This window comes from Anabrus simplex, chromosome 4, assembly GCF_040414725.1.
Source record: "Anabrus simplex isolate iqAnaSimp1 chromosome 4, ASM4041472v1, whole genome shotgun sequence".
Lineage (NCBI taxonomy): Eukaryota > Metazoa > Arthropoda > Insecta > Orthoptera > Tettigoniidae > Anabrus > Anabrus simplex.
Window position 1 is genome coordinate 170,026,688 of NC_090268.1, and position 72,089 is coordinate 170,098,776.

A 72,089-nucleotide genomic window follows, 5' to 3' on the forward strand; every position below is an offset into this window, starting at 1 on the left:
TCTAGAGGACACTACTGAAGAATTACAATAGTGCAACCTAGTGCGAAATCAAAGAACTATTTTGTTGGAGAAATTTTTATTTCAAGAGTTTGTTCTTTGTTAAATTTCTTTCTGTCATGGTTTAAGTTGGCTGTATACCCCTCTTTTTCCCCTTATTTTGGATCTAGCCAATCCCGAATTTCTTTAATTAATTTTCCACCAATAATGTGTTTCTTCTTCCTCTATGTAGGGGTTTCTTTTCCCTAGCCAATAAAAACTTTGAGGGAGGATGTTTTATTTCCCCTAACGCCTAGAATCTTCCGCGAGAGGATATAAACTGCTGATTTTGGGGTCTCCGGGCCACTTCTGTTCCATCTTTCAGTGTATTAAGTACATAGCAGGAGGCGGGAAGCGCCTCTTTCTTCTTCTGCCGTTCAACACCAGGTAATGGCCTATTAATAACTTCTTTTCTTGCTAGGTCGGCAGTTTAACACTCGCGGCGGGTTCGAAGCATTTCCATCATGTAACCTTTTCCTAAAATGTAATTACTCTTTTCATCTTTTTCTTGTAAAGCTACATATTGGGATAGAGAGTGCTAACCCTCTCGAGCTCCCACTCACATTTGTTTTGAGGTGAACTTATTTTCTCAAACTATTCTTCGTTTATGTAATGTAAAGTGTTCTTCTCTAAGTCACCTCTGTAGTATGGGATTAGCCCTTGCGTTAGTGGCCCCAGAGCCAGATTAGGTTTTAAAAACAAAGTGTATTAGGAGTGCAAGTTCGCCTCCTCTCAAATTGTTATTTTAGAGGTCATGTAATCAACCTTCTTTTCATGTAATAGACCTCCGTAGTTTGGGTATTTTACCCCTGTAAATACGTCCTTAGAGGACAGCTTGAAGGTAGAGTTTGGTGTGGCCTTGTGATAGGCTTACAATTTTGAGAGCGGATCGCTCTTTGAAATTTGTTTCGGTATGCCTCGTGCAGGCTTTATGTGTAATGTTTGGAGCCAGTGCTCCTGGGCATGAATGGGGTTTTCTGCCCCTTGGCTAAAATTTTCTTTGGGAGTAAGGCGGGGCTGATTGCCCAAGAGTTATGAAGTAAGGGCACTGAGCCCGAACCCAGTAATCTTGTACCTACATTTTTGCTACTCTGTACCTGTTATGATTGTTATCTCTTGTTTTTGAAAAGAAAATATAACCTAGTTAAATTTTAAATTAATTGTACATTGCACGTTAATTTCGTAGCTTGAAACCCATTCACACCCGCACCTTCTTTCACCTCTACCTACCACGGATATCTCCGTAACAAGTGGTAGCAGAGCGTGGTTGAATGGGTCTCAATTTAGCCCCTTTTGACGGCTAAACATTGCTTTGATTCGAACTCTAACAATTTTCTCAGTTGCTGGAATTTTTTGAGTTTTTCAAAATTGTTCTGTCATCATGCCCGGCCCTCGCGATGTTCTCCTCCTTAACTACTTGCGCAAAGAGGAGTTGATATATGAGTTAACTATCAGAAACGTTCAATCTGGAGGCACGGTTGCAATAGATACTAACAAGCTTAGAGAGTCCCTTGATTTGCCCATTTCCATCCCCAATTTGGGAGAGAAAGAAATTGATGACTCTCTTTCCACGATTGTCGAGAATATTACTGGGCTAGCATCGGTAGTCAGCTTTTTTGATGAAAACGATCCATCTCCTAATCAAATTAAGCGTGTGCAAGGCAGGCTGTATCACTTTGCAAATAGAGTTAATGATCTGTTGTCTCTAAAGGTGAATGACGTTCAGAGGAAGCAAGCTAATACGCTCCTTGAAACTATTTCTGAATTGTCTAATAAGGTCACTCAATTGCTAACCGGCGAAGCTCCTCCCAAAACTGATCAACCCGCCACGGTGAATGTAGGTAACGAGGAAGAGCCTCCTCAGGGAGAAGTCAATAGGATAACCGTTGCTGCTCAAACTATCTCTGCCCCATCGAACAACGAATCTGAACGCCGTGCGTCATTGAGTAACATCCGCTCTGAATTAACTTCTTTGCCATTGAAACCTTTAACGACTATGTCACCTGGGTTCAGCAGCTTGCCTCATCCATTGGCAATGTTGCTTAGAGGTATCTCTAAGTTTTCCGTCAACACCACCAGTGACGTAATTTCATTTTTAAGATTTCTAGTGGAATTTCAGGATCATGCCCTTGTGTTTTCTCTTTCCCCATGTCAAATTTTGCAAATTATCTATCCTTATGCTATTGGTGTTCTATCTGACAAAATAGTTAGAGCCATCGCTGAGCAATCTTCTATTGAGGATTTCCATGCCCATTTGCTAGCTAACTTCATCCCGGCTAGGGCCAGGTCCTCCCTTATTCAGAAATACTATTATCGGGTACAGCGCTTGGATGAAAACCTGGCAGACTTCATCCAAGATATTAAGTTTTATACTAGGGTGTTTGTTCTTCACTTCCCTGAGGATCAAATTGTACAAGCTATTGTGGAAGGTATTTCACCATCCTATAGGTCATATTTGTGTTTCGCGGCGTGCCCGCAAACGTTCTCGGAACTTGAAGCATTAGCCGTCTCTGCGGAAGGAGTCAGGTATGCCGATTCCTTGCGTGTGGCGAAAGAACCCCCGCCTTCCTTTAGTAACACTCGGCCTCCACCTCGCCGACCAGTCAATCCCCGTAAATGTTATGCTTGCGGGTCGCCTGACCATCTGCGGAATAAGTGTCCTCTGATTAGGTCAAGTGGGACAAGGAATGGAGCAGGGTCATCACAAGGCTGTTTTAAGTGTGGGGCCTTCTCACATATCGCCAAGAATTGCCCAAACTCAAATAGCACCCCCTCCTGCTCAACTTCTGGTGCAAATTCCAGCTATGCCAATAATAAAAAGTGCCTAGTGGCGTCGGCTGAGCCGACTAATCCATCTTCCCGAGACTCAGCCCCTAGTAAACAGGTTGTAAATGCAGAGAACGACCAGCCTTCAAATTCATCTTTTGAATGCCCTAAAGAGTGTCTTAGGATTGCGGCGGATACCCCCGCACCTGTTCCTTTTCTTAAGATTGAGTTAAATAACGAGCCTATAACAGCTCTCTTAGATTCAGGCAGTGTTTGTTCCATTATTTCGGCTGATTGGTATTCTAAATTGAAATCTGTTTGTAAACTCCCTGACTATGTCTCTTCTCCTGTTCAATACGTTTCGGCTAATTCATCTCCATTAGAAATTCTAGGTTCCTTACTGGTCAAAATTCGTGTTTTTAAGTTTACATGGAAAGTTAAATTGTTTGTGGCCAAGCAATTGTCTTGCCCCATTATATTGGGAGCTGACTTTATTTCTCACACTGGTCTTGTGCTCGATCTCCGGTCTAGGTCGTGCACATTCAAATTTGCGTCCAATGGTAGAATTCCCTTGTTAAAGTGTAATTCTGTATCATGTTCATCTATTTCGCCTACCCAGGATGAGATGTTGTTAGACCTTAGACATCTACCTGAGGAGCAGGCTGATAGTATTCGCAAACTGTGTCAGTCGTTTCCCGAGGTGTTCTCTGATACTCTTGGTGTTACTGACCTTATTGAATACAAAATTGAGGTTACGGATTCGATTCCTGTCCGTTTTCCACCGTATAGGCTATCTCCACCTAAAATGAAGGCTCTGAAAGAAATCATCGATCAGATGTTGAAGGATGGTATTATTAGGCCCTCTAAGTCAGCGTATTCTTCGCCTATTTTTCTAGTCCCGAAACCCCAAGGAGGCTTCAGGCCTGTCATTGATTACAGGGCTCTTAATCGGAAGGTGGTGTTGCAATCTGTGCCCCTTCCCGACCTTCATTCTTGCTTTTCATGGTTTCGAAAGGCCAAGTTCTTCACTATCTTGGACTTGAATCAGGCCTATAATCAAATTCCCCTTGCCGAGGAGTCTAAACATCTTACAGCGTTTGCCACGGACTGGAATTTATACGAATACAACCGCGTGCCTTTCGGGCTCCCCACGGGGGCAGCTGTGCTCACTAGACTACTAGATAGGGTCTTTTCCGACATCAAATTTGAGTACTTATATCACTACTTGGATGATGTCGTCGTATTTTCCGAGACTTTTGAAGAACATCTAGATCATCTGCGAGAAGTTCTCGATCGCCTTCGTAAGGCTGGGTTAACTGTTAAGTTGTCCAAGGTTGCCTTTGCTAAGCCCTCAATGTCATTCCTGGGGCATATTGTGTCACCCGATGGGGTAGCTGTCGATCATTCTAGAACACAGGCCATCCGTGATTTTAAACCTCCTAAGGACATCAAAGGTATCGCTAGATTCATTGGTATGGTGAATTTCTTCAGGAAGTTTATTCCTAACTTCGCTAATAGAGCGGCGCCCTTAAACCTTCTTCGTAGGAAAGGCATCAAATTCGAGTGGGGACCTTCTCAACAAGCCGCTTTCGAAGATCTTAAATTAGCTCTCTGTAATGCCCCTGTACTTGCTATGCCTGATTTCTCGAAGAAATTCATCGTCCAAACGGACGCGTCGTCGTCAGCTGTAGCTGCAGTCCTTCTTCAAGAGACTGAACTAGGGAGGCGTCCCATCGCCTATGCATCTAGGACTCTATCGGCTCAAGAAGCCAAGTATTCCATCTATGAGCTCGAAGGGTTGGCAGTCTTATTCGCCTTAGAAAAGTTCCGTCTCTATCTGGAACATGTCAAATTCGACCTGGAGACAGATAATCAAGCCTTAAGCTGGGTCTTAGGTAGGCCGCGTCGTACTGGTCGTATAGCCCGTTGGGCCATCCGTATTTCTGCCTTCCAATTTGATGTACGACATATCAGAGGTACCGAAAATGTTGTTGCTGATGGACTCAGCCGTATGTTTCATAACGACGTCGAAACCCACGAACCGGTCGACAGTTCATCACCTTCCGAGTCCATACTATCCGAGGTTAATGCCATCCTAACAGATGCTCCCATGCTTTTTAGGGATATTGAGAAATACCAACGTGAAGATCCGACGCTGGCTCCTATAATGGAAACCCTTTCTTCTGGGGAACATGCTGTCCCTTATGTTCTGAGGAATGGTGTTCTATGTTGCCCTTCGAGGCATGATAAGTTGATGAAAGTTGTTGTTCCAGCGGTTCTTGTACCTATGATTTTCAAATACTATCATGAGACCCCATTGGGGGGGCATCTTGGAATCTTTAAAACTCGTGAAAAGATTCGTGAAATGTTCATATGGAAAGGTATGGACGGTGAAATTCGGGAACTTGTAAAAGCTTGTAAATCTTGTTTGATCAGTAAACCCACCATGTCCACTAAAGTAGGCCTTTTGTCTTCTCATCAAGCGTCGCGCCCCATGGAACGCCTGTATATCGATTATGTGGGACCCTTCCCCCAGTCAAAGGGTAATGCCAACAAGTTCATCTTTGTGTGTGTAGATGGTTTTACAAGATTTTCCTGGTTATTTCCGACTAAGCTGGCTACCGCTCAGTCCACCATTACTTGCCTAAATTCTATTTTTGCTTCTTTTGGTCCGTGCCAATACATTGTATCTGATAATGCTAAAGCTTTTACATCAAATCTGTTTCGTAAATTCTGTTTTGACTTGTCCATCTCTCATGTAACTACATCTGCTTATTACCCTCAACCATCTCTGGCTGAACGGGTTAACCGTAATCTCAGGTCCGCACTTATTGCCTATCATCATGAAGATCATTCTAGGTGGGACACGTCCCTGCATTGGTTAGCTTTTGCTTTGAATTCGGCGGTTCATGAATCTCACAAATTTACTCCAGCTTCTTTGATGTTTAAGTTCGTTCCCAACACGCCGCTCTCTAACCTCTGGTCTCTGAATGACATTCTGCCCGAGACAATAGATCCGGACAACATTAAAGATCTTTGGAAGAAGGCTAAAGCTAATCTTAAAGTATCTCATGAAAAGGTTAGGGAAAGGTATGATCGTGGACGGAGACCCACCACCTTGAAGGTAGGTGACCAGGTTATGGTCAAAAATTTTGTTCCCGCGGGCAAGCTTGCCCCCAGATTTCATGGGCCTTGTATCATTCTCGATTTTCTTACGCCGGTTACCTTATTGCTAAGCAATCCAGCCACCGAGAGGATATTTAGGGTTCACCTGTCCCAGGTGAAACCGGTGTAATTTCTGTGTTAACTTGCTTCATATTATTTTGAAAGGATATGAAGGTTATATATTTTTTTTTTTTGAGTTTCACTTTTAAGGCATTCTGCCCCTTCTATAGGATTTTGTTTCTTATGTAAGCATGTTTGTGAAACCTGCCCCGACCCATTAAACTGCCATCCTGTCTTTGCCACGGCCATTACCACGCTCCCGTCTCCTGCTCCACCTTACACTGTGGCTTCATAATAGTAAATGCCATGGATATCTACACGCCGCTGGCCCCTCAACCTCTCCACAAGCCTGTACCCTCAAAGAAGATGGTAGTCCAACACAATTCTGCCGCCTAGCTTTAATGTTTCAGCGCCCCCGCAGCCGCGCAGCGCCGTGCAGATCTGGGGAGGGGGATGGGCCCCCTCCTCTCCAGCGAAGACGACATGTGCACGGCGAACCGGAGCTCTCCTCCCGGCCAAGGCTGATGTGCGGCGCACGACCTACTACATGCCCGCAGCCTGTATCTGTTCACCGCGGGCGCGGCGTACTTCAACACCTCTGCTCCCCTCATAGTGCGGGCGAGCGGTATCTCAGGGTACTTGAGGGGTCCGAGCGGCCTCCGTTGGATGCAAGCTGCAACGGCCGGTCCGGCCATTCGACTCAATCCACATCAACTACATGGACAGTCACCATAAGCAATAACTACACTTGGGAATTCAACTACAATATTTGGTGGACATTGCAAAATTTTTCTTCACCTTTAAGTATTAAAAGTTTATCTTCAGAAATTCAAATTTTACAAACATAAAGACTTTCATTCTCCTGCAACAACAACATTTTGAAACTGAATTAAGAAATCTTGTAAATGCTTCTGCTATCTATCTTCGTATCAACATCACTACTTGGACTTTGTTTCAAACTGATTTCATGTGTCACCCCTGGAGGAACTTTTGGGGGGGGAGGTCTGTACCGGGCGGTACACCTCTACACCGTTTATTTAAAAGTTGCGCCAGTTGAAACTCCTCTTCTGGAGGAAGGTTGAACTTTATCTATTCTATTAATTCTCTACTTTCTCAGAAGATGTCACCACGTGGAAAATTTTGAGTTTTTGAACTGTGTCCCTTTTGATGTGTTTTTGTTTCGCTTGAAGTAAGAAGTGTGAACTTTCTCTTCTAGAGGACACTACTGAAGAATTACAATAGTGCAACCTAGTGCGAAATCAAAGAACTATTTTGTTGGAGAAATTTTTATTTCAAGAGTTTGTTCTTTGTTAAATTTCTTTCTGTCATGGTTTAAGTTGGCTGTATACCCCTCTTTTTCCCCTTATTTTGGATCTAGCCAATCCCGAATTTCTTTAATTAATTTTCCACCAATAATGTGTTTCTTCTTCCTCTATGTAGGGGTTTCTTTTCCCTAGCCAATAAAAACTTTGAGGGAGGATGTTTTATTTCCCCTAACGCCTAGAATCTTCCGCGAGAGGATATAAACTGCTGATTTTGGGGTCTCCGGGCCACTTCTGTTCCATCTTTCAGTGTATTAAGTACATAGCAGGAGGCGGGAAGCGCCTCTTTCTTCTTCTGCCGTTCAACACCAGGTAATGGCCTATTAATAACTTCTTTTCTTGCTAGGTCGGCAGTTTAACACTCGCGGCGGGTTCGAAGCATTTCCATCATGTAACCTTTTCCTAAAATGTAATTACTCTTTTCATCTTTTTCTTGTAAAGCTACATATTGGGATAGAGAGTGCTAACCCTCTCGAGCTCCCACTCACATTTGTTTTGAGGTGAACTTATTTTCTCAAACTATTCTTCGTTTATGTAATGTAAAGTGTTCTTCTCTAAGTCACCTCTGTAGTATGGGATTAGCCCTTGCGTTAGTGGCCCCAGAGCCAGATTAGGTTTTAAAAACAAAGTGTATTAGGAGTGCAAGTTCGCCTCCTCTCAAATTGTTATTTTAGAGGTCATGTAATCAACCTTCTTTTCATGTAATAGACCTCCGTAGTTTGGGTATTTTACCCCTGTAAATACGTCCTTAGAGGACAGCTTGAAGGTAGAGTTTGGTGTGGCCTTGTGATAGGCTTACAATTTTGAGAGCGGATCGCTCTTTGAAATTTGTTTCGGTATGCCTCGTGCAGGCTTTATGTGTAATGTTTGGAGCCAGTGCTCCTGGGCATGAATGGGGTTTTCTGCCCCTTGGCTAAAATTTTCTTTGGGAGTAAGGCGGGGCTGATTGCCCAAGAGTTATGAAGTAAGGGCACTGAGCCCGAACCCAGTAATCTTGTACCTACATTTTTGCTACTCTGTACCTGTTATGATTGTTATCTCTTGTTTTTGAAAAGAAAATATAACCTAGTTAAATTTTAAATTAATTGTACATTGCACGTTAATTTCGTAGCTTGAAACCCATTCACACCCGCACCTTCTTTCACCTCTACCTACCACGGATATCTCCGTAACAATAATAATAATAGTAATTGAGGAAACTGGTTTTGTGATCTAGTTCCATCATATGGTCCAGACTCACGCTGACACAGTGTTCTATGTAACGATTTTTGTAATTTTGTCAAAACTTATCGGTGGGTTAGTCCCCTCTCGAAAACTTTTCCTCTAAACGGGGACCCGAGCTATTTTGCCTTTGTAATCAATGCCTGGGATTTTTGCTCGGACTATATCTTCTTGGTTAACAAGGTGTATATTGTGTATATTCACCAATTTTATTGACAAAAGAAAAGAGTTGTTCTTTCAAAGGTTTAGAAACTCTAATTAAAAAATATATCATCTGAGATGATTATCTGTATAACTCTGGAAAAACTGTTAAAGCACGGACCTTGCATGGCAGTTCCTTTTTAATCTCTTATATATATATATATTGGTCAGTTTAATTTTGTAGGGATTAGCTTAATTATCCCTTTGTTACTATTCCTAAAATGTCCAGGGTATATTTGAGGATCTATTTTCTCCAAAATTGTTAGTGTGTACTGTATTCTCGTTAAAGCTGCTGTTCCAATACAATTTTTTGGAAGGTGGTGTTCTTTTTTGATGTTTGGTACCTACCACGGTAAACCTCTCCTACTATCCCCCCCCCCCCCCCCTCCCAGTACTGCTTCCGCTCACTCTGCTCCTCTCTTGTTTGATGTGATCGACTCCTCGGTGCAGTGTTGCCTATGCACAGACATCGTTTGGTAGTTTTTTCTTACAACCAGGATGGAAAGATTAGTTTTGGAGAAAGCTCTCAAGATACCTTAACTATATTGCACAATACGCCACACCTCCCTTGGTCAACTCTTGTTCTTTTCCGACCCCGACGCTATTAGGTTTGCGAGGGCTAAGGAGTCTTTCATTTTTACGCCCTTCGTGGCCCTTGTCTTTCTTTGTCTGGTACTTAACTTTCGAAGTGTCGGATCCCTTCTTTTCCTTTCTTTTCTCTCTCTCTCTCTCTCTGTGCTACCTGCGAGTGGTGCCATTGTGTGTGATATACCATGGGTTTACATTACCTGTGATTAGTACCACCATGCCAGAAACACCATGGGTCTACCTTACCTCCCCCTCTAGGGACACCATGACCTTGAAGTCGGTGTGGGGGCTTGTGTGCTTGTTGATCCCGAGGGCTGTGCCAGCTCAGGGTTACCCATGCTGGATAGGCCTCGGTGTAGGGCCAGACTAACAAGGTGTCCCCCGAGTTGCTTGAGAGGTGTCTGTGCTCTTTATTCTTCATCACTATTTCTACCCTTCTATTCTCACCATCTTTAATTTCATTCCTCTTCCTGTCTGGCCACCCTCTCTGCCTCGGGTAGATTAGGTTAGACATTACAGAAAAATAAAAAAATAAAATAAAAAATAAAAAATAAATTAAAATATTAAATTAAAAAAATAATTAGGTTAGTACGGAGGTTTTATCCTCCGCCAATCACAAGTTTCGGGTCGTGGCGAGGTGATGCATGGCTACTGGGAGAGTAGTTATAAGCGACCCCCTCCAGATACCGGGCGCCCTCTGGAGTATATAGCCTTGCCTCCGGTAAATCTCCTTGGCTCTGCCGGAGGTCGACCTCATATTTCCGTGAGTACTCGTGGGACAAAAGACGGAACCTCTTTCTCTTCCTTCTTTTACAAAGGGTGGCACCCTTCAAAAAACAGCGTCAAATATTGGTAAAAAACGTAAGCGGTATACTCCAGTTCCTGTAGACTACATGAGTGACGAACGTCTTCCTCGATTCCTGATTGCTTCCAGGGTCGATGGTAAAAGATTCCTTGACGAATGTCCTTTTATGATAAGTAATTCAATTGAAGAAATTGTTGCTGGTGAAGTCGACGAGATGCGCAAGCTCCGAGATGGATCCGTACTTATCAGGACATCTACGGCTGAACAGTCCAGACGGCTACTTAAAGCCAAGTTATTCGGTAAGGTAGAGGTGAAAATCGAGAAGCACCAAACCCTTAACTCCTGCAAGGGAGTTATATACCACAGGGATTTGGTTAAGTCTTCCGATGATACAATGATCCGGTACCTAGCACGTCGGGGTGTAACCGACGTGAAGAGGTTGAAGAGGCGTGTGGGTGATAAGCTAATCGATACGGGTGCTTTCATCCTTACCTTCGACGCTGAGACCATACCTGAACGAATAAAGGTAGCAATGTATCGCCTGACTGTTCGTCCGTACATTCCGGCACCAATGAGGTGTTATAACTGTCAAAAGTTTGGCCACACCTCATTGCGATGTACAGGTTCGACGACCTGCAAAATGTGTGGGAAGTGCGAGCATGCTGGGGTTGAATGCACACCACCACCTGTGTGCGTCAACTGCCCGGGTACGCATGCTCCAATCTCCAAGGAGTGCCCCACATTCAAGCGGGAGAAGAAGATCCAGGAGATAAAAACGCTGGATAAGCTATCTTATCCAGACGCCCGGAGGAAGTTCAAATTCATGGCTGCTGCGGAGTTCTCCATCTCATTCGCGGAAAAGGTCGCAAACGTACGGATCACTCCACAGAGTTTTGTACAGAACACCGGTACTGAAAATGCATTGAAAAGTCAAAGCCAGCAACAAAATTCAGTAACTAAAGAAACTGGAGATTCAGCATATGAAGCACCGAAAAGAGCGTTACTGTCGACGTTGCCTGGGAAGGGCTTTTCCCAGGAACGTTCGGCTGGGAAGTCCTCCCCCAACAGGGCGGGGGAAAGACTCCAATGCCCAGATCATAAAGGAGGAGATTGTGAAGCCACAGAGCTCCCTCAAAAAATTGGAGAAGAAGCCTTCTCCAACTCAGTCGGGGTCCACAGGATCACCGAAGAAATCCGGCAAGCCATCTGCCGGCTCTCCTCCCAAAAAGAGAGAAACGGTGGGCAAGACCGAGAGGCCCCGACGCCCTCTTGTTCGATCACTTTCTGGAGAACCTAGTTCACCCAGGAAGAAGGCCCACTGTTCCAGACCAATGAGATCACCGTCCGCGGAGGGTCCAGTCACTGCGCCTCCTTCTTCTGAGGAGACAATGGAGACTGAACCACACATTGTCGTGGATGGTGACGACAATACCGACAACAACGGCGGAAAATGGCAGGTAGTTGACAAAAAGAAGGGCAAGCAATTGTCCTAATTTCGCAACACTACCAATCCACACAATGGCACTATTGCAGTGGAACTGCAGTAGTTACCACTGTCGCCTAGCTGAGTTACGTCAACTGATATCCGTCTATGCGGCCTCCATAGTCTGTCTACAGGAATCTCGTTTGAGACCTGGACACGACACGACTATGAGAGGATATCGTCTTTATTCCAAAGACAGAGTAGCTGTGGATGGCGCGGCAACTGGGGGCGTTTGTACCCTAGTTCGCTCCGACATCTTCAGCGAAGAAGTACCGCTCCGTACTCAGCTAGATGCAGTTGCAGTTCGCACTCCGTTGCCAGTAATGACAACGGTTTGCAACGTGTACTTTCCACCGGATTATAACCTTGATATGCATGCACTACAAGATTTGATCGCTCAGTTGCCTCCTCCTTTCCTCATGCTGGGGGATGTGAACGCCCATAACACACTATGGGGTTCTCCGTCTTCCTGTTCTAGGGGGAGGAAGCTCGAGCGAATGATCAACCTATTTGATCTTTGGGTGCTCAATACAGGGGAACCGACACATTTCAGTAGCGCGCATGGCACATTCTCACACCTGAATGTCACTTTGTGTAGCCGTGCGCTAGTTCCCCTGCTACGGTGGCAAGTTCACGACGACCTCTGTGATAGTGACCACTTCCCGATAATTCTGTCTCTCTTGAATCAAAGACAGTCCGAAGTACCCAAGCGCTGGTTACTTCGGCGGGCAAATTGGCCAGAATTTACAAAACGCGCAGTGATGGCTGATGATATGCTCGAGTCTGTTGACGACCACGTCTCTTCCATTACTACTGGAATTTTGGCTGCTTCAGAGGAAACAATTCCTTCCTCGTCCGGTATTCGTCGCCGGAAACAGGTCCCATGGTGGACGGACGAAATTGCAGCAGCCATACGTGATCGCCGACGGGCTTTTAAGCATTATCGTCGGAATCCTACGATGGCCAATCATATCGCATTTAAGCGTCTGCGCGCGAAGGCCCGTTTTTTTGTTCGAGAAAGTAAGAAAGCTACGTGGGAAAAGTATGTGTCATCCATCGCGGCACATACTCCGTCATCACGTGTGTGGACAAAACTCCGCCGTATTGTCGGAGTACAGAATGTGCCCTCAGTACCCGGAATCTCCATTAATGGAGATATAGTTACGATTCCTTCAGTCATTGCAGACCACATCGCGTCACATTTCGCAGACACGTCCATCTCTAAAAGATACGACCCTGCATTTCTTCCAATTAAGCGCGAAGCAGAGGCCCACCACATCTCTTTTGCCTCTAGTGCTTCGCATCCCTACAACGTGCCCTTCACGGAGTGGGAGTTGCGAAGTGCACTTGCGCTATGCAGAGATACGGCTCCTGGACCGGACAAAATCCATAATCAAATGCTTAAGCTTTTGAGTGACAGATGTCTCAAGGATATCCTCACCCTATTCAACAGAATATGGAGTGAGGGAGTGTTTCCATCTCAATGGCGTGAGGGAATTGTAATACCAATTCCCAAGCCAGGTAAAGATCCAAAACTTCTGGATAGTTATAGGCCAATATGCCTTACAAATGGCCTCTGTAAGCTATTTGAAAGGATGGTTAACCGGCGTCTTGTGTGGGCCATGGAAAGGGAGGGCCTCTTGTCTAACTACCAGTGTGGTTTTCGCTCTCATCGGTCTGCCACTGATCATCTGGTCAGACTGGAGAGCGCCATTAAGGAGGCCTTTTTCCGGAAGGAACACCTAGTCGCCGTGTTTTTTGACCTGGAAAAAGCTTACGATACTACCTGGCGATATGGGATTCTCTCCACTCTACACCAGTGGGGATTTCGGGGAAATTTGCCAACGTTTATTGAGAACTTCATGTCCCTCCGTCTCTTTCGAGTCCGAGTAGGGAATGCATTTTCTCAATACTACGTTCAGGAAAATGGAGTACCTCAGGGATCGGTACTGAGTGTCACGCTGTTCGCAATCGCCATCAACGGCATAGTTGCCGCTGCTGGGCCCGCAGTCGTTCCTTCGCTGTATGTAGACGACTTAGCTCTACATTACAGCTCCGGAAGGGTGGCGTTTGCAGAGAGACAGCTACAGCAAGCTATAAACCGAGTCGACAGATGGGCCCTGCAACATGGTTTTCGATTTTCAGCAGCGAAAACCTCAGTTGTACACTTCTGTCGACGTCAGCCTGTGCATTCCGAACCAGAGCTCCGCTTGCGAAACAGTGTCTTACCAGTGGTTGACACCTGAAAATTCCTGGGTCTCCATTTTGATAAGAGACTTACGTGGCAGCCCCACATCCGTCAGTTAAAGGTTGCCTGCATGAAGAGACTTAACATGCTTAAGTTTCTCAGCGGCACTTCGTGGGGGGCTGACCGTGCGGTACTGCTACGATTTTACACGGCGACGGTCCTCTCCCGAATTGACTATGGAAGTGCGGGTTATGGTTCAGCATCAAAATCCACGCTGAGCCTTTTAGACAGTATTCACCATAGTGGAGTAAGGCTGGCAACGGGTGCTTTCCGTACTAGTCCCATTCCCAGCCTGCTCGCTGAAGCGGGAGTTCCACCTTTACGGATAAGGAGCCAGCAGTTACTCCTAACGTACGCTGCCAAAATTCGTGAAATGCCGCTACATCCAAGCTATCAATGCATCTATCGCACCCAATACCACCAGCGGTGCCAAGACTGGCCGAATGCCACACGGCCGGTTGGGTTTCGGATTGATAGCTTGTGTCATGATTTGAATATTGATATCGGTGGTTGTCTTGAACGAACTCATAGCGAGGTACCTCCGTGGTTGGTTCCGCGACCGGATATACGTCTAGATCTGCTCCGTGGACCCAAGGTGAACACGGATTCCTCCGTTCATCGGAGGTATTTCCAGGACTTTGTTCACCAATATCCGGCCGCGAGACTTATCTTCACGGATGGTTCTAAAATCGGAGATAATGTTGGTTGCTCTTTTGTCATTGATGATATGAATACGAAGATCTCGCTCCCTAAAGTATGTAGCGTGTATACTGCAGAGCTTTACGCCATCTTAGAGGCTCTGCAGTTTGCACTGCGTGACGAAAGAAGCCACTTTCTGTTGTGTACCGATTCGTTAAGCTCTCTGCAGTCTATTGAAACCTGTTTCTCGCAACACCCACTGGTGCAGCAGATACATGACCTTCTAGCCAGGTTAAGCGATGCTAGCACCAGAATTACTTTCGCGTGGCTTCCAAGCCACGTTGGGACTGCGGGAAACGTACTTGCGGATGAAGCAGCAAAGGAAGCTGCACTTTTACCTCCAAGACCCGTCAATGTACCTGCTAAGGATATTTGTTCTCAGCTACGTCGAACCATCTTGGCGTTCTGGGAATCGGAGTGGCTAGATATCCGAACTCCCAACAAGCTGAGAGCAATTAAGAAGACAACTACCGTGTGGCGGTCCTATTTCCGACCTTCACGGAGAGAGGCCATAGTACTGTGCAGGCTGAGGATAGGTCATTTACTTTCCACGCACTCTTATCTCCTAAAGAGGGAAGACCCCCCAGTGTGTTCTTGTGGTGCCGAATTCACCGTGGCCCACATCCTCACAGAGTGCGCCGATCTCTCTGGCCTAAGACGGAGCCTCGGCCTGCAGGAAACACTCGAACGCATACTAGCCGATGACGCGACTACTGCTGATCTCGTCATCCGCTTTATGTGCGACAGTGGACTTATCAAGGGTATGTAAATTACAAGTGTACTGTTACTCAGGGAACGTACGTTCCCTTTTGATACGTTAGTAATCCTTTCGGCCTAGTTTTATAATTATTTTTTGTTTTATTTTGTACTGCGTTTCCAAATTCCTTTGTTGAATAAATAATTTTGTTTTATATTTTAAATATCTTTTCCACTTATTTGTTCAGAGAGGATGATTACCTCGTTGTACTTCCTCTTAAAACAAAAATCACCACCACCACCACCTCTACCTTACCTATGATTAGTACCAGTGTAGGAGGAACACCATGGTCTGTTGTACTAATGATTAGTGCCATTGTAAGGGGCCGATGACATGGATTTTGGACCCCTTTACATAATAAGCATCATCCCAGTAATTAAGAGCCCCAGGGGCTCTGAACTTTGGAGCATGGGTTGGCGACCACTTACTTGTGCCAGGCTCCTCACTTTCATGTATCCTATCTGACCTCTCTTGGTCAACTCTTACCTTACTCTTTTCTGAACCCCGACGGTGTTGAAGCATTCGAGGCCAAGGGAGTCTTTCATTTTCACGTCCTTGGTGACCCTTGTCTTCCTTTGGCCGATACCTTCATTTCTCGAAGGTTCGAACCCTTTCCATTTTTTCTCTCTGATTAGAGTTATATAGAGAATGGTTGCCCAGTTGTACTTCCTCTTAAAACAATAATTACCACCATCACCCCCATCAGTAATTAAGACATTGTGAATTGGATCCACTGATTGTTTTTGTCTCACGATCATTTTCTCATCACCATTCGTTTTAGATTCTAGTCAGTGGATACCTGTCGAAGTTTTAATGGTCATTTCGTTACGCCTTGAGCCATTAGGGACCGATATCTGTTAGGCCCCTTAACAACAAGCATCATCATCATCAACAGTTCAGCGAACCTTGTTGCTCATGGGGCTCCGAAGCAAACAATGCCGCCGCACGTGTACTAACGAAGCTGGGTCAGCAGAACAAGCTTCAGTTTGCATGGAAGTATCGGAATTGGATCTCCGCTGTTTGGCGAAGGTTTACTATCTCCACAAGTTCCGTTTTCTGTTTCTTCAAACGGATGGTCGTTGGCGTGTAAGGGGTGAAACAGTGGAAAATTAGCGCCCTGGAACCATTAGTGGAAGAAAGGAATCTGGTAGCAGCAACATTAAGTTCCGAGTAATCTTTTCGTGGTATTCTCTGTGACCTTTCTTCTAATGGATCTGGTTGTGATTCTCTCCATGCACATCCCGTGCTAGTTGTCGTTCATGGGGTGGATGGGATCTTCCAGCAAGACTTTGTCCCAAACCAGATATATTTTCCTGGGCTCCCTAATTCCCAAGACTTGAACACAACTGAGCATCTGTGGGACCACACCGATGTCCGTTTTCGCTCTGTGGACCCTTCACCGCACACTCACCAGCAATGGTGGGATTCACTGCAGTCATATGGTTGTACCCAGGTTGTACCAACTACCATTGCCTTATTGAGTCACTCCAGGTCCGTTTAGCTCCTGTTTATGCTGCATATGGCAGTGTAATTCTAGATATTAACAGACATTCATAATCATGTGACTAACTACTTTTAATTTACATGTTTACACGGTACTGCGCCAAGCGAGTGAATCGATCTTACATTATTCTCGTAAACGATCCTCACTTTCAACCCTTCGACCACCACAAGAGAAAGTAATCTTGCTTCGTACTTCAGTCCTGAAATCGAATCTTTTGACTGTTTAGAGCTTTAACTTGTCCTTACAGTACATTGTGCGTAGACCTGCCGAATATATGCCGTAGCCTGAAATTACCTAGCATTATGTCCATCGTACTCCCAGACGACGAGCAGTCAGCGGCTTGCTACCTGGTTTGTGACGAATAGTACATTATTTTATCATTGCATTTTATGATTCGACTTGACGTTTGAGTGCTGCAGACTGGTGTAGAAATTGCAAATTAACGATTGGCCAATCGCAGACAGCTATTCCCGTATGCAGATACCGTTGCTTACGCTATTATACAAGGCTGGGAAATACAAGGCGTCGCTGGTCGTGAAACTGGTTCCCGCTCGGGCTCGTGAAATGCATCGTTATGCCGCTGGGTGCGCTCTTCTTATTCATAAAATAGCGCGGGCGAAGCACTCGTTCAAAACATTCACGAGAGTGTCAAGACGTATTCTTGTACTTTATGAGCTTTCTTGTGTTAGTGCAGATGATTATAATTTAGTGACTGAAATTAATGATGTATGTACGTAATGCGAACATCGGATGAACTAAAAAAAAATGGTGTACTGTAGTGTTCCTTATTGTAAATCAAAGACCTCAAAATGATGTGGTATTTCATTTCACAGATTTCCGAAAGACGATGAAATTAAAACTGAATGATGACTGACAATTTCTCGTCAAAGAAATAGACTGGGAACACTGTGGGAAACTAGTGTAAATTCCACTGTTTGCAGTAGGCATTTTAGGGACTCAGATTATAGCGTAAGCACAACACTAAAAATCCTGCGTCCGAACGTCATTCCATCCGTATTTCAAGATTTTTCCGGCCACAGACAATCACGTACAGAAGACCACATAAGGAGAAGGCTACAGAAGTGGGAAATGAAGCTAAACCCTGAAAGAAAATTGAACTTCATGTCTAACCAGCCACATCTACAGCCAGTGAAGAGAATGACCCTCCATCTGTAATTATCAGTGAACCATTACATAAAACCACAGGCACACGGTGTTCTATTAAACTTAAACTATACTCCACTGAAATAGGTTTGAAACTGAAAAGAATAGTCAGAAAAATTAGGAACACAAAGAGCACTTGTAATGAAGCGGAAAAGGATTATTACCACTTTAAAAGAAAGGATGCGTCAACTCAAAAGTGAAATTCCAGGACTAGTTGAACAAGGTGATTTGAAGGCAAATTTCTTGCTTGAGAAGATTTAAGCTTTTTGTAAACAAAAGTATAAATTCAGAGAGAGACCAAGCTCGATAGCTGCAGTTGCTTAAGTGCGGCCAGTATCCAGTAATCGGGAGATAGTGGGTTCGAACCCCACTGTCGGCAGCCCTGAAGATGGTTTTCCGTGGTGTCCCATTTTCACACCAGGAAAATGCTGGGGCTGTACCTCAATTAAGGCCACGGCCGCTTCCTTCTCATTCCTAGGCCTTTCCCATCCCTTCGTCGCCATAAGACATATTTGGGTCGGTGCGACGTAAAGCAAATAGCAAAAAAAAAAGAGAGAATACTATAAAGGTCTGCATATTGCTGTCCTACAGGTCATCCACACGCTACAGTTTCCTAAGACCCCTTAACATTGTGCACTCACCACACCAAAACAAATTTAAAACTCACATTGGCCATTCCAGATGAGAGACAGGAATTACTTCCTTGGTACGAGCAAGTCTGATTGCTGAAAAGAAATCCTCACAGCACGATAATGAAAAGGTCGTTCTATAATCATAAATGAGATGGAAATACAATCAAAGCTGGTCTATGACAGGAATTTGGCTATGTTTCTGGAATGACTGATGTAGAGAGTGATGCTGTCGGTATTGAAGATAAGCATGCTAATAAATTGCTCTGCATTCTGTTCAAAGGTCTTTCCACACACTACAGGATTCCTGTGTCATATTATTTTACACACAGCCTGACAGATCAACTAGCCAAATTAACACGCGAGGCCTTACAGGTTGTTGAAGACTGTGGATTCCAAATTATCCGAATTGTGACAGACAATTGTCAAGTGCATTTTGCCATGTTTAATCTTGTGTGGAAAGGAGGTAGACCTTGTACAACAAATTTAGCACCCATTAGATCCCAGCAGGCCTATATTTTTGAGTTTTTACCCTAGCCATATATTTAAAATTGTAAGATCACAACACTTGAGCAGGAATTTTTAAATGAACGGTAACGTGGTAACTCCAGAACATGTGAAAAAGCTGTATCACCGGCAAAAAGATTGGTAGTAAAACCTGTGCGGAAATTAACTAGGAAAGATGAATGTTGCTAGGGCTAAAGTAATATTCTCGACAGGCACTACTGTTGACCTAAGAAGTTTGGAGAAAGTAAGTTCAGAAGAAATCCATGACAGGAGCAGCGTGAATGAAACCATAAATGTTCTTGAAATGTTTCAAACATGGCATGATATGCATGATTATTTGCACTACAACAAAAATGGATCATAAGAAACAGTCAGAACAAGTGGTTTCACGGTAAGAATCATAATTAGCTTGCATTAACGAATTTTCACAAGCACTTGTCACAAGATACATGCTGAAAATAAGATGATGTCTATCAAAGGCGATCCCAGCGGGAGAACTGAAAACTAAATTCGGTGACCCTACCTCTCATTATTCATTTCCCACCCTTGTATAATAGCGCAAGCGACGGCAGATACTAAGTTCCTTTACCCAGTGTTGCCTGGCTGTTGTCAGCTGTTGTTTTCATTCACTACGTGCTACCAGCTGCGTTTCTTGTTCAATGTTCTTCTGGCGGTTTTTATTATTATTTAATAATATAGTGCGCGTAGTAGATTTCAGTGTAGCACAATGTGTATTATTGTTCAATTTAAGTACGTAACGTGTAGCTTTAGATTAGTATCTATGTAATTCTCTTTAAGTTATCTTAAAAGCCCTTAATGTGTAATTACTTTATCATGTCAATAACTCCCCCTGTGGGTGGGGGAGGTAGAATAACACACACGGTATCCCCTGCCTGTCTTAAGAGGCGACTAAAAGGGACCCCAGGGGCTCTGAACTTTGGAGCGTGGGTTGGCGACCACGGGGCCCTTAGCTGAGTCCTGGTATTGCTTCCACTTACTTGTGCCAGGCTCCTCACTTTCATCTATCCTATCCGACCTCACTTGGTCAACTCTTATTCTTTTCCGACGCCGATAATATTAGAGCATTCGAGGGCTAGGGAGTCTTTCATTTTCACGCCCTTCGTGGCCGATAACTTCATTTTTCGAATTGTCGGATCCCTTCCATTTTTTCCCTCTGATTAGTGTAATAAAGAGGATGGTTGCCTAGTTGTACTTCCTCTTAAAACAATAATCATCACCACCACCATGTCAATACCCGATGCTAAGAGTGCAATTCCGCAGAAAAAATAGATTTTCTGTCGCCGGACTCCTATCAGGGTCCGAACTCGTGAAAGTTTCTGCAATGTGAGGGAATATTTTGAGGGAAAAATATAACAAATAGAAGGGATGTGGGTGTCTTTTGAGACGGCATGCGTCAACATTTCTCCATAGATGTTTCTTCCATTTGTGGACGAGTTGCTGTACTTCGCTGGTCTAGAGGAGGGGCTAGATCCCCATCCCATGATATTTTTCATGTTAGTGTAGCTCAAAGCACCAAATCATTTTTTCTTGAGAATTCATTATTAATTATTTTTTGTTTTTGTTTTTAGGATCTGGTCTACAAGGTGGAAAATGGTAAGTTTATATCAAAATGACTCATCTCGGAAAGTTGTTCTGAAAAAGCCTCGTTTGTGTGGGTCGTCCGACTGTAGGCCCATTTCTTGGAGGTCTTTCTTGTCAACGTGCTAGGGAATCGCGGTTTTTATTTTGAGTGAAAACTGTTTTTTAACGCGTTTTTTCTATTGAGAGTCGTCCATCCATCGTAGGTGACCGTAAAATAGGGTGACCAAATCATTTTCAGAGAAAACCGGGACACAACCAGCCGGGCTCCAATGGACCCCCGCTTCCAAATGTACCCACGTTTTGCAACTTTTAATATTAATGTTTTGTTAATAAATTTTAATCCGATGATAGCCTATTACTATTATTAAAAAGGATAAAAACAAATTTACTCTGATTTATTTTTAACAATGTCAATTTAATTAATGGTATTTAATATATATACTGTATATGTTTCATTTTTCATTCCAGAAACACTCTCTAATATCATTTCATTTCATTTCATTTCATGTATCAGTCAATAATCATTAAAATTAACATAAGCTTTAAATATTACCGACCGCTTGCAGATGGGGTTTCTTGTCCTTGGAGAAAATGGTATTTTTGTTACTTTCATTGATCTGTCTCTGTCTTACCCTTGGCTGTGACAATATACGAAATATACGAAAGTGACTGAGGTATGAGCGATGCTAATAATGCCAATTCTTTATGCAGCCAGTCCTGTTATGATTGGTGTGAAAATGTTGCTCGTTGTGTCGGTTGGTGCACGCATTTCAGCGGGCTTGGCAGACTGATACGAAATAGCAACTTCTGGCTCGGTGAGGAAAGCAATGGGAAACTACCTCACTCCTCATTTCCCTAGTACGCCTCTTCAGTGATGCCTAGGCCATAGCTGATGGCGGAGACGTGGAGGATCCAACCAGCCTTAGGGCTGAGGATTGAACACAAACGTTATTTTGGTAATCGTTATGTGAGACTTTGTTCTCTTCAACATTATTTCATTAATTGACTCACTTTCCACAAGGGTAGGAGATGGGGAAAAGCGGCAGAGCCGAAGGGCTTGACAAACAATGGCCACAAGAGAAAATGTCAATTTTGCGTCAATTTTCTAAATCGTTTCCCTTTTTTTATTTTCCTTTAAGCCCACAACAACAAATAATGAATAAATATATGAAATATCTGAAAAACTATAAAAACAATAATTACAATGAGCTCACTGAGCTGGGGAGAAGAAGCTCCTAATTGCACCAAGACACTTCAGACTTTACAATAATAGAGAGTTTTAATAACACTTCACGGTAAGCCAGTCCCACGATCTCTCCGAATCACCCAGACCGGTCAGCAAACAAATACAACAAATGTGGAAGCACATATCACCATAACAGCACAACAAAAAGGAAAAAAACAATAAATAAAAACTTACCATTAACAGTGCAGGTGATAACAAAGCCGTGGAACCTGGTTACTGTATTAGAACATGCGTAACTACCCCAAGAACAAACACAACACCATTTAACTAGTAAAATGAATTTATTTAAAATATTCAGTTAATTTGAAAAGCACTCAACATCCCCAGACTAAAAACAAATCTTAAAGAAAATAATACCAAACGAACGACGGAATCGGCCGATACCCGAAAGATGTTTAAAGTGAAACTTATAACTACATTAGCAAACCGTACACAACTTTACATACCTTGGTCTTGTACATAAATAATTTCGAAATGTCTTCATTAAATGGAGTTTACCATTTCAATAATTTTAAACATCATACTAATTTTTCAATTTCAAAATTAAATAAAGTTAATCCGTTTGAAAACCCACTGCTCGAGGAGTTCTCACAAGGAAGGTCTTTTCATCATACCGGAGGGGCAAATTTAAAAATCAGGTGACTCACAACAACATAGTAAAAGAGGCAAGAATTAACACGAAAAAAAAACGAACAGAATTAACCGAAAGAAATTCATATCAGGAGACACCGCCAAACAATAATCATCATAAACAAGAAGGGGTGACTTCATAATACACGGTTTAACCAATCACAGAACACGAGCACAACAATTCAACTTAATGAGAAACAAAAGAAGGAAATGATATAGTAACACAAGGTTCAACTCCAAGTTGGTAAAATAAATAAATTAATCTACCAAAAGAAACCCGAAAATGATGCAATTACATAAGTCCTTGTGAGAACTTCCTCACTAAATTACGTTGCCTCGGACACTTAAAATGTTACCAAATGAAACAAGGACCGGGCGAGTTGGCCGTGCGCGTAGAGGCGCGCGGCTGTGAGCTTGCATCCGGAAGATAGTAGGTTCGAATCCCACTATCGGCAGCCCTGAAAATGGTTTTCCGTGGTTTCCCATTTTCACACCAGCATTAATTAATTAATTAAAGCCACGGCCGCTTCCTTCATAATCCTAGGCCTTTCCTATCCCATCGTCGCCATAAGACCTACCTGTGTCGGTGCGACGTAAAGCCCCTAGCAAAAAAAAATGAAACAAGGCACAATTCAAATAACACAATAGTAATATAATTCAAATTGCTGAAGCTGAACAGCAAAATTATTAACTTGATCTCAAAACCTAAACTTGTACAGATACCACTTTACACAGTTCCAAGAATTTCAGTAACCATTAAAACTCAAGCGAACGTCAGTTCTTAAAGAAATCGAAAAACAGTTTTGAAACAGTTCGTATGCCGAACGCAATTTTTTTTCACTTTAAATCAGAACGGTCACAGTTGAAGAGGCGAGATGCCCAATGTGAAGATAATCCAGTACAAATAATATCATGCAGAACTTACGATCTTGTCGTTTGGTGGAGGTCTCCAATAATTACGACCACGGGGTTTACGAGTCACATTATTGAATCCATAATAAATAAAACTTGGAGGAGGTATCAGTTGGAAAAATAAATTAAATCCAAACAAAACATTTCGGGCCATTAGCCCGTACGGTTGCAACTAGCCGTTGTCCATATCACCACTGAATTTCACGGCTTTCAGCCAGCACCAAGTGAAGCGATCCTCCTCCATCTTTCACAGACGGCGAGCAACAACTCACTCTCTCCAAGCCACACTTAAATCGCCTGGCTGCGCCAGGGAAGATGCGCACATACCGCGCCTAGAGCCAGAGATCTGCCAGTAAGTTCATGACTGCTCCGAGAGCATGCAGCGGCGAATAGACCCACAAACAGAATCCAATAATTGCCGAGAATATAATCAAGCCCAAATTAGTAGGAGTTCTTTCTAAGTACAAATATAAGTAGTACATCTTTCTGGCAACGGTAAAATAAATTTAGTCCATACCTTGGCGAAAGTTACAGTTCTACGAATTTCAAAGGTAGAGGTACCAAGTCGAAAGGGATAATAAAAGAGGGGTTTTTCACTTTAATTCCATCTCAACGGTGAGAATGAACTCCCATTTTTTAATTTATTTCCACAGGGGAAATTAAACCCTCAAGACTTACGAGCCTTTTACCAGTACTCGACACTTGACACTCCCTGCCCTTATTCCACAGCGAAGCAACTCGGATCAGACGAATGTAGAACAAAACAGGAGCGCTAGACCACGAGAAAATTACTTTAAATACGGTACTTAGTATAAAAATAGGCCAAACACAAAAAGAAAGGGATGCTCAACCCACTCAAGCAATTCCACGACATGTTCACAACAAAACCTAATGGAGCAGAAGTCCCGGTGACACAGTGGACAATCCATACTACTTTCTGACTAAATGTCCTGCTCCATGTCTAAGTGGTTAGCGTGCTGGCGTCCCGGGTTCGATTCCCGGCAGGGTCGGGAATTTTAACCATAATTGGTTAATTTCGCCGGCACGGGGGCTGGGTGTATGTGTCGTCTCCATCACCATTTCATCCTCATCACGACGCGCAGGTCTCCTACGGGTCTCAAATCGAAAGACCTGCATCTGGCGAGCCGAACATGTCCTCGGACACTTCCGGCACTAAAAGCCATATGCCATTTCATTTCATTTTCTGACTAAATGACCTCTGTGGGTGGGGGCGATAGAACAACACCCACGGTATCCCCAACCTGTCGCAAGAGGCGACTAAAATGGCCCCAGGTATTCCCCCTGTGGGTGGGACGGTAGAATAACACCCACCTATCCCCTGCTTGTCGTAAGAGGCGACTAAAAGGATCCCCAGAGGCTCTGAACTCTGGAGCGTGGATTAACGACCAGGGGTCCTCAGCCGAGTCCAGTCATTGCTTCCACCCCCTCTAGGGACACCATGACCTTGAAGTCGGTGTGGGGGCTTGTGTGCTTGTTGATCCCGAGGGCTGTGCCAGCTCAGGGTCACCCATGCTGGATAGGCCTCGGTGTAGGGCTAGACTAACAAGGTGTCCCCCGAGTTGCTTGAGAGGTGTCTGTGCTCTTTATTCTTCATCACCATTTCTACCCTTCTATTCTCACCATCTTTAATTTCATTCCTCTTCCTGTCTGGCCACCCTCTCTGCCTCGGGTAGATTAGGTTAGACATAAAAAAATTAGGTTAGTACGGAGGTTTTATCCTCCCCCAATAACAAGTTTCGGGCCGTGGCGAGGTGATGCATGGCTACTGGGTGAGTAGTTCCTAGCGACCCCCTCCGGATACCGGGCGCCCTCTGGAGTATATAGCCTTGCCTCCGGTAAATCTCCTTGGCTCTGCCGGAGGTCGACCTCATATTTCCGTGAGTACTCGTGGGACCAAGAAACGGAACCTCTCTCTTCTATTTCAATAAATTCAAAGGGTGGCACCCTTCAAAAAACGGCGTCAAAAATAGGCAAGAAACGCAAGCGGTATACTCCAGTTCCAGTAGATTATGTAAGTGACGAACGTCTTCCTCGATTCCTGGTTGCTTCCAGGGTCGATGGTAAGAGTTTTCTTGATGAATGTCCTTTCATGATCAGCAATTCCATCGAAGAAATTGTTGCTGGTGAAGTCGACGAGATGCGCAAGCTCCGCGATGGATCCGTACTTATCAAGACATCTACGGCTGGACAGTCCAGACGGCTACTTAAAGCCAAGTTATTCGGAAAGGTAGAGGTGAAAATCGAGAAGCACCAAACCCTTGACTCCTGCAAGGGATTTGGTTAAGTCTTCAGATGATACGATGATCCGGTACCTAGCACGTCGGGGTGTAACCGACGTGAAGAGGTTGAAGAGGCGTGTGGGTGATAAGTTACTCGATACGGGTGCTTTCATCCTTACCTTCGACGCCGAGACCATACCTGAACGGATAAAAGTGGCAATGTATCGCCTGACTGTTCTTCCATATATTCCGGCACCAATGAGGTGCTACAACTGTCAAAAGTTTGGCCACACCTCATTGCGATGTACAGGTTCGACGACCTGCAAAATGTGTGGGAAGTGCGAGCATGCTGGGGTTGAATGCACACCACCACCTGTGCGCGTCAACTGCCCGGGTGCGCATGCTCCTATCTCCAAGGAGTGCCCCACATTCAAGCAGGAGAAGAAGATCCAGGAGATAAAAACGCTGGATAAGCTATCTTATCCAGACGCCCGGAGGAAGTTCAAATCCATGGCTGCTCCGGAGTTCTCCATCTCCTTTGCTGAAAAGGTCGCAAACGTGCGGATCACTCCACATAGTTTTATACAGAACAGCAGAACTGAAAACGCATCAATAAGTCAAAGCCAGCAACAAAAGAAAATCGCTAAGGAAACTGGAGTTTTAACAGCTGAAGGAACGAAAAGTGCGTTATTGCCGACGTTGCCTGGGAAGGCTGTTTCCCAGGAACGCTCGGCTGGGAAGACCTCCCCCAACAGGGCGGGGGGAAAGACTTCCCCAAATAGGACTGGAAATTCCAGCCCTCCTTCCAATGCCCAGATTACAAAGGAGGAGAAAGGGAAGCCACAGAGCTCCCTTAAGAAATTGGAGAAGAAGCCTTCTCCAACTCAATCGGGGTCCATTGGATCCCCGAAGAAATCCGGCAAGCCATCTGCCGGCTCTCCTCCAAAAAAGAGAGAAACGGTGAGCAAGAGCGAGAGGTCCCGACGCCCTCTTGTTCGTTCACTTTCTGGAGAACCTACTTCTCCCAGGAAGAAGGCCTACTGTTCCCGAAAAGTGAGATCACCGTCCGCGGAGGGTCCAGTCACCGTGCCTCCTTCTTCTGAGGAGACAATGGAGACTGAACCACTCATTGTCGTTGATGGTGATTGTGACAATAAAGATACCGACAAAGACGGCGGAACCTGGCAGGTAATAGACCGAACGAAGAGCAAGAAATTGTTCTGAATTCGAGGCTTTACCTATCCACACAATGGCACTATTGCATTGGAAATGCAGTAGTTATCACTGTCGCCTAGCTGAGTTACGTCAATTGATATCCGTCTACGCGGCCTCCATAGCCTGTCTACAGGAATCTCGTTTGAGACCTGGACACGACACGACTATGAGAGGATATCGTCTTTATTCTAAAGAAAGATTAGCTGTGAATGGCGCAGCAACTGGGGGCTTTGTACCCTAGTTCGCTCCGACATCTTCAGCGAAGTAGTACCGCTCCGTACTCAGCTAGATGCAGTTGAAGTTCGCATTCCGTTGCCAGTAATGACAACGGTTTGCAACGTGTACATTCCACCGGATTACGACCTTGAAAATCGTGCACTACAAGATTTGATCACTCAGTTACCCCCCCCCCCCTTTCCTCATGCTGGGAGATGTGAACGCCCGTAACATACTATGGGGATCTCCGTCTTCGTGTGCTAGGGGGAGGAAGCTCGAGCGAATGATCAACCTGTTTGATCTTTGCGTGCTTAATACAGGGGAACCGACACATTTCAGCAGCGCACATGGCACATTCTCACACCTGGATGTCACTTTGTGCAGCCGTGCGCTAGTTCTCCTTCTACGGTGGCAAGTACACGACGACGTCTGTGATAGTGACCACTTCCCGATAATTCTGTCTCTCTTGAATCAAAGATAGTCCGAAGTACCCAAGCGCTGGTTACTTCGGCGGGCAAATTGGCCAGAATTTACAAAACGCGCAGTGATGGCTGATATGCTGGAGTCTGTTGACGACCACGTTTCTTCCATTACTACTGGAATTTTGGCTGCTGCAGAGGAAACTATTCCTTCCTCATCCGGTATTCGTCGCCGGAAACAGGTCCCACGGTGGACGGACGAAATTGCAGCAGCCATACGTGATCGCCGACGGGCTTTTAAGCATTATCGTCGGAATCCTACGATGGCCAATCATATCACATTTAAGCGTCTGAGTGCGAAGGCCCGTTTTTTGATTCGAGAAAGTAAGAAATCTACGTGGGAAAAGTATGTGTCATCCATCACGGCACATACTCCGTCATCACAAGTGGGGACAAAACTCCGCCGTATTGTCGGAGTACAGAATGTGCCTCAGTACCCGGAATCTCCATTAATGGAGATTAGTTACGATTCCTTCAATCATTGCCGACCACATCGCGTCACGTTTCGCAGATACGTCCAGCTCTAGGAGATACGACCCTGCATTTCTTCCAATTAAGCGTGAAGCAGAGGCCCACCATCTCTCTTTTGCCTCTAGTGCTTCGCATCCCTACCACGTGCCCTTCACGGAGTGGGAGTTGCGAAGTGCACTCGCGCTATGCAGAGATACGGCTCCTGGTCCGGACAAAATCCATAATAAAATGCTTAAGCATTTGAGTGGCAGATGTCTCGAGGATATCCTCACCCTATTCAACAGAATATGGAGTGAGGGAGTGTTTCCATCTCAATGGCGTGAGGGAATTGTGATACCTATTCCCAAGCCAGGTAATGATCCAAAACTTCTGGATAGTTATAGGCCAATATGCCTTACAAATGGCCTCTGTAAGCTATTTGAAAGGATGGTTATCCGGCGCCTTGTGTGTTCCATGGAAAAGGAGGGTCTCTAGTCTAACTACCAGTGTGGTTTTCGCTCTCATCGGTCTGCCACTGATCATCTGGTCAGACTGGAGAGCGCCATTCAGGAGGCCTTTCTCCGGAAGGAACACCTAGTCGCCGTGTTTTTTGACCTGGAGAAAGCTTACGACACTATCTGGCGATATGGGATTCTCTCCACACTACACCAGTGGGGATTTCGGGGAAATTTGCCAACGTTTATTGAGAACTTCATGTCCCTCCGTCTCTTTCGAGTCCGAGTAGGGAATGCATTTTCTCAATATTACGTTCAGGAAAATGGAGTGCCTCAGGGATCGGTACTGAGTGTCACGCTGTTCGCAATCGCCATCAACGGCATAGTTGCCGCTGCTGGGCCCGCAGTCGTTCCTTCGCTGTATGTAGACGACTTAGCTCTACATTACAGCTCCGGAAATGTGGCGTTTGCTGAGAGACAGCTACAGCAAGCTATTAACCGAGTCGACAGATGGGCCCTGCAACACGGTTTTCGATTTCAGCAGCGAAAACCTCTGTTGTACACTTCTGTCGACGTCGGCTTGTGCATCCCGAACCAGAGCTACGCTTGCGAAACAGTGTCTTACCAGTGGTTGACACCTGCAGATTCCTGGGTCTCCATTTTGCTAGGAGACTTGCGTGGCAGCCCCACATCCGTCAGTTGAAGGTTGCCTGCATGAAGAGACTTAACATGCTTAAGTTTCTCAGCGGCACTTCGTGGGGGGCTGACCGTACGGTACTGCTGCGATTTTACACGGCTACGGTCCTCTCCCGGATTGGCTATGGAAGTGCGGCTTATGGCTCAGCATCCAAATCTACGCCGAGCCTTTTAGACAGTATTCACCATAGTGGAGTAAGGCTGGCAACGGGTGCTTTCCGTACTAGCCCCATTCCCAGCCTTCTCGCTGAAGCGGGAGTTCCACCTTTACGGATAAGGAGGCAGCAGTTACTCCTCACGTACGCTGCCAAAATTCGTGAAATGCCGCTACATCCAAGCTATCAATGCATCTATCGTACTCAATACCACCAGCGATACCAAGACCGGCCTAATGCCACACGGCCGGTTGGGTTTCGGATTGATAGCTTGTGTCATGATTTGAATATCAATATCGGTGGTTGTCTTGAACAAACGCTTAGCGAGGTACCTCCGTGGTTGGTTCCGCGACCGGATACACGTCTAGATCTGCTGCGTGGACCCAAGGTGAACACGGATTCCTCCGTTTATCGGAGGTATTTCCAGGACTTGGTTCACCAATATCCGGCTGCGAGACTTATCTTCACGGATGGTTCAAAAATCGGAGATAATGTTGGTTGCTCTTTTGTCATTGATGATATGAGTACGAAGATCTCGCTCCCTAAGGTATGTAGCGTGTATACTGCAGAGCTTTACGCCATCTTAGAGGCTCTGCAGTTTGCACTGCGTGACGAAAGAAGCCACTTTCTGTTGTGTACCGATTCGTTAAGCTCTCTGCAGTGTATTGAAACCGGTTTCTCGCAACACCCACTGGTGCGGCAGATACATGACCTTCTAGCCATGTATATGCTGGCACCAGAATCACTTTCGCGTGGCTTCCAAGCCACGTTGGGATTGCGGGAAACGAACTTGCGGATGAATCTGCAAAGGAAGCTGTACTTTTACCTCCAAGACCAGTCAATGTACCTGCTAAGGATATTTGTTCTCAGCTACGTCGAACCATCTTGGCGTCCTGGGAATCGGAGTGGCTAGATATCGCGAACTCCCAACAAGCTGAGAGAAATTAAGAAGACAACTACCGTGTGGCGGTCCTATTTCCGACCTTCACGGAGAGAGGCCATAGTACTATGCAGGCTGAGGATAGGTCATTTACGATCCACGCACTCTTATCTCCTAAAGAGGGATGACCCCCCCAGTGTGTTCTTGTGGTGCCGACTTCACCGTGGCCCACATCCTCACAGAGTGCGCCGATCTCTCTGACCTAAGACGGAGCCTCGGCCAGCAGGAAACACTCGAACGCATACTAGCCGATGACGCGACTACTGCTGATCTCGTCATCCGCTTTATGTGCGACAGTGGACTTATCAAAGGTATAAAAAATTACAAGTGTACTGTTACTCAGGGAAGGTACGTTCCCTTTTGTTACGTTAGTAATCCCTTCGGCCTAATTCTATAATTGTTTTTTGTTTTATTTTGTACTGCGTTTCCAAATTACTTTGTTGAATAAATAACTTCATTTTTATATTTTAAAATTCTCTTCCACTTATTTGTTCAGAGAGGATGATTACCTCGTTGTACTTCCTCTTAAAACTAAAATCACCACCACCACCACCACCTCATTGCTTCCACTTACTTGTTCCAGGCTCCTCACTTTCATCTATTCTACCCGAACTCTCTTGGTCAACTCTTGTTCTTTTCGGACCCCGACGGCATTACGAATGGAGGCCTAGGGAGTCTTTCATTTTCACGCTCTTCGTGGCCCTTGTCTTCCTTTGGCCGATACCTTCACTTTTCGAAGTGTCGGACCCCTTCCATGTTTTCCCTCTGATTAGTGTTATATAGAGGATGGTTGCATCGTTGTACTTCCTCTTAAAACAATAATCACCACCACCCCAGGTATTATTAACTTGGTAGTATGGGTAGGTAGCCACGGGGCCCTCAGCTGAGTCCTGGTTTTCTTCCACGTTCCTCACTTCCATCTACTCTATCCGACCTCCCTCGGTCAACTGTTCTTCTTTCCTACCCCGACGGTATTAGAGCACTCGAGGCCTAGGGAGTCTTTAATATTCATGCCGTTCGCGTGGCCCTTGCCTTCCTTTGGCCGATACCTACATTTCTCGAAGTGTCGGATCCCTTCTATCTTTCTTTCTGATTAATGTTATATAGAGGATGGTTGGCTAGTTGTACTTCCTCTTAAAACAATAACCACCACCATTTATCAGGAGGAACAACCAAAATTGACGGTTGCATCTCTGTTCCACCTCCTGCCACATGAAACCCCACCATTCCTGGAACATCAACGCCAGCCAAACAACAGCTGCAAGCCAAGACTATACGCTCAGGAAGAAGACATGTTACCTTTCTCAAGACTTATTCAGAAGTTGTCATTGGGGAGGGAGTATGTGGTAGGCTCTAGTGTCGCCTATGTTAACGATGTACTGCTTTCTTTTCATTTTTACTTCCATATCTAGTTTTTTACTTCTTCGTCCTGATTACAATAATCACAAAAAACAAGCGAACAGAAGTTGCTGTACATAGCCTAGCTTTTACCGGTATTAAAGGTTACTTATTAGTAATAAAGTACTCACAGTTATTAACTAACCCACATTGGACGTGAAGTTCAAGCGTACATTAGATTTACTTCCAGTTAGTAGGATAGGATCACCGGCACCTTTTGACACAAGTTGCCATTGAGCCATGTACAATTGACTGTAGGAATCCACTATACAGCAATACTTGTGTATGATAGGTCATTGGCTGGCACCAGGAGCGACACTTGCACCCTGTATGTTGAGTTGCTGTTGATATTGATATATGGTCCTGCTACTTTAATCCTGTACTGTGCATGAGGGTGAATTCTTGTTAATGTCACAGAGACTGTTGACAATTCGATCTGACCACTTGACATGCCAGCAAGTGAAAACGATACCGTGAAATTGTCCATTGTTGGATCGGGATTTGTTCCATGAAAAAATATTTCTCCAGAAATCTTCACTGAAGCCTGCAAATTGAGCAGTAGCTCTATTTAGTGTGGTCTTCAACAGAATAGATAATGGTTCATAATCACATGTGTCACGGCTTCCTCACGCCGAAAACATGAATGGCACAATACTGAAGATCATTCGGGTTCTCCGGGGACTATGTTTGAAGGGTAATTAGCGTATGAACGGCAACGTCTCAAACAATGGTCATCCTCAATTGCAAAGCCAGCATTTCTAGCTATAGCCCTACAACGTAATTCCCAATGCAGCATACTTTTTCGCAGAGCAAGCAGGTCTATCTTATCCCACTCCTCCGAACAGGCTTTCCAGGGGCTATTGATAGTGCGTGGGCTCTTTTTAGGAGTTCAAATGTACAGGAGTCTATGGATGACCCATCTGGTCAACAAAAGGAATTGCACGGATTCCAGTTTCCATCTCCATTCTCTCTAAGAACAGACGAGTCGAACGAGAGGTGTGGCAGGATGCTTAATCTTGACGGACCCATAGCTGGTTTGTTGTCCTCCCATACAGTGCTGTTTCCCTGTGGGTGGGGGCGGTAGAGTAACACCCACGGTTTCCCCTGCCTGTCGTAACAGGCGACTAAAAGGAGCCGCAGGGGCTCTGAACTTTGGAGCGTGCGTTGGCGGCCACGGGGCCCTTAGCTGAGTCCTGGCATTGCTTCCACTTACTTGTGCCAGGCTCCTCACTTTCATCTATCCTATCCGACCTCTCTTGTTTAACTCTTGTTCTCTTCTGACCCCGACGCTATTAGGTTTGCGATGTCTAGGGAGTCTCATTTTAACGCCCTTCGTAGCCCTTGTCTTCCTTCGGCATCTTCATTTTTCGAAGTGCCGAGTCCCTTCCATTTTTGCCTAGTTGTACTTCATCTTAAAACAATAATCACCACCACCATACAGTGCTGGGATATCTGTGTTGGAAATGGGTGTTAAACCCTACTTCTGATAGTATGTAGAGTCCACCTTCACATTATTAGCGGCACGGCGAATGGTTGTCTTGCCATTGTGGCAGTATCCGGCAATGGTCTTGAAACCCCTTGGAAAACTTTTCAGGCTTTCATTATACAATGTTTGATACATTTTTTGTCTCTATGGCGGTAGTAAATCGAGCGGGGTCTGTTACAGTCGCTAAGGTACACATATTCTTCGTCTAATGTCACCATATTTTTCCAACTGCCCCCTGCCAGACAGCCCTCATACAGCTTTCTTGCGTTAGTGCGACATTCCGAAATGTGACGAGGCAACAGTTTGTGAAGTCGGCACTTATACCACTTTTCTAATTGCAGGTGCTTGTTGATATGGTTTTAACTGTTAAAACGGTCATCCCCAACTTACTTTCGATAGTCCATTGAGGGGCAATGTTACCATCTGAAACAAAGGCCTTCACTTTCCTCACCACTTCTGGTGTATGGCTGGAGGCTGGTCGTTTTCCCATCTGGAATTAATCCCGTTGGCCTTTGCCTTTTTCATTCAATGCAGCACTGATCCCGTTCTTTGATATCAAGAAATCACGCTTCTTGCACATTCTTTCGATTGCAGAATAGCTATATTTAACATCGGAAAGGGCTGTTACGTAGCCCTCCCAGTAGGGGTCAATCCTCTTCGGCATCGTTGCAACTAATGTCACGAAACGTTACACACACGTTGTCGGTACTGACGTGAATCATCACCCCCCATTTCGTCGTGCTCAAGTTCATAACAGCGCCACCAGGGCCTTCAAACTGGTCACCAGAGATCCCGAACGACCTTCTGTATACACCTGATAGCACAGGTATGTTTGAGGTTAATATCTCAAGTTTCCACTTCTTTCCACCTTACGGCCCCAGGGGCTCTGAACTTTGGAGCGTGGGTTGGCGACCACGGGGCCCCTAGCTGAGTCCTGGCATTGCTTCCACTTACTTGTGCCAGGCTCTTCACTTTCATCTATCCTATCCGACCTCCCTTGGTCAACTCTTGTTCTTTTCCGACCCCGACGCTATTAGGTTTGCGAGGGCTAGGGAGTCTTTCATTTTCAGGCCCCTCGTGGCCATTGTCTTCCTTTGGCCGATATCTTCATTTTTCGAAGTGTTGGACCCCTTCCATATTTTCCCTCTGATTAGTGTTATATAGAGGATGGTTGCCTAGTTGTACAATAATCACCACCACCACTTTCCACTTTACTTTCAAACAATTTACAATTTCTATTTTTTGAATAATTATTCGACAGTATAATGAAAAGTATGCTTGGCATGCTTCGTACTATGCTCCTATTTTCCGAGACATCACTCACCACAGTTTTTCAGGAAACATTGCTATATATGGCCTCCTAAGAGAGATACAGAGGGATCTTCTTATGCAAAGAAGTATTCACAATTCTCAACAAATAACATCTGCACAATAGAAAATATGTACAAGCCTATCTCAGTTACAAAATCAGTCCTCCCCTTGTTGAAATATTAATTTGTGTTTTCACTTGTCCAGTCATAAGTTCATCACAAGGGGCATAATTTAATGATAACTTATTATCAAAGCCAATACTAGGGGTTGGTGACGTGGGTACCCACCCAAAGCATCAAGACGAATAGAAGCACAAAGAAAGGGAAAAAATTACAGAAAAAATTGGATGAATAAGAAAACTCTCAGCCATGTGCTCGATAACTGTCCCTTCAATTACCTCCTCATTACTCAGAAACACCTCAAACTCCCCCTGTGGGTGGAGGTGGTACAATAACATCCATGGCATCCCCTGCCTGTCGTAAGAGGCGACCAAAAGGGGTTCCAGGTGCTCTTAATTTGCGATCTTGGGTAGGTGACCACGGGGCCCTTAACTGAGTCCTGGTATTATTGCCACCCTCTCAATTTCATCAATCCTATCAGACCTCCAATGGTCAACTCTTGTTCGTGTCCGACCCTGACGATATTAGATATGCGAGGCCTAGAGACTCTTCGTGGCCCTTGTCTTTCTTTGCCCGATACCCTAATTTCTAGGCGTTAGACCCCTTTGATTTTTCCTCTGATTAGTGTTAGAATTGTGGCCCGGTTATACTTCCTTTTTAAAACAATAATACTTCTACAAAGGGCACCGAATTCGTGATGAATGAGTGTTATGGGTGTTTCGAATGGGTCCACTCGCTGGATGAACATAGCTACAGTAGATTTCTTGATATTGATGCTTTCAAGAAGGATTCTCGCGTGACATATATTCTTGAATCGACAATTCGTTATGAAACACACAAAACACCTTATTACTTGGCTACCCTCTCTTTGGCCGGGATATATGGGACGTTATGGCGTTTATTTATAATACAGGAGATGGGTGATGGAGATTTGAAAAAATATAAGGTTTTTAAATTGATTGTTAGCCTTTCGACCAAGGTGTTTTAATTTGTTTTTTAAGGTTTGCTTTGTGTATTTTTGAAAGGGATGACTTGAAATGTAGTTTTAAATGTACGTTTTCAATTTATTTCATTATTGTATTAATTCATGTGGTTGGAAGGGATTGAAAGAACTGAATCGTGTAGTGGTGGAAATTGGGGGGGGATTATATCACTGGTGTTGCTTCTCTTAAGCTATCTCTGGGAATAATGGAATGCAAGAAGGGACATGAATGTGTCTAGTTAAGAAATTGGAAAAAATCGTATAGATCTGTCGCGTGGAAGAGAGGGGAGATACGAACGACGAGGCTTTTATCCTTAAATCAATATGTAACCGCTGTATGCAAACCATGTTAACAAAAAGTCAATAACGAAATCATTTGAGGTATTAAACCAAGAAGAAAGTCAGTTAATAATTGGATAATGTACTTAGGAAGCTGCAGAGATTCTTACCAAGGGACCGTGGGTTGGCGACCATTGGGCCCTTAGCTGAGTTCTGGCATTCCTTCCACTTACTTGCGTCAGGCTCCTCAATTTCATCTATTCTATCCGAGCTCCCTTGGCCAACATCTGTTCTTTTCCACTCCAACGTTATTACGTATGGGGGCCTAGGGAGTCTTCCATTTTCAGGTTCTGCGTGGCCCTTGCCTTTATTTAGAGGATACCCTAATTTTCGAAGCGTCGGGTGTCTTCCAAATTTCTTCCTCATCATCATCATCATCATCATCATCATCATCATCATCAGTGTTCTGCCATATGGCAGGTCTTCACATGGCAGCTCTCCACGCAATCCTGTCCCCTGCCACCCTCTTTGTTTCCTCATACTTGTATTCTATCCTGATACTGTCCAGCAACAGATATCTTCTCACGACACAGTTAAAATAAATAGGCAAGAGTGTTGGGATGATAACAAGACCTGGAATGATAACAAGCAAATAAGAAATAATAATAACCATAATACATACCAGATATCCCAAGGTAAAGGCCGTCGCGATTTGCAGAAGCTAGGGCACAAGAGGCCAAGTGAATCAATTAAAACTAAGTTTAATTAAGTAATTGGCTAAAATAATAAACCCTCAATTAAATTTTTGAAGGAAAACTTTAATAAGGCAAAATCATTTAAAAGAACTTCCGATCTCCCAAAACTACAATTCAAATTCAGACCAATTAATAAATTGAAGATTAATTCAAAATTAAAATCTTAAAAACCAACTATTACAGTATGAACGCTGAAAACTTCTTTAATGGACTATCTCGGTTACCCAAATGGTGCATGAAAACTGTCATAACCCACAACAACACGCAACTTCAGTAAACAGGAAGAAATAATCCAATGAACATGCAATTAAATCCGCAAGTAGGGTAAATAATCAAATATCGCACTAGCGACCGAAACTTTAATTAAGTGAGTAACTCAACACTGCAGAAAAGTCATCAACACGCACGAAAAAATCATCTCCATATCAGATGAATGTCAATACATCAATAAGAATTAGCTGATACTCATATGTCAAATACAACAGAGGAACGCCCCCCTACCGTTTGCATTCTATTACACCATGATCAAAATGGCTACTCCAAAGTACCGAGGAATTCATTAGAAAAGCGTTCATCTAAACCTTATTTGTTTCTTGCTCGAAATGGCTTGAAAATATTCAAATAATTAATATGATTATTATGATAAATAAGAGAAAATGTAAATTAAACCACCATCGAGGTTATACAGAGACTTCGTACATAACAGCTTAGTTAGGAGCTCCTCAACATAAATTATTCATAATGTGCCTGAAACATCAATAGCTGTATCAAGAAGGTAAAACTAATATCATCCTTACAATTTAAAATTGAAACCCCAAACAGATGAACATTACATAGTTATGATGAAGACCAGTCTTTTAAATTCTTTTTTAAAACCTCAAAAGTCAGAAGATCAGATGCAGAATTTTTCACATATAGTAGGCCTTAAAGGGTCTTCATGTCTCTTAACACGGTGAAATAGTAGTTTTCGTTGGCTAGGTTAACCCAGTACAGAAGTGCTTTGAAGTCTACTTACGAGGTCGGAGGCATAGACGATTAAATTTAAAAACCCAAAACTTCGGGCCTGATGCCCAGATGGAGAATCCATCAACCAGGATCAAATCCCATGACCATCTTCACGTTCTGAAGTGATAATTTACTCCTTAATGCACAACCAGGAGCTTAGCTTCCAAGGCGACTTCTTCAATTTCAGAATCAAGAATCAAAACAACTGCTTGTCGCTTACATTGTCGAGCCACGGTTCATCGCATAGCAAACTTATCTTCTCCCGGCCAGAGAGCAGCACCAACAAACCACCTCGTAATACTAGTACCAAGTCGACCGCTAGATGGCTCACCATCACCAAATCAGAGGAAAGGCTATACAATCTCAATATCAGAACTCACGGTGACGCTGACAATCATATGAACGCATGAATGAGATACAAAATACATCGTACCATGGCGAGGAGTAATTCTAAATCCATTACAATCTTCTCCGTCCTTTTTGTCTTTTTCCACTTACCGTTCCTTCTATAGCATCTACAAGCAAGCAATCTCTCCTCATCCAATGACCAATCCAATTGTGCTTTCTTTTCTTGATTACTTTTAATATATTTCTCTCTTCCCCAACTCTCCTCAAGACTTCTTCATTCTTTACTTTTCCTTTCCATTGTATACTTTCCATTCTCCTCCAAATCCACACCTCAAATCCTTCCAATCTTCTTTCGTCTCCTTTTCTCAATGTCCATGTCTCAGCTCTATACAGCCACACTCCATGCAAAGCACTTCACGCTTCGTTTCCTCAAGTCTCTATCCATGCCCCCACAAAAATGTCTACTCTTCTTATTAAATGTTTCCTGCATTCGCAATACGAGTTTTCACCTCTCTACTGCACCTCATGTCCTCTGTTATTACACTTCCCAAGTATTTGAAAGCATCCACCTGTTCTATTATTTCCTGGCCTAACTGTATGGTTGTCTTCATTTTTTCTTGTGTATCACCATACATTTTTTTATTAATTATCATTCCAAATTCTTCACAGACAGCATTTAGATCTGTTAGCATCGGCATCACAGATCGTTCACTCTCTGCCAGTAGGACCTGTCATCAGCAAATCTATTCTCCTACCCCCAACTTTCACTCCTCTTTCCCCCTGGGGGTAGGGGTGGTATAATAACACCCACGGTATCCCCTGCCTGTCGTAAGAGGCGACTAAAAGGGGCCCCTGGGGCTCTGAATTTTGGAGAGTGGGTTGGCGACCACGGGGCCGTTAGCTGAGTCATGGCATTGCTTCCACTTACTTGTGTCAGGCTCCTCATTTTCATCTATCTTATTCGACCTCCCTTGGTCAACTCTTGTTCGTTACAGACCCCGACGCTATTAGGTTCGCGAGGGCTAGGGAGTCTTTCATTTTCACGCCCTTCGTGGCCTTTGTCTTCCTTTGGCCGATACCTTCATTTTTCGAAGTGTCGTATCCCTTCTATTTTTCCCTCTGATTAGTGTTATATAGAGGATGGTTGCCTAGTTGTACTTCCTCTTAGAACAATAATCACCACCACCACCTCACTCCTCTTTTTGCGTTCATGCATTTCTGGATAACCTCTTCCAAAAACATCTTAAAAAGTATGGGGGAGAGACAGCAGCATTGTCTTACGCCCCTTCCAATTGTGGTTTCCTCTGTCATCTCATTCCCTATCTGCACTCTTATCTTCAGCTGTAGACACAGTTTCTTAATCAGCCTTCTCTCCTTCCAGTCGACTCCGTTCCTGCTTAGAATGTCCATTAACTTTTCCACTGGACTCTGTCGAAAGCTTTTTCCAGGTCAGTGAACACAGCATATATTTCTCTTCCTCTTTCAATGTATCTCTCACCTAATGTTTTTAACAGTCCAATTGCATCCCTTGTTCCTTTACCTCTTATGAAACCATACTGTTCCTCAGAGATGCAGTTGTCTAGCCTTCCATGAAGTCTTCTGTTCAGCACTCTCGGTAATAGCCACAGGGGCTCTGAACTTTGGAGCGTGGGTTGGCGACCACGGGGTCCTTAGCTTAGTCCTGGCATTGTTTCCACTTACTTGTGCCAGGCTCCTCACTTTCACCTATCCTATCCGACCTCTCTTGGTCAACACTTGTTCTTTTCCGACCCCGACGCTATTAGGTTTGCGGGGGCTAGGGAGTCTTTTACTTTCACGCCCTTCGTGGCCCTTATCTTCCTTTCGCCGATACCTTCATTTTTCGAAGTGTCGGAACCCTTCCTTTTTTCACTCTGATTAGTGTTATATAGAGGATGGTAGCTCAGTTGTACTTCCTCTTAAAACAATAATCACCACCATCTCAGTAATACTTTAGCTGCATGTGTGATCAGACTGATAGTTCTAAAATCTTCACATTTCTTTGAATTCTTTTTCTTTTCAATCGGTACCATTACTACTAACAGAAAATCATCTGGCCATTCTCCGCTTTCATATATCTTATTACAGAGATATCAGTGGCGGCTCGTGGATATCAGCACTTCGAACTATACTATACGGGGCCTATGCAATTATTTTTATTATGATGATGATGATTGTTACGGGGTTACCCGTGGGCCAGCAGAGCTGAAAGAAGGTGCCGGAATGAATGGGTCTAACTACAAAGTCAAAGTAATTTAAAAATTTAATAAAGGTTATATTTGCAAAAGATAACAAAATTTTAACGACTTTTCACTTAGTGAAATAACAATGATATAGCAATTTTGAAACAAGACTTAGAAAGATCCAAGACTTCAGAATTTTAACACTCTTGGGCTACAAGCCTCTAGTTTTACAATTTTGAGCTCCAACCTCAACTTTACAAAAGCACAAATTTGTTCAAAGGGCAAAAATCCCCTAATACATGGAACACTTGCTCCCAACTTCAAATATCAAGCCTTCCAGAGGCACAGTTACCACACTTGAAAAGAGCTGACACGCTCTCAGTTTTTCCAGCCTATTCAAGGCAATATCATAAACTTACAATTACTTGCCATCAAGGCACCACTAACAAAAATGAAACAGGGGTATTTGTACCCAACCTACTGGGCCTTAGCAGAAAAAGAACAGGTTAAGTAAATGGCCCAAAACATCAAATTGAATGGAGGCGTGTACTTGCACTCGTAAATATGCATTCTTAAAACCTTAAAGGCACTAGGCCGATGAAACAGGGGCTATTCCCAAACTATGGAGGTGACTCGTATAAGAATAATTTAAGACATTACGGAAAGGAAGAAAACCAGTTACAAAACGTAGTCACCTCAAATCAATATGAAGGGGAGCTCGAGAGGGTAAATCACTCTCTATCCCCGAATTACAGTTACAGATTTTATGAAATTTTTACATTAGCTGGCAGAACTTACATTTTAGCGAAGTTGGTTACATATTAAAGTTTCGGGCCTATCCCTCGGATTAAACTGCGGAGCTCGCAAGAAATACAGATGTTAAACGGCCATTACCTTGCTAAAGAACTGCTGCCTGATGAAAGAGGCACCGCCCGCCCCCTGCTAGACGCACACACTTAGCTAGATGTTGATCAAATGGCCAAGAGACGTGAAAATCCGAAGTTTATAAACCCTCGGGGAAAGTTCGAGACTTACACTCAAAATCGAAGAAGAAATATGGGATTGGTTGGAAATTAATTACAGAAATTCTTGATAGGCTAAAATCAAAACGGGCGGAGATAAAAGATAAATATTGCCAACCCAAAAATGAATGAACGAAATTTAGTAAAGATAAAACTTATGAATACAAAATTTCTTCAAAAAACGTTCCTTCATTCCGCACCAGGGTGCATGATCAAAGTTTTTTAGTAGTGGCATCTATGAGAGAATGTCCAAACTTCTTGATGAACGGAAAACAAAACAAGTTGAAATTCACACAGTACAGGAAACTTTACAATCACAAAATTACGGTAGTGATATCTTCTGAAGAAAAGTTTAAGTAGGTCAAGTTTCAAGTTCACTGTTCCTCCTGTAGAGGAGTTTTTTGGGCGCAAGATTTAAATGCGGGGCGTTGGGGTGTACCTCCCGGTACATACCTCCCCCCACCCAAATGTCCTTCCAAGGGGTGACACATAAGATTTTTTATAAAATAAATAAAAAATAAATACTTTGGAAAGAAAAAAGTCTTTTTTAGTAGTATAATAGGACAGTTCGGGCGCCGCCTCCGCCTCAGGGCTCCCAAGGGGCCCCTCCGCCTCCGCCTCACGGGAGGCCCTCCCAGAGGCCTCCTCCGCCTCCGCCTCCCGAGGGGCCTTCCCAGAGGCCCCCTCCGCCTCCCGCGGGAAATTTGAATTGGTAAACAAAGCCACGTGCTTTTTGACAGCTGTCATCGACAACAACGCATCGCTAAACTCACTGCTGCCATCTTGACGGGCCTAAACCTCAGTGGTACCAACTTAACCTAACTAGCGCGAGGTAAACAAATCCACGTATTTTTTGACAGCCACGTGCTTTTTGACAGACAACAACGCATCGCTAACCTCAGTACTGCCATCTTGACGGGCCTAAACCTCAGTACTACCAACTTAACCTAACTAGCGCGAGATAAACAAATCCGCGTGTATTTTGACAGCTGTCATCCGCCATCTTTAAACTACAGAGCACAGTGCTGCCCTCTTTAGCGCAGTAGCTGCAAATTCGTCACCTGTCATCGCAGTGCTGCCATCTTGGCGGGCCTAAACCTTAGTGCTACCAACCTAACCTCACTAGCGCGAGACAAACAAATCCACGTGCTTTTTTGACAGCTGTCATCCACCTTCTTTAATCTATAGAGCACAGTGGTGCCCTCTTTAGCTACTTACCTTTGAAATGTGGTGGCCGATAATTTGAAAAATGCTTTTTGACAGCAGCCATCTTTGAGCACTGTGCTGCCCTCTTTGTGGTGGCGGGTAATTTTTACGTCACAGCTGTCATCCGCCCTCTTGCATCGCAAACCTCAGTGCTGCACTCTTTAGCTAGATACCTTTGAAATGTAGTGGCGGTAATTTGAAAATTCTTTATGCTCTTGTTTGGAAACAAAGCCACGTGCTTTTTTTTGACAACTGTCATCCGCCATCTTTAATCGACAGAGCACCGTGCTGCTATCATGCGGGCAATTTCGTCAGCTGTCATCCGCCATCTTTAAACCACAGAACACCGTGCTGCCCTCTTGCGTCAGCTGACATCCGCCATCTTTAAACTACAGAGCACCGTGCCGCATTCTTGCGAGCAATTTCGTCAGCTGTCATCCACCATCATTAAACTACAGAGCACCGTACCGCACTCTTGCGGGCAATTCCGTCAGCTGCCATCCACCATCTTTAATCAAGAGAGCGCAGTGCCGCACTCTATGTGGTGGTGACAAATTCCACATTCGCCATCTTTAATCTACAGAGCGTCGCGCTGTACTCTGTGGTGGCGGATAATTTGAAAAGCTGCCAAGAGAGCATCGTGTTGGTATCTATATTCTTTGACATGTGGTGGCGGCAAATTCCACATCCGCCATCTGAGAGCACCGTGCTGCGCTCTTGATCGTAGTAGCGGTCAATTTAAAAAGAACATGTCAAGGAATACCTTTGTTCTAAAAGAAAACAAGACTACAGTTCTGAACGGCTTGCGTAAGATAGCGATTGTTATAACCTCCTTTTCCCTGCTCTGTTAAGGCATAGCTTTATCGAACATACAACGCGATCTTACACATAAGACAGCATGCATATCACGTACCTGCAAGTTTAGACTTGAACACATAATACTGCTTATAGTTCGACGTTGTTGAACACTGCATTGCATGACTAGAATCGAGCATTGTTTAGAAAGAAAAAATTATCTTCTCAACATACTTACTAAGCTGCTTTTTTTCCTCTATCAAACTACATCTCTATCGAACATGCATTGCAAAAGCAAGAGTATTGCAAGTTTAGACTTGAACACATACTACCGTTTATAGTTTGATGTTGTTGAACACTGCATTGCAATCAAACACTGTTTAGAAAAAGAAAAAAGTTCTCTTCTCAACATGAGCTAGACAATAACATACTTACGAATCTGCTCATCACCTTCCTTCTTGCTTTTCTTCTTTGAGTAATGAACGAAAATCTATCTTGCAAATAAGGAGCGGGAGGAAGGTAATACCTAACCTAAAATAAAAGAATATGACAATTCTACATTATTTATTTACATCTTGTATGTACAAGTTTTATCTCGAATCATTTTACCCTAGTGATGTTTGCGTACTTCTCCCATTCTCGATACAATTCTTGTATGTACAAGTTTAAACTTGCCGTACTACTCTCTCAGCGTACCTCTCCGTATCTTTATACAATATGTACAGTGAATTGTGATGTAAGACAGCGTAACGTATATATTTTACAAAGTATACACCTCTAGCATAATGTTTACACACATCTGCTTTATGTAAAGTAGTACCTATCAATACTACTATGCCCCCAGGCTAGAGTGTTGGTAGAATTTGGAATGACAAACCGTTTGCAATCATCACTATTAAGGGCTACCTTACTAATTAAATGAGTGTACAACTGGTGCTTCTTGCTTCTAATGACAGACATTTGCTTATGCAAAACAGGAGGATTGCTTTTAATGCAATTGTTATAGTTTTCAAAACTTAGCTGATTCTGAACGACATTCTTTTTAACCCCCTTCAATCTCTTTATTTGTAGTTCATTTAAGAGTTTTATGCAATATGACTTGGATTTAGTACCTACAAATGAATCGATAATATTCCCAGCACATTCATCTTTCATTTTACCTAGAACCTTTTTGTTCACTAGCGGTAGATGATATTGATTATTTGCAGGATAGTTACTTGTATCAAACCTACCTACGTCGGCTTTGCAGTACTTGAATTGGCTAAAACATTCATGTATGAATTCCATTACGATTATATGATGAGGAAGTACGCGCGTAATGCGCATTTGCTCTACACAGATACCGATTCGTTTATTTATCAAATCAAAACTGATGACTATTACAATGATATAAAGCCAGACTTCCATGGGGTGCGACGCTTGATGAGAAGACAATAGACCTAGCCTAGTGGACAAGGTGGGCTTACTAAGCCAACAAGATTTTCAAGCTTTTACCAATTCACGAATTTCACCATCCATACCTTTCGAGTTTTGAAGATGCCTAAATGCCCCTTAATGGGGTCTCATGGTAGTACTTGAAGATCTTAGGTACAAAAACAGCTGGAACCACAACTTTCATCTTCTGATCAAGCCTCGACGGGCAACATAAAACTCCATTCCTCAACACATAAGGGACGACATGTTCCCCAGAAGAAAGGGTTTCCATAATAGGAGCCAGCACAGGATCTTCACGTTGATATTGTTCAATGTCCCTAAACAACAGTTAGAATGGCATTTACACCTGAAGGTATTGATGTGGGAAGAGAAGAGAAACCTTTCAGTTCGGAGGTCTCCACATCATGAGCAAACATGCGGCTTAATCCATCCGCAAAAACATTTTCCGATCCTCTAATATGCCTGACATCAAACTGGAAGGCCGAAATCTTGATGGCCCATCGGGCTATACGACCCGTACGACGCGGTCTAGCTAAGACCCAACATAAGGCTTGGTTATCTGTTTCCAAGTCCAACTTGACATGTTCCAGATAGAGGCGGAACTTCTCTAGTGCAAATAAGACTGCCAAACCCTCAAGTTCGAAGATGGAAAACTTGGCTTCTTGAGTCGATGGTGTCCTAGATGCATAAGCGATGGGTCACCTTCCGAGTGCAGTCTCTTGAAGAAGCACAGCAGCCACCGCCGGCGACGACGCGTCGGTTTGATAGATGAATTTCTTCGAGAAATCAGGTATAGTAAGGACAGGGGCGTTACAAGGAGCTAATTTCAGGTCTTCGAAAGCGGCTTGTTGAGAAGGTCCCCACTCAAATTTGACGTCTTTCCTATGGAGTAAGTTCAAGGGCGCCGCTCTGTTAGTGAAGTTAGGAATACATTTCCTGAAGAAATTCACCATGCCTTTGAACCGGGCAATACCTTTGATGTCCTTAGGAGGTTTGAAATCACGGATGGCCTGTGTTCTGGAATGATCGACGGCAACCCCATCGGGTGACAAAATATGCCCTAGGAAGGACATGGAAGGCTTAGCGAAAGCCACCTTGGACAACTTTACAGTTAACCGTGCCTTACGAAGGCGATTAAGGACCTCTTTTAGATGATCTAGATGTTCTTCAAGGGTCTCAGAAAATAGGACATCATCAAGATAATGGTATAAGTATTCAAATTTGATGTCGGAGAAGACCCTGTCTAGCAGTCTCGTTAGCACAGGTGCCCCCGTGGAGAGCTCGAAAGGCACGCGGTTGTACTCATACAAGTTCCAATTCGTGGCAAAAGCTGTGAGATGTTTGGATTCTTCGGCTAGAGGGATTTGATTATACGCCTGATTAAGGTCTAATATGGTGAAGAACTTGGCTTTCCTAAACCATGAAAAACAAGAATGAAGGTCGGGAAGAGGCACAGATTGTAACACCACCTTCCGATTTAATGCTCTATAGTCAATCACAGGCCTGAAGTCACCTTGCGATTTCGGAACCAGGAAAATTGGCAATGAATATGCCGACTTAGAGGGTCGAATTATACCATCTTTTAGCATTTGATCGATGATCTCCTTGAGAGCCTTCATTTTAGGCGGAGATAATCTGTAAGGTGGAAACCTAACGGGGACCGAATCCATAACCTCAATCTAGTATTCGATAGTGTCAGTAACACCAAGAGTATCGGAGAAAACATCTGGAAACGACTGACAGAACTTACGAATACTTCCAGCCTGCTCCTCAGGTAGATGTCTACGGTCTAACAACATCTCATCCTGGGTAGGCAAAACAGATGAACATGACGCAAGATTACATTTTAGCAAGGGAATTTTACAAATATTAGCAAATTTGAAAGTGCACAACTTGCTTTGAATGTCGTGCACTGGACCCGTAAAAGACATGAAATCCGCTCCCAATATTATCGGGCAAGACAAGTTCTTAGCCACAAACAATTTAACTTTCCAAGTAAATTTAAAAATCCGAATTTTGGCAAAGATGAAACATGAAATTTCTAAAGGAGAGGAATTGGCCGAAACACATTGAACCGAAGACGAACAATAATCAGGAAATTTACAGACAGACTTTAATTTTGAGTACCATTCAGCCGATATAATAGAACAAACACTCCCAGAGTTTAACAGGGCGGTGACCGGTTCATTGTTCAACTCAATTTTGAGAAAAGGTACCCGTGCGGGAGACACCGCTGCAATCTTAAGGCATTCTTTAGGAGCTTCAAATGATAAATTAGAAGAAGGGGCTGAGCCTGGAAAAGATGAGCATGCCGACTCAGCCGATGAAGCTAGTCATTGCCTATTATTCGAGTTGGTGGAAGTTGCACCAGAAGTTGAACAGGAGGGGGTGCTATTAGAATTAGGGCAATTCTTGGCGATATGAGAAAACGAGCCACGTTTAAAACAGCCTTGGGATGACCCTGCTCTGTTCTTCGTCCCACTGGATTTAACCAAAGGGCACTTATTACGCAGATGATCTGCCGATCCGTAAGCATAACATTTGCGGGTGGTGGAAGTTCGGCGAGGTGAAGGCCGAAAACTACTGGAAGATGGAGGGGGTTCCATAGCTACTCTTAAGGTGTCGGCATACCTAACTGCTTCGGCTGAGACAGCCATCGCCTCCAACTCAGCAAAAGTTTGCGGACGCGACGCAAAACACATGTATGACCTATAGGGTGGGGAAATGCCTCCCACAATGGTCTGCACAATTTGATCTTCAGGGAAATGAAGAGCAAATACCCTTGTGTAAAACTTAATATCTTTGATGAAGTCTGCCAAGTTTTCATTGAGTCGCTGTACTCTGTAATAATACTTTTGTGTTAAGGAAGACATGGCTCGAGCCGGAATGAAATTTGCCAGAAGGTGTGCATGGAAGTCTTCTATAGAAGACTGTTACGCAATGGCTCTAACTATCTTGTCCGAGAGGACACCTATGGAGTAAGGGTAAATAATTTGAAGAATTTGACAAGGGGAAAGAGAAAACACTAGAGCGTGATCTTGGAATTCAACTAAAAATCTTAAGAATGCAATGATATCATTAGTGAAATTAACGGAAAACTTAGAAATTCCCCTGAGCAACATAGCCAACGGTGAGGCGAACTACTGAACCCCGGTGACATAGTGGCTAACGGCCGAGGTGGTGAAGAGGCTTCGGAGACAGCATTATTTAAAAAGAACGGGGTAATTGAGGTACGACGATCTGACTCATTTCCTAATGGGGCAAAAGTTTGATGAGTTGCCACAGATTTCCTACCTTCTTCACCCTTGGAAGAATCTTCCTCACTTACAATGTTTACCACAGTGGCCTGGTCGGTTTTGGGAGTAGTTGTCCCAGTTACAATCATCCTAGGTGCAGAAGAAATCGGCACAGCGACGTATCACCTCCCAGGTGCTGCGATTGAACGCCATCCCCACGTTGTGCTTGCTGCTCACCCACGCAGTCACCTCAGCCTCCTTCGTGTCCCCGTAGTAGTTGTAAGTCTTCAGATATGTGCCAAAGGACAGGATATACACTTGTAGCAGCTCGTCTTGCAACTCCGCTCCATCAGCCGCAGGATATGGATGAAGTCTTCTGCGATTTAATGATCTTCTTCCAGGAACAGCACCATACCTGTGTGATTACGAGTTACTTCTAGCTGGTTAAACACACGGTTGGCTTTCCACCACCAATGTTGTCTTGTCTGGGTGAACTTTGCTTCCCGGTAATGACCATACAAGTCAACCCCCTGTGGGTGGGGGCAGTAGAATAACACCCACGGTATCCCCTGCCTGTCGTAAGAGGCGACTAGAAGGGGCCCCAAGGGCTCTGAACCTTGGAGCGTGGGTTGGCGACCACGGGGCCCTCAGCTGAGTCCTACCATTGCTTCCACTTACTTGTGCCAGGCTCCTCACTTTCATCTATCCTATCCGACCTCCCTTGGTCAACTCTTGTTCTTTTCCGACCCCGACGCTATTACGTTTGTGAGGGCTAGGGAGTCTTTCATTTTCACGCCCTTCGTGGCCCTTGTCTTCTTCTGGCCGATATCTTCATTTTTCGAAGTGTCGGATCCCTTCCATTTTTCCGTCTGATTAGTGTTTAATAGAGGATGGTTGCCTAGGTGTACTTCCTCTTAAAACAATAATCACCACCACCACCATACAAGTCAGGATACAGGGCATTGTTACACATCATTTCACGAGCCTGCTCCTTCTTGAAGTTCCGTGAGCAGTCCCGAGGCGACTCTCCTGGAAATTCGTGAGGATGAGTCTGGATGGAATAAGGATTGAAGATCTGCATCACTTTGCAAAAATCTATACTTTGGACTAGCTCGTTGATTTTCTCCTCATAATACTAGTGACTGAATATCAGCAGCACCGTCTCGATATCCTTAGCTTGTGCCAGACTCACGATCAGATGGCGCAAGTAGATGATACGAGTGTGAATCTGTACAGCGATGAGTAGCGAGTCGTTCTGTACAGGACCGAAGATATCGTCGTTTAGGACCGTCTGCAGTTCGTTGTAGCGCTCTATATTACGATGGATCTCGGAAATGTTGGCAGTGGGAAGCGCTCCCGTTGAATCGGTGCTGGCATTGGTCGAGCCAGAACCGACCGTGTTGTTTCGAGGACGCGGCATCAGGAAATTGTGGAGCAACTGGGGCACCATGCTGAGGATAGCTGCCGTCGAGTCGTTCCCTTCGGGGGCTTCGCTTCCGACGGAGGTCGTACGGCCACCGTTTAGCTTTCGCCACCGGTGTATAGGAAACTTTACAATCACAAAATTACGGTAGTGACATCTTCTGAGGAAAAGTTTAGGTAGGTCAAGTTTCAAGTTCTCTGTTCCTCCTGTAGAGGAGTTTTTTCGGCGCAAGATTTAACTGCGCGGCGTTGGGATGTACCTCCCGGTACAATGATTATTATAATATTATTATTGTTATTATTATTATTATTATTAATGCAGTTTAATACAAGATAGTACATACCTTCATCCTCTGATCACGTTCTTGTCCAGCGGTTACCGTTTTTGGTTGTTCTACAGGAGGTCCGGGATTTGATGCCCAACTCACCCAGAGAAATATGAATCATTGATAGCATTTGGTTCGTGCTACCCCATCCTCGACATAAGAAGTAGAAAATCCCCTAATGCTGTGGGTGGAAGAGCGTAGAAGAACTGACCACCCTACCGCAAGTAAAGTCCTACACAGGATGCCTGTCTTCTGCATGTCTATTGTTCCGATTCCTGGCGCTCAGTATGAAGATACTTGCTGAGAAGTTTCCAACGTCTCGCGAAGGGGTTATTTCTATTTCACAATTTCACAATAAAATCACGACAATTTTCCCTAACATAATTAACTTGAACAGATGGTTTGATATTTAATTCAATTATTTACACAGACCTAATTCACCAACCCTAATTTCTATGGGCAAAATCCATTCGCCGCTCTTTTGATTTTACAAATTTGTCCAACACTTTCTTGTCAAAGTCTGGATTGTATCATATCTTTGCTTATAGACATCATTGCCAAAGGGTTCAACCTGTCGATTTTCATTGTGTTCCTAACAGTAAGAAACGATTTTATGCATTTCAAAGTGGAGAAATATCTTTCTGATTCAGCCGTTGTCATGGGGCTGGTAATGCTAATTTTGAGAAGTTTATGAACTTCACTAAAACAATTGACAATCTATTTTCCATCAGAAATTTAAACAAATTTATTGCTCCTCTAATACTCCGGAAATCTTCTCTTCGGTACATAACTTGAATTCTGTTTTGAGTTTTCTCTTTCAAGCTTGGGATAAAATGAACAGACATGGTTAAAAGAATCCTGTGGGAACTTGGTAGAATGTGCCTCAAAGTGAACATCATGCAATAAAACAGAAACTTCCAAATTGCCAGTAAACGAAAATATCTCTCTTACTTGCATTGAAACCACGTCGCATATTTCTTTGGCCTACACTATTCGTCTACTATGTGGAGAAATATCATCCTTTTTCCTCTTCCGATCCGGTTCTGGAAAGTTTTGTTCAATATCCCTGTGAATTACATCAGCTTCTGCTCTTTCTCTCATTACGTGTTTTTCGAAAGAATCAATGTCATTTCTTATTTGAACACTATCCTTGTTTCGGGACTGAATTGGATTATATAGAGGATCAACGTGAGGAAATAGACTATGGAACACATATAGCCAGAAAACAAATTCAGGATCACAAAGAATGCGTCTTAAACTACTTGCTTCGTTTAATGTGATCTTGTTTGTACATTTCTCTTCAATTTCTTCATGGCAATCTTTTAGATTTCTCTGTTTTCGTACACCACATTCACAGTTCTTATGTTATAATCCCAGCGCGTGGGTACAACTTTCGGCATTTTCTTCTTAACAGTGTTTTCGAGTTGGCCACTTTATTATTTATTATTAAAGTTTAATTTTATGAGGGAGAGTGCTTTGTTTGTGTCCAGCGGTGTTGTTTTTTCCATGCGAGCGAATGTTAGACGACGTCATTTATATTTGCATCTGTTTTTGGCAACTTTAAGACATGTGATATTTGGTGATTATGAGTAAGGGGACGCGTTCCTCATTTGAAAGGTCTGCATTTTCATGTCTGTGTGACTTGCAGCGGGTGTAACGGGTTGGACCTTGTGTGTTTTGATATATGCTGCATTATTTTGGGATACTGAATCTCCGCTTTTGAGTCTTCTGCCGTGTTGTTGGCGAGGGTGGTATGTGTGTCTACCGAGGAGAGATTTTTAGCGGCGTATAGTTCGTGATGAGTTTACTGGTTTTTGTCCATGTCACTACGGTTGTTACTGCAGACGATACTTTTTATCGCGATGTGTAGTTCGTATTTTCTTGTATGATATAAGGAATATTTGTATCATGCAATCTTTTCCAGGGACCAACGTTGAATTATGTGTTGAAAGTTAAAGCCTACTCTGTTATATGTTATGAATATGTGTCATGTAATTTATTTCAGTAATCCACGTTGATTTGTGTGTGTCACTATAAAGTCCACCAGTTGATTGATTTTGTTTCATGTAATTCATTTCTGTAACCTAAGTTGAATAGGAAGTGTTGCTTAACGTACAATTTATTTCCTTATATTTTCTATCGAGACTTCGTGTTAGTGAGAATTGCGTAAATGCAGCATGCTTTCTTGGTGAATCTGGAAAATATGACATCATGTTTCCGTTTGTTTGATTGTGTATATTTCCCATTTATGTGATTTTTGTGTGTGGTTCCGATCCACAGTGTTTTGTCGTGCTCATATGGTTGCTAATAATTAAGGTGTATATATTTGTGCGTAGGATGTTTTACCACTCAACGTGTTATATATTGTACAGTTAGATTCGTTTTTGTCTCCCCTTTGCGCATTAAATCACGTCCTTTCATAAGGTTAGGGACCCCCACTGTAATGCCAAGTTTGCAGGAAAGAGGAACGTACTCATTTAGAGTTGAATGTTTTAACAAACGTAAAGCCAGGTTCGTGGTGCGAGCACGCTAGCCAATGTGTTAAAATCAATGAAATTCAAGAATTTTTGCTTTGTATGTCTACCCCACCTGCGTCCAAGTCGGAGTGAAGATAATCCCGGTAGAATCTCAGGAAGAAATTTATTTCAGCAATAATCTATTTATTTATCGTAGGTTCCGAGAAAGATCGCCTTCCAGTCCTCTAGATATCGCTCAATAAACCATATTCCTGTCGGTGGACGTCTCCATTCGACATCCAGTGGCAATAAACCTCAACGCAAATCAATATGTGAACTTAGCTCTACATCTCTTATCTTATCCTACATAAATAATAAATCCAACTTATCATTTATACTAATTTATTAGCATGATAATCTGAAGAAAAGTTAAATAAATACTGATAAACACGAGAAAAGAACAATGTGCTTCTATACAAAGTCAAAAATAATTTCTAGTGATAATTTGTGATATCATCTTTCTTATGTCGCCTATACTATTTCTCTCTGGCAATGACTCATAATTGAAATGGTATTTTCATTACGATATTAACATACGTCCAGGACTGAACTTCATGACATTCAAATACCTAATACCATCTTGCAGCATTTAAATTACAATTCGACTCCTCTGTCGGGAAAAATTAAGTTTAACGTTATGAATAAGATGCCGTACTGAAAATATAATTCATGTAGTTTGGTTAGTTTTCATCTAATTTCATTCATATTTGATCATCCTGACGCCCCTACGCAAAAACATCTTTATTATATGGTAATTTTCATAATTGGAGCTCTATAATTTCCAATTTCATCTTATGGACCTTTATTAATTCACCTATGGTATCTGGAATTCTTCTTACGACTTTGTCTTAATTGTGAGATTCGAGATATTTGAAAAGTTTCCTTAATATGGCCCAAAATTGTTGCCATACCTTCTAAATGTTGTTAGAAATTAAATATTCATATATTTCTCCTATATATTAAAATTAGACTGTGATACCAGTAAATATAAACAAGTTAAATCTACCTTTCATTAATCATCAACTAGCATACTAACAAATGTACCGTAAGTGTCAAACAGTCATATATTATTCCACCATCAATCATAGTCTAACCTCATTTCATACTCCGCCGTATAATTCATTTGAGTTAGCTCAATATTTCAATCTACAGATCGGGAAAGAAAGACCCTAAATACATCTATTACTCTTATTACATATCCTTACATCTTCACCATTTATGTATGCGGAGGCTAACAACTACTCATAATAGGTCACTATGTGTTTCAAATTCACATAAAATCAACTGGTCTCTTACTAATAGACTCTTCTCAACATGAGCCTAACCCTATAATAGTTATTCAATACGATTCTCATCGATTTTATCATACAACTTCGTAATATCTTCTTCTTACATATAATCTGTCGACAAATGAACATTTAAATCTCAATATTTCTACTAATACACAATTCAAATCTATCACTTCTTAGTCATCATTCTTCTCATTTCATTATTCTTCCTTATAACTTCTCATTTGTTACGATAATAATCTCCCTCGATGATATTACTTCTGCAATACTCATTATAATTCAGGTAGGATCTATCTCTTCCTTTAATTCTTATAGGCATGGTCATGTTTGTCAATATAATTGCCTCCTAGAGCTCATCTACGTCTCATGTAACATGCATTCTCCCCAATACTTTCTGAATCATAACAGAACAGCCTTTCCAAGTAGATTGGTAACATGTGTCGATATGTAATACACTCACTAAAAGCATTAACATAACCATATTACTTCACATGTCAGAATACATATCAATTAAAATAAATAATATTCGTGATTTTATGACCATGATCTGCTGTTGATGGTTAGAATTTGGCACATAGAATAGATCTGACTGAGAATTGTGTTGAAAGAAAATATTTCTACCTAACGATATAAATATCTTTAAACAAGAAACTTATCTCGTATCTCGTCACTCCTCCGGAACCTCCTCCTTCTTCTCAGATGTTACATGTGCTCCATGCGGCCGGTTACCGCCTCTCCGGACGTCACCTCTGGTCCCAATGCATTGATGCTGCTATGCTTCGTTATGACATCCTAGGTAATCTTCTCCCTCAGCTTAAGCGGGCTCCATGGTGTTACAGTTGTTCATGAAAGTAGAAATCAACATTAGAATGGCAGAATACATAATTATTTAAATTGTTCATTTAGCCTCTTAATATTATTATTGATGCTACTTGAAATTGCGTATCTATATCTAAATGGATACAGAGTTTTATCTGTACATTGCTCAGAATTTGAAAATAATGATATTTCTGTTTCGGTCATGTAATAACAAGGAAATACAGTTTTTACTTTTCCGTAATTTCTGTCTGTATGTATGTACACGCATCACTAGAAAAGGCTAAAGGGAATTTAACGAAAATCGGTATACAAAGTCGGAAAATGAGCCACTGCAATCTAGGCTATAAACGATTTTATTCACGCTGAGTGAAATGGTAGTTTAGGGGAAGGCCTAAAATTTTAATTCTCAAATATTTGTTTTATTAGTGGTCTTTTCGATAAATGCTAAATAACCAAACTTATATAAAATTAAATTTCTGACCATTTATGTCTTATGCATTTTTACCGTACCGACTATGATAACACAGATATTCATGATTTTGTATTTTTGTTGTTAAGTCTAAGCTATAAACAAATGAAGAGTCCAAAGGAAAAAAACCAGCTAACCCAATAGCATTTACATTTTCAGGAGAGCCATTTGAAAGTTAAAAACGTTATAACTCTATCGGTTTCAACAATTTCTTAATGAAGATGAATTTAACACTTGACTATGAAGGTATGGAGGACGCTAAGGATGGAATTAACTTAAAAGTTGTTTTTTGCACTTAGATACAAGGTATCCTAAGGAGAAACAGGCTAGCCGGCAAGTATACTAGCGAGAAACTTAACTTTCCTTGGTAAACATTAAAACTTCACACAATGTACGTTACTTCCGTACCTTGCAAGAGTCCTTTCCGAGTTACTGCACCCATTAGAATCACTACAAAGTTTCACAATGAATCATGTCGAGCTTCATTTATTTGCGGTCTTCGTATATTTGAGCTTGTCGAAGTATACCTTGGCTTTGTCACTACAGAAAGTCTTCAGATGCTGTAGATATCTAAATGTTTCCTCAGATATTGGGAGTGTATCTGAAATAAAATAAGAACATATGAAAGTGTGCTTATGAAACATTAAAATACGAAGGCGGGAGAAAAGATAAAATATTAGTAAATTCCAAAGACACCAGCGAAGGCACTCTTACCATTATATGCTCTCTCTTGGAAGAGGAACTCGTTTGTTTGCTGTGTAGGCCTCTGATAAATTCTCTTCTCTGAAATTGTCAGTATAGACGAATTCCACGCTGCGTTGTAGATGGCCCTGTGCTGAATAAAGCGAGGATGATCATTGGTGATACTCGCTTCTTTGAGGGAACGCGTCGGGAAAGGACATCGCTTTACATAGGGGCAGGCACCTGGGTCCTCAAAGTAAGACGACCAGTTCCTCACAATGCTTTGGTCTACCTGCACTGCCACAAAAGGTTCTGGTTTGCTTCTGGCTGGATATATCGCTTCGGTCCATTCGCAAGGTACTTCAACTCTTTTCTTGGTGTCTACTAGACCCGTGTACTTATCGCACTCCAAAAAGGAGTGACCTCTCACAGGAATGTGATGCACACTGTTTCTAACCTCTTGAGAACATGAACCACACAGTGAAGATAGCGAAATACATTGTAGTTCTTATTTTGTCCAGCACAGGAATCACAGAACACGGCGAGATATTTTACTCGGGGATCTAGGAAGTTTGTAATGTAGTAATGGAGAAAGCTCACAACTTCATTGGAGCCTTTCTTAACAACTTCTTCACTGTATCCAAACCAAAATGATCTGCCAGTAGAAAGTTCATGTATATTGAAGGTGTAGTACGACAACTGTAATAAACGTCATTCCTTGTGATGTTAGGTAATGGGAGATTTCGTTGGTAATCAATGCATACAGCTTCCTTCATAACATCCTTCTGACTTGCCGTTCTTGCAGCGCGCTTTCTTGAATAGAATGTCTCTGCTTGCCTCAAATGAAGCTCCTGCAATATTTTAAGGAATTTTAGCTGTGTTTAAATATCATTCCTTTCTTCTGTAGTTAGACTACCATCCATTAGTCGTTTATTTAGTGCTTCAACTTCAGACGTATGTTTGTCACAGGTAGAACATGTATCAGACCTTGGGTAGCCAAAGGCTAAATTGAATTCAGTATTGAAAATCAGTCTGTATTTTTCAAACGAGATCTTGATTTCAGGGTACAGTTTACGCAACATGTCACACATTTTCTGTACGCTAAGGTCTTCAGGTAGATAGATTTTCGAAGGCGTCTTTAAACTGTAATGGCTCTTACGACCCTTAAAAGAGGCTATGTGACCAAGTATGTTTTCCCCTTTGGTCTTCTGGTGTTGAACCCGTAGCTTTCAGTGAAGTTTGTATAGTGAACACTCTCACCTTTGTATTGCCATGTAAACTTATGAAGCCCTTCCTGCTTACTTCTACCTCTTCGTATCCATCCCGTTGTCTCAATCTAACTCTGTAGTGAAACGAGCAGCCACGGAAATTAGCCTTTTTCAGGCCCCTTACAGTATCTTCGTTTAATCGGAATAATCTTCATGAGACCGGCAAGATGCGCTGATTGCTTATTCCAGTCATCTAGTTGATTGAACTGTGTAATCAGAGCTGACCTGAAGAGTCTTACATTTATAGTCCGGTCCTGTTTCGAATGTTGAAGCACGCAGCTTTTCCATCACGTCCCTCATTGTTCCTAATGCCTTCTTTTTCTTTGTTGATTTTGATCCAGACGGTCTGCACCCATCTTCTTGTGACGAACTTTCTTCACAATTCTCATCCATGTTTTCAAAATACTAATACTAATACTGTTAATGTAGCGTTTGATTTCCTCTCCTCTAACTCAATAATATTATGGTTTGTCCCATTTGTAATCTGTAGCTTTGTAGAAGGGTAGAGTATTGTAGTAATGTTTATTAGACAACAATGTAAGGTAAACCAATAACGCATTAATTATAATGATTGTATAATAAGACAGTCATAATGTGGAAGTATGAACATAATAAGTAAGTCATGATAAGGGTTAGCTGGTTCTTCCCTTGAGGCGCTGTGGGTTAGCTGCTTTTTCCATTGGACACTGATTTTTCAAACTGCGATAACTTAGTGGATTGGCTTGCTTTTCAGGTTTGGTGCTGGCGATATTGTAGTACTCCGAAGTGACTAACAGAGGGCGCAGAAATCCCAATTTCTAAAATTTTTAGGGTTAGCTGGTTTTTCCTTTGGACTACTCAAATTTATTCACCCTGGATGAAATTGTAGTTTAGGGAAAGGCGCCTAAAATGTAACTTTTAAATACCTATGTTATTGGTCCTGTCGAAAAGTATTGCATAACAAACGTTATAGAGAATACAATTTCCGATCATTTATGTTTTATTCAGTTTTACCGTACCGACTATGTTAAGAGTGGTATTTCAGAGTGGGAAGAAAACTAAATGTGAAGGCCTACAATATCGAGAGTGCATAACATTGATCAACAATAACATTACATTGACCATTGTTGTTATGTTCTTTGTCTTTTATGCTGCCTCTCAACTGCTGCGTACCGAGTATAACAGCCTGACTGAATATTGGCGGGAAATAGCTGGGGAGTTAGAAAACTTTCTTCTTTAGCATGCCATTCCTCTGGTTCATACCTTTTCTGATACAGCAGGTACCTAACACACTGGTTCATCATAGCATTCCAACTATTCTATCCCTACTCTGATGCGCTGTTTTGAATGAGCAGTGTGCATACTTAAGGTACTTAAGGCAGAGGCTCAGTAGTAGTAGTAGTAGTAGTAGTAGTAGTAGTAGTAGTAGTAGTAGTAGTATGGCCCGGTCTAGAATAACAATTTAGGCCTATTCCAAATTATAGCACCACAGTTCACAAAGTAACTCAAAATTCAACCCTGAAAAGAGCCGTTTCTTAAGAAAAGCTTCTTCGTCTTCACTTTTATGAAGTTCGACATTCATTTTATTGCAAATTACCAGTGAAGAGGGGGTTTCTCCTCTGGCTTGGATGAAAAATTTGCCTCCAAGTCAGATTGATTTCTCCACCGCCAGTGTAGTGAATTGATATTTTCCGACTCATCGGGTACTCCTAGGAAACAGATTAGTAAAATGGCATAGTTTTTGCCCTGGGAGTCTGCACTTTCGACCCCCTCCCCGCTGAAAAAAGACGAAGAGTGTTCACGGATCACGGCTGTCATTCCGGCTCTGGAACTCTGGACTGTTAGATCGGTAGCGTAGACCTGTTCGTTAAAAGTGAGAAAATGTGTGGTTTTTCATTTTATCGAGTATTTCATATGAAAGCATTGCATTTAATAGCACCGTTCCTACTGACGTCATTGTAATGACGTATGTTTATTTTAGTTGGGAAAACCACTAAGACAGTCGTCCTGAGGATGTAAAAATGCAGGTGGAGAGTGAGTGTGTCTACCATTATAATGAAAGCTCCCCAACCTGATTGTGACTGATGCTAAGCAAGCGGGCCTACCATTACAATGAAAAATCCCTAACTCAGTCTTCATATGAGAAAAAAAGTTTGGTGACTTCCCCGTTGCATTTCTAGGGTAATGTTAAGAGCTATGCAATTTAATACAACCTTGTTCACAACGCGTACGCTACCTAACCTAGAATCCTGTATACAATGTAAAATTACGTAGCGAAGCACGGGTACATCAGCTAATTATTAATAAATATATATCTTCCCATGCTAATATGGATTTCAATTGCTAATCCAATTTCTCTTCTATGTACTATATTGCCTGAAGTACGGACATTTTTTCCCTCTCGCTTCTTCTCTGCAGCAGCCTCAATATATCCTCCAGCCGGTATTTAAGTTGTTAATATCGGGTCTTTTACGTATTCCATCCCCCTGTGGGTCGGGGCGGTAGAATAACACCCACGGTATCCCCTGCCTGTCGTAAGAGTAGACTAAAAGGGGCCCCAGGGGCTTTGAACTTTGGAGCGTGGGTTGGCAACGACCGGGCCCTTAGCTGAGTCCTGGCATTGCTTCCACTTACTTGTGCCAGGCTCCTCACTTTCATCTATCCTATCCGACCTCCCTTGGTCAACTCTTGTTCTTTTCTGACACGGACGCTATTAGGTTTGCGAGGGCTAGGGAGTCTTTCATATTCACGCCCTTCGTGGCCCTTGTCTTTTTTTGGCCGATACATTCATTTTTCGAAGTGTCGGATCCCTTCCATATTTCCCTCTGATTAGTGTTATATAGAGGATGGTTGCCTAGTTGTACTTCCTCTTAAAACAGTAATCACCACCACCACCTTTTCGTATTTCAATTTCTTTTTTATGCAACTTTAATTAGGTTACAGCCGTGCTATTAAGAGTCGCGCAGCTGTGAGTTTGCATCCGGGAGATAGTGGGTTCGAATCCCACTATTGGCAGCCCTGAAGATGGTTTCCGTGGTTTACCATTTTCACACTAGGCAAAAGCTGGGGATGTACCTTAATTAAGACCACGGCCGCTTCCTTCCCAATTCTAGGCCTTTCCTATCCCATCGTCGCCATAAGACCTATCTGTGTTGGTGCGACGTAATGTAAATAGCAAAAAGAAAATGTTTTATGTAACACTATCTGCGTCCAATGAAATGTCTGTGTGTTCATCTTAAGATTGTACATTTTGTTGCCCAACTTAATAAGAGTTGGCTTTCAGATTTTTCTGAATTCCTTTTGGACAATAATAATAATAATAATAATAATAATAATAATAATAATAATAATAATAATAATAATAATAATAATAATAATAATAATAATAATAATAATAATAATATGTTGTTGTTGTTGTTGTTGTTGTTGAATTAAGAGCCACTTGAGCATATCCTCTGGGATTACACGACAGTAAGTTGTGAAAGCCGCATCAGAAGTGTTAAGCCGCAATCTTCAAGATAGGACTCTGATTTTTCTGGTTTCGTACGGTTTCTGGAAAGTTGTTTAACGAAGTATTACTAAGCTTTAAGTTTGATCTTGTTTCAGAGGACAAGAAGGAGAATAAGAAGAATAAGAAAGGCGGCGAAGGCAAGAAAGGCGGTGAAGGCAAGAAAGGCGGCGGCAAGAAAGGCAGCGAAGGCAAGAAAGGCGGTGAAGGCAAGAAAGGCAGCGAAGGCAAGAAAGGCAGTGAAGGCAAGAAAGGCGGCGAAGACAAGAAAGCCAAGTCCAAGAAGGGGAAGAAGAAGAAGGAGGAGGAGGAGAAGATCGATACCAGGCTACCTCTGCCCGAACAGCTAACTGTGCACATGGGATTCGGAGTAAAGCGTCTTCAAGTCCTTAGTCCTGTACCTCATCTGGTTGTGGAAGAGGAGCAGCCCCGTCCACCGCGCAAGGAACGCACAAAGCGCAAGTCGCGGTCGGCTTCTAAAACACGTTGAACATCTCCTGAATCCACTGACAAGTATCAATCGCAGACGAAATGCATCGTAGAACACGAGGTTGAACTTTTCCTATAATCACGGAGTACCCACTACATCATACATGAAGGGACTGACGAAACTCTCATATGACGTTTAAGAATACGAGACTGAACACCTGGAAACACCATCTGCATCACTCCCAAAGACAGAGCACGAGGTTCAACAACTACCAGCTGCACCTCTACCGAACGGACCGACGTAGTGTATCGAAGAACAAGTTTGTGCATCCCCTGTCATCAAGACGTACCGACCTGCAAGACTCGCGAAGAAAGAGACAAGGTATGGATCAAGACAACACCACGAAGCTGATAATCAGCGCCAGGTTTTGAGGACATGTCACCTTTAAACTTGTGCACCGTACACATTGCTAACTTATATATAAATCATGATCACACCCTCTAGGGGCACCAGGACCTTGACGTGGGTGTGGGGGCTTGTGAGCTCGTTGATCCCGAGGGCTGTGCCCCAAGTTGGATTGGCCTTAGAGAAGGGCCAGACTAGAAAGGTGTTTCCCGAGTTGCCTCAGAGGTATCTGTACTCTTATTCCTTCATTTCTATTTCTTACTTTTCTATTCTAACCACCTTAATGTTATTTTCTATGATCATTAAGCCAGCCTCTGTGACTCGGGAAGAACGTTTCCTTTCTGAATGAGTACGTGCGTGTGGAGGTTTCATCTTCCCCCAATTACAAGTTTAGGGTCGTGGCGAAGTGATACATGACTGCTGGAAAAGTAGTCACTAACAACCCACCTCCAGATACCAAGAGACCTCTGGAGTATGCAGCATTACCTCTGCATTCGGGGCTGCCGAAGGATGACTATTTCCGTAGCTACTCGTGGGGCTAAAAACGAAACTCTCTTCTTTCCTCCCTCTATGGGTGGGGGAGATAGAACAACACCCACAGTATCCCCTGTCTGTAAGAAGAGGCAACTAATAGGGCCCCACGGGATCTGAACGTTGCAGTGTGGGTTGGCAACTACGGGGTGGTGGTGGTGATTATTGTTTTAAGAGGAAGTACAACTAGGCAACCATCCTCTATATAACACTAATCAGAGGAGAAAATGGAAAGGATCCGATACTTCGAAAAATGAAGATATCGGCCAAAGGAAGACAAGGGCCACGAAGGGCGTGAAGATGAAAGACTCACTAGCCCTCGCAAACCTAATAGCATTGGGATCGGAAAAGAACAAGAGTTGACCAAGGGAGGTCAGATAGGATAGATGAAAGTGAGGAGCCTGGCACAAGTAAGTGGAAGCAATGTCAGAACTCAGCTGAGGGCCTCGTGGTCGCTAACCCACGCTCAAAAGTTCAGAGCCCTGTGGCCCCTTTTAGTCGCCTCTTACGACAGGCAGGGGATACCGTGGGTGTTATTCTACCGCCCCCACCCACAGGGAGACCAACTACGGGGCCCTTAGCTGAGTCTTGGCATTGCTTCTACTTACTTGTAACAGGCTCCTCAATTTCGTCTATCCTATTCTACCACCCTTGGTCAATTCTTGTTCTTTTTCGACCCCGACGGTATTAGGTATCGAGGCCTAGGGAGTCTTTCATTTTCACGCCCTTCGTGGCCTTTGCCTTTCTTTGGCTGATATCTTCATTTTTCTCTCTGATCAGTGTTATATAGCAGACGGTTGCCTAGTTGTACTTCCTCTTAAAACAATAGTCACCACCTCTTATTTTCTTTCTTCAAAGGGTGGCACCCTCAAAACAGCATCCGTATAGGTTAAGAATCGGAAACGTTAGACTCCAGTGCCTTTGGACTATGAAAGTGACCAATGTCTTCCTCGATTCCTGGTGGCCTCCAGTGTCGATCGACATTGTTTCTTTGACGGAAGTCCTTTCGTAATCAGTAATGCAGTTGAGGGAATTGTTACCCCCTGTGGGTGGGGGCGGTAGAATAACACCCACGGTATCCCCTGCCTGTCGTAAGAGGCGACTAAAAGGGGCCCCAGGGGCTTAGAACTATGGAGCGTGGGTTGGCGACCACGGGGCCCTCAGCTGAGTCCTGGCATTGCTTCCACTTACTTGTGCCAGGCTCCTCACTTTTATCTATCCTATCCGACCTCCCTTGGTCAACTCTTGTTCTTTTCCGACCCCGACGCTATTAGGTTTGCGAGGGCTAGGGAGTCTTTCATTTTCACGCCCTTTGTGGCCCTTGTCTTCCTTTGGCCGATACCTTCATTTTTCGAAGTGTCGGACCCCTTCCTTTTTTCTCTCTGATTAGTGTTATATAGAGGATGGTTGCCTAGTTGTACTTCCTCTTAAAACAATAATCACTACCACCACCTGAGGGAATTGTTTGTGGTCAACTCGACGAGATGCGGAAGTTTCGTGAGGGACTTTTACTTATGAAGACATCGACAGCAGAGCAGTCTAGACGGCTACTTAAGGCTAACATGTTCGGGAATGTGGCAGTTAACATTGAGAAACACAAATCCGTGAACTCCAGCAAAGGGGTAATCTTCCACGGGAATTTAATTAAGGATTCCAATCATGACATGATCAGAAACCTTGCACGGCGAGATGTAACCGACGTGAGGTGGTTAACGAGGCGCTGCTTGAAACGGGCGCTTTCATTCTGACATTCGAAACCGAGACCCTGTCCAAACGTAATGAAGTTTCAGTGTACAGTCTGACTGTACGTCCGTGTCGAGTGCACACCATCAGCTGTGTGCGTCAACTGCACGGATCTGCATGCTCCAATCTCCAAGGAGGAGATGAAGATTCAGGAGATCAAAACTCTGGATAAGCATTCTTACAAAGACACCCGGAGGAAATTCAAATCTATGGCTGCTTCGGAGTTCTCCATCTCATAGTCGGGCTGAGTGGCTCAGTCAGTTGAGACGCTGGCCTTCTGACCCCAACTTAGCAGGCTCGATCCTGGCTCAGTCCGGTGCTCAAATAAGTCAGCCTCGTGTCGGTAGATTTACTGGCACGTAAAAGAACTCCTGCGGAACAAAATTCCGGCACTTCGGCGTCTTCGAAAACCATTAGAGTAGTTTTTTTCTGTTTGCTTTACATCGCACTATCACAGATAGGTATTATGGAGACGATGGGATAGGAAAGGCGTAGGAATGGGAAAGAAGCAGCATTTGCCTGGTGTGAAAATGGGAAACGAAGGAAAATCATCTTCGGGGCTGCCGACAGTGGGGTTCGAACCCACTGGAAAAGTAATTAGTGGGACCTAAAGCCATTATTATTATTATTATTATTATTATTATTATTATTATTATTATTATTATTATTATTATCATCATCTCCATCTTCTTCACTGAAAAGGTCACGGAAGTGCGGATCTCATCAGAGAGTTTTGTACCGACTACACGCACATAGCAAGCATTGAAAAGTCTCAGTCACAAACGAACTAGTAAGGAAACCGGAAATCCCAAGAAAGGAACGGTACATTCTGGATAACCTGTAAGTGTGTCATATCCGAACGGTCGGCTGGGAAGTCTTCCCCTACCAGAACGGGTTGAATGACTTCCCCAACTAGGGCCCTAGAACACGCAGGAGGAGTAGAATGCTGCCCTAAAATATTGGAGAAGTGCCATCATAAATCCTCTACTGATGAAACAATGGTGCCTGAACTACTCATAATCGTTAATGCTGCTGACGGCAATGCCGGCTGAAATTGGCAGATTTTTGGACGAAAGGAGGATGAGTAATTGTCCTAATTTCGTTGCTCTACTCATCCACAAAATGGCACTATGGCGTCGCCTAGTTACGTCAATTAATATGCGACAGTGTGGCCACAATAGTCTTTCTACAGGAATCTCGTTTGAGACCTATGGCAGGGTGTCGTGTCTACTCCAATGAGCGAGTAGATGTTGATGGCGCGGCGACTGGGGAAGTTTGTAACCTAGTCTGTCGCGACACATTCAGCTTGGCGCAGTTGCAGTTCACGCTCCGTTGCCTGTAATGACATGTAATGTATGTAACGTGTACTTTTTTGCTGATTGTGATCTTCACGTGCATGACCTCCAGGATTTGATCACTCAGTTTGCTATTGCTTGGAGACGTGAACTACCGTAGCACCATCTGTGGTTCCTCACCGTCCTGCCCAGGGAGAGACTTATTGAGCGATTGATGAACCAAATCGATCTTTTTGTGATCAACACAAGGGAATCTAGTCACTTCAGTAGCGCACATGGCACACTCTCCAACATGGAAATCACCTTGAGGAGCCGTACGCTAGTTCCCACTTTACGGTGGCAAGTACACGATCACCTACGTAATAGTGACCACTTCCTGATATTTCTAACGCTCTTGAATCAAAGACAATCTGAAGCACCGAAGCGCTGGTTACTTTGATAGGCAAAAGGGACAGAATTTTGAAGGTCGGTGAGTTTTTGGGGTCTCTTGATGACCACGTTTCTTCAATTACAACTTGAATTCTGGCTGCGTGAAAATAAACTACCTAGCCTTCAAATGTTCTAATAGCGTCGGGGTAGAAAAAGAACAAGGGTTGACCATGGGAGGTCGGACAGGGTAGATGAAAGTAAGGAGCCTGTCACATGTAAGTGGAAGCAATGCCAGGACTCAGCTCAGGGCCCCGTGGTTGCCATCCTACTCTCCTAATTTGAGAGGCCCAGGGGTCCCTTTTAGTCGCATCTTACGATGGGCAGAATATACCGTGGGTGTTATTCTACAGCCCCCACCTGCAGGGGTGGGGAAATTACAGATAGAGAGTTATGGAGACACTTAATACATTCACACACGCTGAAGACTTAGTGCTGACTTATCAATTCCACTCTCAGGATTCATGGAGACAGGAATTTCAAAAGCCTGGATGAGGGTGATCTGAGTCATGTACCCTGTGTATGTTTGACTTGAATATAGTTTTGGTATTTCCGTCCGTATCCTGGCTTGTTGAAGAATATGTTTACTGTTTCTTTCAGAATGACACCGTCGTTGTCATCATTGAATGGGGTGGCATAAGGTACAAATGATCCAACAACAAACAATTTCTGAACAGCAAAATTCACGTCAATAGTCCTGAGTATACAAGAAGAGAATTAAACGGTGCAGTGCCATCAAATTTGAGTTGTAAATTGGAGTGGACGTCTATGAGTTGGGTAGCAGAAGAACCAAATAAAAATCCCTGGATATATTTACAGACACAGTCACCGAATTATTGTATCTTTATATTTATTGTATTGTGTGTTTCAAATATCTCAAGTTGTTTACTGTAACGCACCGTGACAAAATAATTTCTAAAATTGTGTATCTGGTTTTTAATTTCAAAATTAGATGTCGCTTGGCGGTTTAGTTCAACTGCTGGCGCAAATTGCATTTTAAATTATGCATCTCGAAATACAGTTCAGAATTTAAAAAGTGGTAAAGAGAGGGTTTACCAGTCATTAGCTGGCCATACACAAACAGGCATTGGAACATTAGTGGCCAGCACACCGACTCATTGGTTGAATGGTCGGTGTTGAGACCTTCGGTTCAGAGGGTCTCGGGTTCGATTCCTGGTCGGGTAGGGGATTTTAATCGCGTCCAATTAATTCTTCTGGCTCGTGGACAGGGTGTTTGTCCAAATCATCTTCATTTTCAGGTAACGCACCATACTACCAACACCATCTAGATATAAGGTCTGTGCATTGTGTCGAGATTAAAAGGAAAATGGCGGACTTTTGAGGCAATGCCTTATGAAAATGATCCTTGATTTTGTCTTACAAAATACAATAATGGTCCACAAATGTTGTGTGCCTAATTGTAGGGGAAATTACAGTGCTAATAGCAAAGTGCAGATTTTTAGATTTCCGAAAGGTGAAGCTCTAAGAAAGATATGGATATGTGCAATAAAGCGCGAGAATTTCGTTCCAGCGAAGTATTCAGTGGTAAGTAACTAAATACTAGGTTATGCATATTTTATTCGCAAATGTTTTAATTTCATATTGTGTTCATATATTCATATGGTAAAGTAATACCTATTATCTGAGAAAACGGCTGTTAGGTTAGACGATATCTAACCTCCAACATGCATGATGAAATGCGTTCATGTCAGGTTAATTGATTGTCTGTAATTGCAGGTTTGTGAACTACATTTTAATCCGTCCGAAATAAGGAAACATACAGAGTTTCACTGTGAGGATGGACAGCTTATAATTCTACCACTGAAGGTTCCACGACTTACACCAGTGCTGTTCTTTCACTTTTAGCAAATTGCACGGCGTATTTGTGTAGTTCAAAAACGTATCGAGAAGGTCCCGAAGGGAAGAGAGGAAGAAGAGAAAATGAAAATATCCAGGCAGCAATCGAGGAGAGTGAAGTAGAATATAATTTACACAAGAATAGAATAACATTTTCTAATTTCCCTGACCGGAAAGACAAGTTAAATAACGTAGGTGAATCATGGGACATACTTCACAAAGGTGTAAATATAATGATAGTTAAAATTGTATTGAAACCTGAACCTGAAACGATTAGTTCTATAGTTATAAATGAAACTTTGGAGTTAAGTGTATGCTATAAGAACATCAAATTAGACAGTATTGGTAACTTTCATTTCCCACAGTCTATAAAGGACCTGCTGCTTGTGAAAGTTGACACGTTAGGTTCTGAGGTTCACAGTGCAAACAGCACTAATGACATTTTAGGTTTAGCAGCATACCTTCTGAAACAAGTCAGCATGTTAGAACGGAGACTAAAAGGACCACTTGAATTCATGATTGAACAGATTGCACTTTGGTCACACGAGAGGAGGATTTATTAGTCGTTCCTTTCTGATTTTTCCCCCTGTGGGTGGGGGCGGTAGAATAACACCCACGGTATCCCCTGCCTGTCGTAAGAGGTGATTAAAAGGGGCCCCAGGGGCTCTGAACTTTGGAGCGTGGGTTGGCGACCACGGGGTCCTCAGCTGAGTCCTGGCATTGCTTCCACTTACTTGTGCCAGACTCCTTACTTTCATCTATCCTATGAAACCTCCCTTGGTCAGCTCTTGTCCTTTTCCGACCCCGACGCTATTAGGTTTGCGAGGGCTAGGGAGTCTTTCATTTTCACGCCCTTCGTGGCCCTTGTCTTCCTTTGGCCGATATCTTCATTTTTCGAAGTGTCGGGCCCCTTCCATTTTTTCTCTCTGATTAGTGTTATATAGAGGATGGTTGCCTAGTTGTAGTTCCTCTTAAAACAATAATCACCACCACTCTTGCTCTTTTCCGACCCCGACGCTATTAGGTTTGCGAGGGCTAGGGAGTCTTTCATTTTCATGCCTTTCGTGGCCCTTGTCTTCCTTTGGCCAATATCTTCATTTTTCGAAGTGTCGGATCCCTTCCATTTTTTCCCTCTGATTAGTGTTATATAGAGGATGGTTGCCTAGTTGTATTTCCTCTTAAAACAATAATCACCAGCAGCAACACCACCTTTCTGATTTTATCTCCAATATTACAGTCCATTTCACCCCATTGCTATGCATACCTGCATACCTCAGACATCCCAATTTATTGTATATGCCTCATCCATGTACCATCAGGAGGCTTTCTTCTTCTTTAAAAGTAGATCCTAGAATAGAAGAGTTAACGCAAATGATGTTAAAGGTGTGCTGTACTCCACTTCCGATGTGACAGGTAATGACGGTATCTCGCTAAAATTAATTAAAAACATCATCGGGGCTGTACTGCCAATACTGACTCACATATTCAACTACTGCCTGACCAATTGAGTATTCCCTAATGTTTGGAAAGACGCACTAATAAAGCCAGTCCCGAAAAACGCTACCTTAGATTCTCCATCAGATTACCGCCCTATGTCCATCCTACCACCCCTCGCAAAAGCACTCGAACGTCTGATTCATACACAAATCACTGTATACCAGACCCAGAATTCTCTCCTTGACCCTTTTCAATCCGGATTTAAAAATGACATAGTACCGCGACAGCATTACTGCAGGTTACGGACGATATCAGACATGCAATAGACCAACGATATGTGACTGTAGCTACACTACTAGACCTAAGCAGCGCCTTTGACACAGTTAACCCTGGGTTACTATTTCTAAAACTCCGTAATCTGAACTTTAATGAGACATCTCTTCACATTTTTTGGCTCCTACATTACTGACTGTCGGCAACGAGTATCAGTGGGAACAATGTACTCGGAATGGCATAACAAGTCAATAGGTATCCCGCAGGGGTTGGTTTTGGGCCCACTTTTATTTGTTGTTAGTGTGAACGACATAGAGGACGCATTGAAATATAGCAAGTACCATATATATGCAGATGATCTCCAGATTTATTATCACTCATATCCACAAGACATAGATGTAGCCATTGGCAGAGCAAATTTTGACTTACGACGACTGAATGACTATGCCAAAAATAACAGCTTGTTAATAAATCCTAACAAAACTCAGATTATTATATTTGGTACCAAGAGAAACCTTAACGTGTTAAAAAGCAGACATGTACCCCCAATTCTTTTAAATAATACTGTCGTGCCCTATTGTACGTCAGTGAGAAACTTAGGTGTTATAATGACTGAGACACTAAACTGAGCAAGTGACAAATACCTGCCGTAAAGCGCAGAAATCTCTTTTTCCTCTCAAACGCTACTCTTCCATATTGCAAAAACATCTTAAAATACAACTGGTAAAATCCCTAATCTTACCAATTCTAGACTACCGCGACACTGTACTTACAGACATAACTCAAGACAGTAACAAGATGCTCGAACGGAGTTTAAACGCCTGTATTCGATTTATATCTAAGCTGCGATATGATTCTCACATTTCACCTTATTATAGGGAGTTGTCATGGCTTCGTGTTCATGAGCGTCGCAGTCTCCAGATGATGTCCCTTCTGCATGGAGTTCTAAACTCAGGTGTACCAAATTATCTCTCATCAAACTTTAATTACCTCTCCTCCTATCACAACCACGATACACGATCTAGCTCCTGTTTAACCCTAGAACTGCTGCAGGTTTATCTGTCAAATGCTGCAGTCATTTTCCTCAATATACAATATGAAATTAAAATCATCTCAGTAAACTCATATTAATCCCAATACATCCATATTATACACCAATATAAAGCTGAAAGATTGATCAATATGAAGAGGTCAGAAATAATTTTAAAAATTGTCACGATTTGTAACTATCGAAATATAAAATTATAATTTTTTTGAACAGAGGGAATTGTCGAAATATTTTGCTCTAAGCAAATAATTTGTGATATATAATTTATTCCTAAAAGATGATATCCTGAAATACACAGGTATGTTCTTACATTTTCCCCACACAATTCTACACTTTTCATTTCAAAAGCTAAGTAAAACACATTTTTTCTCGAAACTGATTTTGATTTCTTTTCACGAATTTTGAACATTCAGCTTATTATGGTTTTCTTAGGGCAGTTTCCTTTTTTATTGCAATCAAAGTATTTATAACAATATACCCAAATATCAACAGTTTACACTTATCCCTTCACTGGTTTCTTAAAATATTGACGTACTGCCAATAATAATATAACCTGCACCAATTTGAACATCATTCCGGTTATCGGAATTTTCCATTACTTCCGAGGCACCTCGTACTTTGCTGTCACTTTCATTACTTTCAGGAATAATTTCCTCGTCGGAATTAACACAATAATCGCTGTCACCATCAGTACTGTCGCTAAGATCTTCGGAAATCAAGCGCTCGATTTCAGAATAGTCAACAAAGCGGGCAGCCATCTTGATTCTAAGAATATATGAAAATACTTTCACTTCTACAACTAAATGAACTTCTCCATACTGTTGCTTGTTTTTCAAAGACTCTCAAAAGTGAAGATAAAAGTATCAGTATTTAACTGGTATCTATATTAGTTCCATCTGGCGTCCAGTTATAAATCTGTGGCAGAAGAACGACACCGTCTCTCAGAAAGACGATCGCACTTGACGAAGCAGTGCACCGTCTTCCAGAAAGATGCTCCGCAGTTCTAGGGTTAACAATATCTCTCAGTCACTCCAGGACTTACAACCGCTCCTTTGTAGTCACTGCCGCTAGGTTGTGGAATACCATCCCTGCTACCATCAGCGTCTTACGTTCTCATAGGAGATTTATGATCGACTGCCGAAATCACTTGATGAATACCTCTAGCTAACTTGTTCGATGTGCGTAGTGTGAATGAGTGCGTGAATGAGCTTATTTTCATAAAAATTAGGAATGTATTTGCTAGTTATATGTATTTTACTGTGTTTTCCTTCTTTTATTATTACTAGTGTTAGTTTTAAAATTATTATCATGCTTCATTTATATTGTCTTGTTGTATTATTTCTATTATTACTCTCTCCATATTTGCTATTAGTACTATATTATTTTTAAAAGATTTGCATATTTAAAAATATATGTATGTTAATTATTTTAAATGTTGTGGTTAAGTGTAAGAGAGGGCCTCGATCCCTAACTTCGCCACGAATAAAGACGAATTACTTACTTACTTACTTACAATTACCTGAAGTACATAAGGGACAAATTTTCTGGCAATTATAGAGATAGGTTCATTGTGCTTATGATAGATGAAATTCATGTTAAACAATTAATGGACTATAAATGTGGTAATGTTGTTGACAAAGCATTCAGTGATGAGCAGTTAGCAACAGGTGCTTGTTGTTTTATGGTTTTAAGTTTTGTTGTCTGGTTTTAAGGAAGTAGCTCACATATTACCTGTAAAATCGAATACTGGAGAATATTTGCATGGTGTACTAAGAAACGTCATTGTAGGATTAGAAGAAACAGGGTTTAAGTTGTTTGTGTTGTTAGTGATAGTAGTTCTATAAACAGAAAATGCATCCAATTATTTTCACTTGAAAATGAATTGAAATGTGTTTATCCGCATCCTGCTTATGAGAGCAGACCACTCTTTGTGTTTGATAGTGTTCAGTTGCTCAAATGTATTCGCAATAACTGGTTAAATCGAAAGGGTGAGAATATGTGCATGAACTTCCCTGATTTTGAAGATAACAGTGCAGTACAGTTTGCTTCTTTTCTTACAATTAAGAAATTACATGATCTTGAGCATGAAAAGTTCATAAAATATGGTTATGATCTGTCTCTCATAGCTTCATGATTTGAAAGGCAGAATGTAAAATTAGCTCTACAAGTTTCAATGACAATGTTATAGAAGGGCTGAAAGTGTTAGGTGAAAAGTGTAAGCTACCATATTATAAAGAAACAACCTCATATATAAGAACAATACTAGATTGGTGGGCTGTTGTCAAGTCAAAACACCAGGTAAAGGGGTAAGACTCAACAACTTTTTTTTGCTAGTTGCTTTACGTCGCACCGACACAGATAGGTCTTATGGCGACGATGGGACAGGGAAGCCCTAGGAG

General features: G+C 42.8%; 1 pseudogene; it reads right to left on the minus strand.

Annotated features, from left to right (window-relative positions):
• Positions 1-33,922: 33,922 nt before the first annotated feature.
• On the minus strand, positions 33,923-57,151 carry LOC136872213 (uncharacterized; annotated as a pseudogene).
• Positions 57,152-72,089: the final 14,938 nt, after the last annotated feature.